General features: G+C 45.1%; 4 protein-coding genes across 6 annotated transcripts; all 4 read left to right on the top strand.

Moving 5' to 3' along the window:
* Positions 1-11231: 11231 nt before the first annotated feature.
* pparab (peroxisome proliferator-activated receptor alpha b) lies at positions 11232-45101 on the top strand. The gene is made up of 7 exons (XM_064344694.1): positions 11232-11412; positions 30826-31068; positions 33237-33394; positions 37731-37869; positions 41025-41227; positions 43747-44200; positions 44709-45101. The coding sequence occupies exons 2-7, from the start codon at positions 30861-30863 to the stop codon at positions 44951-44953; spliced, it is 1407 nt and encodes a 468-aa protein (XP_064200764.1). The 5' UTR covers positions 11232-11412; positions 30826-30860; the 3' UTR covers positions 44954-45101.
* Positions 45102-51686: 6585 nt separating this feature from the next.
* cdpf1 (cysteine rich DPF motif domain containing 1) lies at positions 51687-53415 on the top strand. Of its 2 annotated transcripts, none has more exons than XM_064344700.1 (3): positions 51687-52026; positions 52125-52227; positions 52454-53415. In XM_064344700.1, the coding sequence occupies exons 1-3, from the start codon at positions 51911-51913 to the stop codon at positions 52589-52591; spliced, it is 357 nt and encodes a 118-aa protein (XP_064200770.1). In that variant the 5' UTR covers positions 51687-51910; the 3' UTR covers positions 52592-53415. The 2 variants fall into 2 exon arrangements, with proteins under 2 accessions (XP_064200770.1, XP_064200769.1); XM_064344699.1 differs by having other exon boundaries at positions 51692-52026; positions 52125-52236; positions 52454-52793.
* Positions 53416-54053: 638 nt separating this feature from the next.
* yars2 (tyrosyl-tRNA synthetase 2, mitochondrial) lies at positions 54054-57602 on the top strand. Its single transcript, XM_064344696.1, has 5 exons — positions 54054-54864; positions 55481-55648; positions 56237-56392; positions 56610-56780; positions 57198-57602. Exons 1-5 carry the CDS (start codon positions 54077-54079, stop codon positions 57355-57357), a joined length of 1443 nt encoding a protein of 480 aa, XP_064200766.1. The 5' UTR covers positions 54054-54076; the 3' UTR covers positions 57358-57602.
* A 3911-nt stretch (positions 57603-61513) lies between these two features.
* LOC135259851 (cyclin-dependent kinase inhibitor 1B-like) lies at positions 61514-66158 on the top strand. Of its 2 annotated transcripts, none has more exons than XM_064344698.1 (3): positions 61514-62697; positions 63344-63474; positions 64631-66158. In XM_064344698.1, exons 1-2 carry the CDS (start codon positions 62223-62225, stop codon positions 63469-63471), a joined length of 603 nt encoding a protein of 200 aa, XP_064200768.1. In that variant the 5' UTR covers positions 61514-62222; the 3' UTR covers positions 63472-63474; positions 64631-66158. The 2 variants fall into 2 exon arrangements, with proteins under 2 accessions (XP_064200768.1, XP_064200767.1); XM_064344697.1 differs by having other exon boundaries at positions 61522-62697; positions 64626-66158.
* The last annotated feature ends 4519 nt before the right edge of the window (positions 66159-70677 follow it).

Consider the following 70677-nt stretch of genomic DNA (forward strand, 5'->3'; position numbering starts at 1 on the left):
GTGACCCTGTGACCCTGTGACCCTGTGACTCCGTCATCAGCTCGTGGTCTGCAGTGTAGGGTGTGACATTGGCCAACGCTGGGGAAGAACTCCTGTAATTCAGCGTTCTTTAAAAAAAAGGCCTAGACTGGGCTTAATCACAGATTCTGTAGACTCACCCGATACTCCACTGCTGCGTTCCTTCCATCCTCTCTGATGCTGAACTGCAGGAGTTCCTGGGGGCTATTTTACAGTACAGGACAGTCCGGTACCACAGTAGTGTACTTGGTCACAAACCTTAATCAATTTTCAAATTTTGCTTTATGTTATAAACCTTTGCAAACCTGAGTCAAATAACCCCTGATAGGTACTATAAATATTTTCTGAAGATTACTGATGACCAGAAAAGGAATATCAATTTGCAATAGGGGCGACATAGCTCAGGAGGTAAGAGCAGTTGTCTGGCAGTCGGAGGGTTGCCGGTTCAGTCCCCGCCCTGGGCGTGTCGAAGTGTCCCTGAGCAAGACACCTAACCCCTAACTGCTCTGGTTCATGAGAGGCAACAATTGTAAAGCGCTTTGGATAGAAGCGCAATATAAATGCAGTCCTTTTACCATTTACCAATTTCCGGCTGGTTCATGAAGGTATTTCCTAAAGGTGTGTTTTGCATCGTACATTGTGTGTAATCTGCGTACTTCAAGCGACTCAAAAACCTCTTGCACTTAAATTCTGCGTATTATCCCTGCCTTGCAGGCTGAGTTGAGTCTGATCCCGCTGTGCTCCTGTCGTCCCTGCAGGGCTATTTTTGTGTCCCGGCGATTCCTCAGTGTAGGCCCAAATGGCTCTGCCTCCTCCAGATTTATAGCGAGGCACAGCCGCATGCCAGCTCACATCTGTGGGTGACCTGCCCTGTCTGTCCTGTGGCTGAAACCACTCAGGAGTCATTTTTCCCTTTTCCAAAAATGGGGGTGCAAGCGGGGTGTGAGACTCACGAAGGAGTCCGGCTTTTCTCCCGAGGGTCTGGGGGTGATACATTCCCCCGGTTTACGTGCGTGCTTGTGCACGTGTGTGTGTGTGTGTGTGTGTGTGTGTGTGTGCGTGTGTACAGTATGAACCACTCTCTATAGTGTCTGTCCTCCCCTCTCATTCTGAGGGAGCTGGAATGTACCCTGGAGGTTAGAGGGAGGTTACCCCGTCTGACTGAGCCCTGGATTGCGACCCCCAACCCCCCACCGCCCCCCCACCCCACCCCAACCCCCCGACTGCCCGGTAACCGGACGCCCCCGGCCGCGTCTCTGATATAAATAGCTGTGCGTGCCCGCTGTTCTGGCCTGGGGGTGTGGGGTCGCGTTTCCCTTTTTAAACTGTGCTGAGAGTCTGTCTGGATTCCTGCTGTCTGTCTGCCTGACCCCCCTCACCCCCCACCCCCGGTACAGTGAGATAGCGAGCCAGGCGGGGCGGTGGGGGGGGTTTAGCGTGACGTGTCGGTTGGCAGATGTGCGTGTAAGCTTATCGGGACGGGCCTGAGATGAGCCATCTCGTCTCTCCCTGCCGCTCCGTCTCCGGGCAGAATCACTGGGAATAAAGGGGCCTGTGTTCTGCTGTTTCTGCAGGTTCACTGCTGTACGCCTCACAGCTTCAGTCCACAGGTTTACTGCTGTACGGCTCACAGCTTCAATCCACAGGTTTACTGCTGTACGGCTCACAGCTTCAGTCCACAGGTTTACTGCTGTACGGCTCACAGCTTCAGTCCACAGGTTTACTGCTGTACGGCTCACAGCTTCAGTCCACAGGTTTACTGCTGTACGGCTCACAGCTTCAGTCCACAGGTTTACCATCAGACAGTTTACAGTTTCAGTCCACAGGTTTACTGCTGTACGGCTCACAGCTTCAGTCCACAGGTTTACTGCTGTACGGCTCACAGCTTCAGTGTACAGGTTTACTGATGTACAGTTTACAGCTTCAGTGTACAGGTTTACTGCTGTACGGCTTACAGCTTCAGTGTACAGGTTTACTGATGTACAGTTTGGGGATATGTGTGTGTGTGTGTGTGTGTGTGCATGCATTGGGGTGGCAGTGTAGAATAATGGGTAAGGAGCTGGTCTTGTAACCTAAAGGTCACAGGTTCGATTCCCATGATTCCCATGAGGCCCATGAGGTAATGGGGATAATGAGGGAATGGTGGAGTTACAGTGTCTGTGTCTGTAGTGTGAGTGTGAAGTTACTGTGTCTGTACTGTCAGTCCGGAGTTACAGTGTCTGTACTGTCAGTGTGCAGTTACTGTGTCTGTACTGTCAGTGTGGAGTTACTGTGTCTGTTCTGTCAGTGTGGAGTTACTGTGTCTGTACTGTCAGTGTGCAGTTACTGTGTCTGTACTGTCAGTGTGCAGTTACTGTGTCTGTACTGTGGGGATGAAATGATCTGGGACTGTGTGAGAGGGCAGCTGTGGGTGGGATTTCCACAGTGATGGCGTTCCCTGTAAAACAGCCACATCAAGGCCTCGGTGAGCGGCCTGTGTCTTTCCCCAGGGAGCGCTGCTGTGTTACTCACCTTTATGAGCCACTTTCACCCCTCAGCCTCAGGCAAACCATAATCCAGCCGTAACCACACTGTCCTGATACAGCATTTAAGTATGTGTGTGTGTGTGTATACGTGTGTGTGAATTCTGTCTCTGTGGTCTGTGTGATTAATCTGCTCGTAATGCTACATTCGGTGTCTTGCTGTAGCCAAGGAGCTCTTAATTACATGTTTTTTTTCTTCCAAATAGTAGTTGAGCAGGTAAAATTAACTTCAGGAGAGAGGACTTTCTTCTCCAAAGTAAATATTTTTAACCCTTTTACTGAAGGTTCTCATGCAGCAGCTTCATTATTCATTCAGACTGGCAGAGCTGCCTGAGAGGGCATTCTGTGTATTAAAAATGGCTTTTAAAGCATGTTTGATGGCCTTTTGGAGTGGGGCAATAAGGTCTGGCCTTAATGTAATAAAAGCTTAAATCTGTGATGTAAAAGTGAATGGTGTCAATAGGAGTAATGGCTTTTAAGCAGTCTCTCTGAGTGTAGGGTAAGCTGGACCATTGGGCGGTGCTCTGGCAGCTATCAGACAGGTGAAAGTAAATGCCCGCAGGTGAGTGCTGGGGCAGGTAATTTGCTCCTCGTTCACCTGGCTGACCTGTAAGCAAGGATCAGGTGAATAATTTAGAGAGAGAGTCAGACTGCCTCCGCTGAGCTCCCACAACAAGGCCCAATGTGGGAGGTAGGGAGAGAGAGCGAGAGAGAGAGAGAATGAGAGAAATGGTAATTCTTCTATCTTAAGGCTGTGTTTTCGTTAGCTGGAGAGAAGCTGAGGTCGTGTTTTTGAATCTCTGGTGCAGTGTGTGCATGTATTTGTTTGTGTATGTGTGTGTGTGTGTATCCCTCCTGTTAATACCCTTTATTTTCTCTCTTTCAGAGTCACGTTGCAGCTAAGGACCTCCAACAACAGCAAAATCGCATTTTACACTTCAGCAACATTGATGAGGCTACTCGTCCAGAGCTGTGACAGTTCCAAATGGGTCACATGACAAAGGTAACTTGCTTGTGTACATATCACAATCTGAGTAGCAGATTTGTGCTAGATTAGGGGTTCCCAAATTCTGTTTCCTTGTTTTAGCCAATAGCTAAAAATTAAATGCAGCAAGGAAACAGATATTCTGCTAATTGCCTCAGATTTCAGCTAATTATATCATTTCCTGTGCATGTGGCACATGTACAGGAAATGACATAATTATAAATGATATAAATTATAAAATCATCCACCACAACTGTGTGACATGACTGATTCTGATATTTGTCTCTGGAAACCATGTGTTATTCTTCAGGTGAGTCATTTATGCAGAGGAGCTGAAAAAGTAGGGTGTTGACCCCAGTGCCAACAAACCTGCCACCCTGCTTCTGGAGAGCTAGTCATGCTCCTACATCTGATTGCTGACACAAGCCTTTACATTTCCAACCCATTCTGCAATAGATAATTAATATTCACTTGACCAACCTGGTTAAAGGTTAAAAAATAAATGTGTTTGTGTCTTTGAGAATTAGAGACATATTTTGTGTGTGTGTGTGTAACAAAGACATGGCGTTGTGTTGGAGCTATTGCAACTCTCTCCATCACTCCGAATAAATGGCTTTCAAAGTTGTAACAAACGCAACTCATCGCTGCTCTCTGCTTCACAGATATTTTATCCAGTGTACCATGTGACAGTGGGCCGTATTCAATCCACTGGTGAGGAAGGTCAAGCTGTTGTCATACTTAGAATGTTCTGGAAGGTCTGGAAGGTAGGCCATTTCTAGGCCTTGGCCTTACTCTAACGCCTCGACATTCAAGATGGCTGACCTGAAAATGAGAGCATTAATGGTGAGCCCTGCGTTTTGTCTTTGCAGACCGGTCACACACTACCTCCCTTTGAAAGGCTGCCGTGAATTCCACCAGGTGAGGAATTACTGAGTTCTCTCTTTACTGATATGGAATATACTGCAATTTAAATCAGAAAATATGTTGCAGCCCAATTATACAAGCAAATTATTGCGGCTTTCAGGTATTGCTATATATATATTTTTTGTAAAAATTCATTGCTGCGAAATATATTTATCGCTCTAATTTCAAAAATGTCCTGCAATATGTTGTAGTATATTCTGTTTTAGTAAGGATATCCCAGGGTATGTAGCCAGACTGGGCTTGCATGAGTTTTTGTGTGTGTGTGTGTGTGTGGAGGCGAGGAATTTCCTCCTGTGCAGGAAGTGGAGCATCCACGGCCAAAAGATGGAACAGGAACGCTGGAGGAGAGGGAGAGAGAGAGAAACGACTGTCCTTTGGGGTGAGGTAGTAGGTTGTATAGTTTTAGGGCCGTGCCCTTCCTGTGAGATAACTATACAACTTACTGTCTTTCCTGAAGTGGCTGTGATGTCATCGCTGCGGAGTGTGGGCCTGCCTTTGTATTTGTCCTGATCTGAACCCTGTCGGAGGAGGTGGATGATGTGGTGATGTGGGGTAGAGACAATAAGCAGCTCTTCCGGGCCTTTCTCCAGTTTTCTCATATAAATGATTGTGTTTAAACCGTGCCCGAGGACTAGAATGCCTCTTCGATTATTGGGCTGTTATTCAGACCTGCGTAATATAAGTATTTGAAAGTCTGAGCGAACCCCACGCATCTGCTTTTCCTCTGCGTAGTTGATGGTGCATTGAGCTAACGCTTGTGCTTTTTAATAACTCCTTAGACACCCGTAGAATGGACGAGGTGGTAGGTTGTGTGGTCTGAAGTTCTCTGATGTTCGAACCGGATGAGGTGGCAGGTCGTGTGGTCTGAAGTTCTCTGGTGTTCGTACAGGATGAGGTAGTAGGTTGTGTGGTTTCAGGGCAGTGATATTGCCCCATTGGCAGATAACAATGCAACCTACTGCCTTCCCTGGAGGGCAACAAAGCAGCTCTGGCCTCTGACCACACACCTGTCTCACCCACTCTGCTGTGGAGGGAAAATGATTCCAGGTGATTCTAGATGATTCCTGCTCTTCAAAGGAGCTCACATTTAAATGCATCTCTCCATCGGTGTGTGTGTATACTTCATTAAAGGCATTTTCTAAACCTGCGTCCCTTCAGATTGAAAGGTGTTAATTAGTCTCGCAACTGCCTCGCCTCCACTTTGAGTGTAATGTCAGCTTGTGATGAGCCATTACGTTGCCCTGGCAACCGTGTTATCAGTGTCTGAAATAGCCTCTGATTTCACTTTGTACACCTTTTCTGCGGTGGAAATAATAAAAAATCAATATTTTTCCATAGAGTTGTTTTGTGGTGATTTTTGTTTCCGTCCATCTTGAATTTATAAATGTGTGTGTGTTGTATCTGAGTGTGTTTGTGTCTTGCTGTATCACCTGTGTGTCTGTGTGTGTATATATATGTAAGTGTGTGTGTGTGTGTGTCTGTCTGTCTGTGTGTTTGTCTGTGTGTGCGTATGAGTGTATGTGTGCGTGTGGTTGTGTGTGTGTGTATGAGTGTGTGTGTTTGTGTTTGTCTGTGTGTGCGTATATATGTGAGTGTGTGTGTGTGTGTGTCTGTTTGTCTGTGTGTGCGTATGAGTGTATGTGTGCGTGTGGCTGTGTGTGTGTGTATGAGTGTGTGTCTGTGTGTGTGTATATATATGTAAGTGTGTGTGTGTGTGTGTCTGTCTGTCTGTGTGTTTGTCTGTGTGTGCGTGTGGCTGTGTGTGTGTGTACGAGTGTGTGTCTGTCCTGCACTGCACACTGTAAGTGTTCGCAGCCTGGGGTGTCCCAGTGCATTGGGGTGCAGCTGCGCTGTTAGCCAGTGATGATATCCTGTTCTGTAAATAATACATGCCTGTCACATCAAACGGGCCATTAAGCAATGTTCACTCTGCAGCTCCGAGGCTGTCAGGGAGAGCTGGCCGCGCCCGAGGCCCGTCAGCAGCTCCTGTTTCGCTGCTGGGATATTTATGGGCCCTGGCTGGCACAGGGAGGGGGGGCGGGCTGGCCTGGGCGAGCTGGCATGGGGGGTACAGGGAAGGGGGGGAGTGAGGGGCCTGGGGTAAGCCTTTAAGAGCTCACTGAAGGCCAGGGTGCTGAGAGCGTGCAGCGACAGCGCCCCCTGCTGCTCTGCAATTCCCATGGTAACCCCTGTCCTCCATATTCTATAAATCAGGGGTCTCCAACTCCAGTTCTCCAGAGCTGCAGTGTCTGTTGGTTTATATTTTTATCTTAAAATAATCCGACAGTTAAGACCCAAGAAACAAGATGAGCTGAGTTACGGCAAAAACCAGTAGGCCCTACAGCTCTCCAGGACCACATTGGATGGCCTACTCTATTTTTTATTTTTTTATTAAGTCTATTTTGGACATCAGACGTAATTATATTCTTACGTCCGTATTACCTGAACAAATTCAGTTGTCTGTGTGTGGCTGAAATCCACTCTGGCCTGCAGTTCTGTTCAGCATGAAGGGAGAATCGGGTAAGACGTGGACCATGGATATAAGCAGCATTACACAGTTGTTCTGTCTGACACACTGACCTCACACTACACATACAAAGCTCAATATATCTACATTTCAGATACATAACCTACATTTAAATATATGTTTCTGTGTGCCTCTCATCAACTGTGCTGGGACACACAAGAAGCTATTTAAGGGGGTCTCACTATCCTAGATTAAGGCAGGGGTGCCTGACTGTGGGTCTTGACTGGGCTTAATGGGGGGTCACCAGATAAATTTGGGAGAACATAAATTGCTGTACATTATACCCTGTCCCAAAGCACTTACTGTACACCAGTCACAATAAACACTGCACATGCTACATGCGTTACAGTTATAACTTTATTTTTAAAATAAAATAAAACTTGTTTGCCTAACTTTTAAGGAGTGCATCACAGTTAATGTGCTGGCTCAGTAAATGGATCATGGGTTCCTAAAAGGTTGGGAACCCTGAGTTAGGGTACATTATATGAGCACAGTTATAGTTCCTCTCTGAGTCGCATCACAGGGACAAATGGGTCCCCTTCCCCGCAGTGCTACAGTGGGCGCTGGCGCGAGTCATGTGACGTCTGGCCCGCGCAGGTGGACGTGCCGTTGCCACGCACCCCGCCGTCCCTGCCGCTGCAGCAGCTGCGTGAGGGGGCGGGGCTTCAGCACAGGGGAGGAGGAGTTTGGTGGGTGATCCAGGGAGAGCCGGTGCCAGCCACCATATTGTCCTGAACTCCTGGCTCTGGACAGAGGGGATGGAGAGCGGAATACTAAAAGGGAGAAACCCCCCCCGTGCCCCGTGTGTGTGTGTCTGTGTGTGTATGCATGGTCAGGGGGAGACTGAGCGAGAAAGACCCCTGAGCTGTCTGCCAGACGCGAAGCCCCGGCCACTGTGTCTGAGGGCTGTGTGAAACAGTAAGAGCTCTGTGCCCATATTTAAATGCACTCGGCCTCCGCATTAGAAGCAGGGCTCTTTTGTTTCGCTTGTTTCTTGTGTCTGCTGTAGAGAAAAGGCCAGCTTTCAGGTTGTGTGTGGACCATATGTGCACACACACACACAGACAGACACACACGCACCACACTACACACTTATACACACACATACACACGCGCAATCACACATGAATGCATACACAGACACACATGGCCACCGGTAGTGTTTTACATACATTCATAGACTTCCCGCAGAATTGTTCTGCTCTGTAATAGCTGTTATATTTATTCCACCAGTCTGTTGGTACCAGACATCTAAGAACCATGACACAAAGCATGCCTTCTGCAAAAGTTATGACACAAACAATTGCAAGTACATATGAGTACATAATAAATCAGGAATTAAGCACACAACGCTCAGAAGAGATTTAGCTAAGTCCCACTCACAATGTTTCACTTTCTTTAGGAAAACAAGGGTAGCTTTCTGCTTAAAGTCTGTTTTAATCCTGTGACTGTGTAGTCTCATCTTCAAAGAAAGCAGCTGTTTTAGATTCATAAAAGAGGTTGGATCGCCACCTAGTGTCTGCTCATGCAAAGACCTGCGTTTGTATTACTACTGAAGTATATTCCAGTCTGGAATGTACTGATATTTAGTCTTGGTCATTAAATATCCTTAACAAAAGTGTAGATTTAAAAAGCTACCGTACATCAAGGCCAGTCACCTGGAGGACCGGTAAAAATATGTGAAAATCCATAAACATACTACTGGCCGTTTGATCATTGAAGAATAGAAAGTATTAATCAAGTACATAAAAAGTGTTCCTGTGTTCAGGCCTGCATCTACACCGATTCAGCATACATCCGATAGGTGACTGAATAATAAGTCATAGCTATATTTAAGACATCTGCTTTGTTTACATGACATGCACAGGACAATGTTTTTTTTTTGGATGAGTAACAAACTCTTTTCCCAGTCTCCAATGTTCATAATAGCTCTGAATGTGCACTTCACATGAAATCATTGTAACTGTTTATAAGATAAAAAAGAAAATCTTGGAAATCTTCGTCATTATCAGAATTCAAGTTCAAAGTTTCTTTGTTGTAAATGTTTAAGCTGACGTGCACAAATTTAGACATGCTTCAGAAAGGACTCGGCTGCTGTTGGGGTTGGGTAATCTTTGCCAAGACCTGGTAAACCAGTTATTCAGGAGAAACAGGACGATGCTCATTGCCCGCTTACAGGTAAAATCCCAGTTTTTCTGCTTTCTTTTTGACCCACCTCCAACCTTCAGAGTCTGTTATACAACAAAACAAAATGATTTAAAAATGAAAAATGTCAAATTTGGTCGACTGTCTGGCGAGTAATTTAGACTGTGTTAACAACTGGCATACTGGTTAGCCACAGATTCCTATCCTATGCACATGAGTGCATATCCTATCTCTATGAGTGAGAGGACCACCGAGCAACAGATCATTTTTCTTTTCTTTTAAAGGAATAGAGTATTCAGGAACTGTACAGGAATTAAAGAGGAGTAGATGGGTTTAATAAAAAAGATGAGAAAGAAATAACAATGTCAGCTGATAAAGGGTGAGACAGATGCCATAAACATCAGTTATAGTGTTTGCCAAAAGCATCATGCGCAATATTAGCTTGAGCTTTCAAGACATATTTCTGTTTCTGACTATATATAATATAAATAATAGCTCACCACAGACCGAAGGCTTACCTTTTCAAATGATCCTATATTATGTTTCTTGCCTTGTCAGTAGATGGCGCCAGAGGCATTTTTATAGAATTAATCTAGCCGGGTGTGTGTACAGCCATTAATCCATCCATCCATTATTTAACCTGCTTATTCCTGGTCAGGGTTGTGGGGGTTGCTTGAACGTATCCCAGCATACACTGGGCAAGAGGCAGGAATACACCCTGGACAAATCGCCAACTCATCGCAGGGCACACAGACCATTTGCTCACAAACTCATACTTATGGGCAAATTAGACTGTCCACTTAACCTAACCTGCATGTCTTTGGTCTGTTGGAGGAACCTGGAGTACCTGGAGGGAACCCATGCAGACATGGGGAGAACGTGCATACTCCACGCAGAAAGGACCAGGCTGGGATCCAGGACTGTCTTGCTGTGAGGCAACATCATTACCCACTGCACCACCCTGCTGCCCACAGCCATCAATCTCTGTCCTTAAGTTTAAACCAACTAATTTAAGGCAGTATGTGTATTTATGATAATACAATCCATTCATTTTAATGGCTTGAAAGATAAAAAGGTTAAAAACGGAATTACAAGATGGAATGTCAAAATAAAACATGATGTACCATAGCCATTAGATTTGTAATGCTTCCACATACAGAATTAACTCTGCCATTCCCCACATTTTAACTGTCTGTCAGGACATGCCTGTGCCAATGGTCTAACAGCCTGAATCATTTTCAAGATTTCATTTGAAACGTCACTGGTGTTGAGGTTAGATTGCAGAACAGTTGTTGGACAGTTGTTGCTGCAGAATCTGCATAAATTGAATACATACTCAACACAGATCAAACACAAGTTCTGCAAAATCAAATCAGGTTCAGAAGGAAGGGTCTTTGGTGCAGACCCTCTAAAGTATGAGAAAATGTCATGATTTGAAAACTGCATGGAGCATATTGTCTCAAAACAATGGGCAGCGTGACAGACTTCAAACATACAGTGCAGAAAACACTCACAATTAATAAACCTTTTTGAACTAAATTAGTGTAACACTTTTATACATTAAACAAATATTGAATTGCATTTTCCTTGAGCTGTGGTCCCATTGTGACAGTTTCATGTTTAGGTATAAACAGAAGTAAAGAGACCATGTTAGCATAGAAGGTGGACAATAAATTATAATTTCACTGTATATAGTGGGGTGTTTCAATATCCATTTTCACACACATCTTGCAACATTACAATGTAATGTTTTCTCTCAAATAAGCATTCTCATGCGATGCAAGTACCAGTTGCCTCCAGAGAAGCATTAATGCAGATTGTCCGTCATTAAAGCACCTCCATTTTTATTTCCCAGTCTCTAACATGCTGAATGGTGTGGGTAAAACGAACACCGTGGGCTGGTTATGAATGGGGCTCGACTGCATATCTCCGCTCTTGTCCCTTTCATTTAACTTCCCGACCAACTGCGCGAGCAACATGTCAATGTAGAGGGCGTCCTGCGCGAGGGGAAAACGGCTCGCGTTCCATTCGCTGAAATCATAGGTGTGTCAGTAGGTGTGTGCGTTCATCCCTCAAGCTGTCAATCATGTCGTCACTTCCGACGGACAGGGAGCGCTTGCAGTGCAGGATTTTGACAGCGGCACTGCTGTTCAGACAAACAAGGCCGTCTGTGAGGAACTGGCTTTTCCCTCCCCTTCTTCTCGGTCCTGCCGATGTAGGCATTGACAGCGCTGCAGTCCACCGCGATTCCGGACGATATGGCGGCTTCGAATCGGCCAGCCCTCTTTAAGGTAGTGACTCATATTTTAAATTAAGATTATTGCGGTGATTGATTTCAGTTTTAGTTTCAGATGTTGACGTATTCAGCAATGTCATAGCAATGTCTGAACATTTTATTTAGAAATTATTTAGAAATTTTGTTACGTTTCATGGCCAGCGTGCTCCTGAATCAATGAGCCACAATTGCAACTGGCTTGCTTGGCGGTTTTAGCGTGTTATCTTAATTGTTATGTAAGTAATTACAGACTTGTCGTAGCCACGCTCGGAGTATCAGTCAGATCCACCCGTTGCCGTAACCTTAGCTGGCTACATCTGTTAAATCTATTCTCAGTCCCAGTATTGTCACAGAGAACGTGTGAACAGTGCGTCTGCTTACCCGCTTAGCTATTCATAGCGTTTCTTATCGATCCTACTGAATTCAGTGGTTGTCGGCAGCACACTTGCTAGTTGCACACATGCCACAGCAACGTCAACATTTTGAGACTATTTTGTTCTCCCATTCAATGTGTAAAGATATCAGTGTCTTCGGTTTGTCCAAGTGTTGTTTTTTACGCATGTTTGTTGGGGACATATACAGATTGCGGCGTAATTAATGTATTTGCAGATGTTTAGAACCACGCATTCATGTTAATATGTATAACGCTGAATTAGCTCTTTTGTACGCGTATCTGTGTGTCGTTATTTTTATGTAGACATTTTTAACATAGAGAATGCATGTGTATGGTTGCAGTAGGCTAATACAATATTTCACATTGGAGGGTCTCAGATACATCGTCCAGAGAAGTGTTTCAGGTCTAATGCACAGGCGTTGCCCGTCGGTAATGTTGTATCCGAAAATGGGGTGAATTTAGGTCATCGCCACGCCAGATTTTTTTGGGGGGAAAGGCGCCGTTTTCTCCGCGAGCGCCCGCGGGATTCCCCTTCTCTACCCGCGTGGTGTTCGGTTACGTTCTGGTTATGACCCTTCTTAAAAGACTTCAAATGAATCGTCATAAGTGAGGGGGGCAACGTCATCATCACTGGTGGTCAGTCCTCCTGAGATACCAACGGGGTGTTTCACGAAGCAGGATTACTGATTTAGCTGGATAACTGCATAACTGAGTGAAACCCAGAACAGCTCTTTTTACTTCAGTCCGTGTTCCAGATTTGGGACGGTTCCGGGTTTTACTCCGTGCAGTTAGCCAGCTAACTGAGTAATCCTGCTTTGTAATACAGGCAACTGGGCAGCGGTTTGTTGCGCTTTGGGAGTGCAGTAGCCTCATAGCCATTGGGGAATGTATTTTAGACTGTCCGGACTGGAGGACATTTGAGATTAATTTACTTTCCCCCTTTTCTTTAATTTTGGAGAGGACTAATGATTTTGATCGTTTTATCGGGCTTTGTGTCGGGTGTGTAGGAGACTCCGCAGATGCATGGTCAGGAACTCAAGATTAGGGCCGCAAACCAACCGTCTCCTGCAGACCGGTTTTAGATTCACACTGTCCTCTCAGCACTTCGACCACAGAAACAAGGTCACGTGAATCATGATTCGTGCAGTTTCAGGGTGAGCTCATGTCAATGGTATTTCTGTGACACTTCAGTTTTCTGGGCCTGTTGCACGTAAAGTTATGCTAATCCACATGGATTGGTGGTTTGTGCAGAGTTCGGTACAGTGTGGTCCTTCAGTATTTGGACTATGACACAATTCTTGTTGTTTTGGCTCTGTATTTAAAAAAGAAAAACAATGGATACAAGGTTAAAGTGCGGACGGTAAGCTTTAATTGCACAATTGTCTGCTCAGCTGTTTTTTGGTCTGCTGTGTGTCTTTGCATCATTAGTTTGTGCACAAAGAAGCAAATAAAAGGTCTGGAGTTGATTCTAGGTGTGGAATTTGCATTTGGAGTCTGTTGCTATTGTTTCTCAGCATGGGGACCAGAAAAGTGTCAATGACAGTAAAACAGACCACAAGAGGTTGAAAAATCAGAAAAAAAATTGATCAGAGACATAGCCAAAGCATTGGGTGTGTCAAAATCAATGGATACATTAAGAGCAAGAACGCACTGGGGAACTCAGAAATAGCAAGCAACCTGGTAGACCACGGAAAACCACTTTAGTGAATGACAGGAGAATACTTTCAATGCAGGATGTAGGTGCAGAGGTGTCAAAAACTAAAATAAAGAAAAGACTACACCAATACCATCTCAAAGGTTTCACTGCAGGATGCAAACGACTGGTAAGCCTCAAGAACAGAATGGCCATGTTAGAGTTAACTAAAAAGTACATAAAAAAACTGTAGAGTTCAGGAACAGTGTCTTATGGACAGATGGGATGAGTATTAACCTCTACCAAAGTGAGGAAAAGAGGAAAGGGTAGAGAAAGAAAGGAACTGCTCGTGATCCAAAGCACACCCCAAAATCTGTGAAACATGGTGGAGGTAGTGTTATGTTTTGGGCATGTCTGGCTGCCACTGGAACTGAGTCAGTTCAATTTATTGATGATGTGACTGCTGAGTGCTGACAGCAGCAGGATGAATGCTGAAGTGTAGATAAACAGCTTATCTGCTCAGATCCAACCAAAATCTTCAAAACTCATTGGATGGTGCTTCACCTTACAGCAGGGCAATGACCCTAAACATTCTGCTGAAGCAACAAAGCAGTTTTTCAGGGGCAAGATGTGGAGCATCCGTCACCATGTTAATCGCCTGTTCTGAATCCGACTGGACATGTGAGTCACTTGCTGAAGATGAGACTGGAAGCAAAAAGCCCCCGAAACAAACAGGAACTGAAGATGTCTGCAGTCCAGACCTGGCAGAGCATCATCCGGGAAGATACCCAGCATCTGGTGATGTCTATGAGTCACAGACGTCGGGCAGTCATCGTTTGCAAAGGCTTTACATTCAAGTACTAAATACGACAACTTTATTTAAGATTGTTTATTTGTCCAATCGCTTTTGATCCCCTACAATGGGCAAACTAGGCTATATATGAAAAGGGCTCTAATTCCTGCACGGACCACCCGATATGGATGTCAATACACTTCAAATTGAATAAAGATGACGCTTTGCACTTCAACCTCATATTCATTGTTTAATTTCACATCCAATGTGCTGGAGTACAGGGCCAAAACATCAAAAATTGCGTCAGTTCAAATACCTACGCGCTGCACTGTAAGCTCATATCACGTTAGCTTGGGTTTAGCTTGAGTAAGGTTGTGGTGAATGTACTTGTATTGGGGTTAAGCTTAAAATGGACTGGATGTATCTATTTATGAAATGATGGCTTATATATACAGTGTACACATTTGTCAACACTTGTGTAAACAGCTGGGGAAATTGTAGAAATATGGAGGTGAGTCCGTATTTGTTCCTGTGGATGCGATTGGCAGTCGGTGGGGCTGGGGGTGGGGCTGGCTAACTCACAGCAGAGACATTATCATGGATGGAGAGGAGACCGTTTCCTTATCAGTCTGTTTTCTTTATTTCAACACACAGATCTGGAGTTCAGGAATCGGCTGTTGGATTCTATATGCATTTGACCCTTTTATAGGGTTTTAACTGTCTTTTTACTCGCTCTGCTGCTTGGTTCTTTGTTTAAATATACACTCGATTAATATTATAAACTTTACTATTACATAGCTGCTACTAAAACAGCCCTTGGTTTTTAGGTTCATTTACTGTGTCACTGAACCCATCCTGAGCAGTTACTTTGCGGTTCATTACGATCGTGCCATTTTGACCGTCTTTACAGATGGGCCTGCCTGTTTTTGCAGTCTCCCGGTGCTGAATAGGGCAATTAGAGCAGCTGATCACACAGCTACATGGCCTCACCTCGCCTCATGAGCGTGACTGATGTGGCTTAATACTTACAGTTGGGTTTACTGCGAATGGCTGGGAAGCCTGAGCTACAAAAACGTAGTGACTAATCCTGCTGTGTGCAAAGTCCACCCATTTCATTTGTACTGATTGCTGACTCTCAAAGTGTATTGCTGACTTTTAAGGTGGGGTGAGGTGGCTCTCTCCAGAAAACAGGGTTGGGTACCCCAGCAGAGCCTGTGGCTCTCCAGGATCAGGGCAGGGGATCCCTGGAACACTACCCGCGAATTTTGGCATCGCTGTTATCGTGTTTTTCAACTGGCTGGGGGATGTTATCGGGGATGTTGTCGATGGGTCTGTAGTCTAGGCGTTGGCCTTCCGTAGGACACTAACATAGTTTATGTAACACACAAGTGGCATCTGAACTTAAGTTTGGTCGGGGGAAGGGGGGTCCGTTTTTCTCACATGGGTTTGTACTGAATAGTCAGGTCTTAGCCCTTCTCCTCTTGCATTTATTGTACTAAATGGGTTATGTAACTAACTTTCAGCTTTCCCGTGTTAACTGACTCACCGTATTTTTCCCCGACAAAGCCACGTGAAGCTGTCTTTGTGTTCAAGGTTGGTGCGCTGGTTGGGTCACATATATGATGACATAAGCCTAATATTTGCCTTGTTGTTCCAGTGACCAATTGTAAGTCCTGGGAATGGGCTCTTGTGCTCTCCTGGTGCTTTTTGCTTTCTCGTGCATTCTAAAGGGTGAGTCGCGCAGGTTAAACACAGACACATTCTTTCAGTAACGGAGCATTCATTTTGACCATTAAGTTCCTGTGAATCATAATCCACTTCCTGCCCATGTCTCTTTATGTGGACCCACAACAATGTTTGTGAGCATATTTGCGTGTGTGTGTGTGTGTATGTGCACAGCCACGCGCGTGTGTGTGTCTGTGTGTGTATGTGCACAGCCACGTGCGTGTGTGTGTGCGTGCGCGTGTGTGTGTGTATATGTGTGTATATGTTTGCGCGCGTGTGTTAAACACTGTGACAGGGTCTCCCCCTCTCTGTCTCAGCTGTTCAGTGCTGGATAATAATAAATTATTCCACCTTGCTTAAGAGTCCCCGTGAGGAACCAGAGGAAGTAGACAGAAGCGAGCCGCGTTTTCGGCACTTTAAACACCTGTTGGTCCGGAACCCGAAGGGCTACAGGGGTCAGGCAGATCACAGGATTGGGGTGGTATGTATGCGGGGGTGTGGGGGGTATGTGTGCGGGGGTGTGGGGGGGTATGTGTGCGGGGGTGTGGGGGGGTATGGTGTGGTCGTACATTTTCTGACTCTTTCATGGGACTCAGAGAATTCCAGCAGGCCTATATTATCCCAGAACCACCAGTATTTCAGCTTATATGGCTGAAAGGTTTATAGATAAATAATATATAGTTCAATGATTTATCGCCCCCGCCCCCATTTGGGACAGTCTTTGTCCCCTGCTTTCCTGTGTCCAGCGGATTTTATTGCTTTATTGTCACCCCAGTTTCCTCTGGAACATGTGATGTCAGCTACCACTTTCTTAGCACACTGCAATGACCGAGTCAACTAGAGGGTGGGGGGGGGGGAAACAAAACGTGACTGAGGAAAACCAAACGGCTGGATAAGACTCCTGTGAATAACCTGCGAAAGTCGAGCTGCTATATGGGAACCTTGCACCACAAATATCATTGGTTTTTATATACAGTAAAGATAAAGTGCTTGTTATTATTGTGAAGAAGTTTTGATAAAGAACCGGCCCCCATAGGTTGCAAATGTGGTGGGTTTCTGCTCGAGGATGCGGTCGGTGTCGAGTTCACTCTCCTGCAGTCTGACTGCAACGGCTGCGCACGTGCAGCAGTCTTCCGGTGCAGCAGCCGCGCAGCTGGGCCGCGGGGCCGCAGACTGTGAAAGAGAGCGCGTACGGCCTGCGCAGCTGCTTTTGTGGGGAGGGCTGATCTGCGGCTTCGAACAGAGCTTCGCTCAGACCGTTCTGTGATTGACACGGTGAACGAGAGTCGCTGCCTGTTCCCCCGGCCGTTTGTTTTTTTAGCACCGTGTCTGGCGAGAAGCCTCGCCGTGCAGCGCGAGGTGTGCAGACGCCTGGCGGCGGCTTCCCTCTCTGAGCGGAGCGTGCACGCGGGGACGTGTTCCTCGCACGCCGACCAGACAATCCGTCCCTTTTCTCGGGAGGGTGCGAGTTTCGAATTTCACTGCCGGCGATGTGATTGAAACCCGGAATTTGAAACCTCCAATGAGCCCCGTTGTTAATTTCAGTTGAAAAGACAGAGGTGAGAGAAGAGAGGGGGGGGAGGCGGGGAGAGAAAGAGGGAGAGAGGACAGAGAGAGAGACACGTAGGCAGGTAGGCAGTTTTTTTTCTTGGTGAAACAGGATTAGCAGGTTTCGCTACCCGTTTCCAGCGGAGGGTATGACCTGCCGCAGCGAGGGTAAAAGAATGTGCCGTGCTTCTGCAGCTGGCTTGGACATGAAGTCACAAGTCCTACGGTGATTCAGGGCCTCCCCAATTTTCCCGAAATGTTTCCCTTGGCCGTCCTGCACGGCCCTCTGACAGGTGACAGGTGGCTCCATCCTGCTACCCTTTAAGGAGCCTTCATGTGTCACAGAAACGCTTAGCCGCTCACATGCAGTTTTTAGGGTTTTTCAGGAAACAAAGACACTTCCCAGAACCTTCCATGTAATGACGGCTGACCACAGAACCCATAAATATCCAGTTTTGAATCAATTCTGACCAACCTTTCCTGTCTACTTTGCCTCAAAGTAAATATAACATTCTTTCACTGGGCGTAGTTGGCAGGAATCGATGAGAAACCTGAGAAACTGAACGCTTCTCGCAAAATGGCAGAGTGTTTGTGTAACATAAGAAGGTGTGAAACCGCGTTGGAAACACGGACGCCTTCGTGCCTCTCCTGAAGCCGACCGGTCGGACGTGAGCCGTAGCTACGTCGCTGTCGTACGCAGTTTCCCAACGACCGAGAGAGGTGGGGAGATGTTCCTCCATTTCTGGCTGGTATACTGAGGGTCTGTCTCTGTAGGTGCGACTGAGCGTTTTGTCTGCTAGCCCCCAGGCTGTGAGTAATGGGACAGGGTTATAGCCCCGTCGTTCCTGGCCTGTGGAATTCCTGTGTAACATAACCTGTAGTATCGTTTTTCACAGTCCTGAATCCTGTTGCTCGCCAAACCAAACAATGCATGTGCACACAAAACAATGTGTGCGCACATTGTTTAGTGTTTGTGCACGATTACTTTTGTAGAAATGTTGATGTCATCGTTTTCTCCCAGCTTGAAATTGTATGGACGCAGTCGCTGTGTTTCGAGCGCAGACGCGCGTGCGCAGTCGCTGTGTTCGAGCGCAGACGCGCGTGCGCAGTCGCTGCGTTCGAGCGCAGACACGCATGCGCAGTCGCTGCGTTCGAGCGCAGACACGCATGCGCAGTCGCTTCGTCCGGGGAGTCTGCTGCACGGGCCACTGGAGCGGTCTGACTGCAGGCGGCTGTTTGATTCCTGGCCTTGGTCAGTTGGCCCCTCTGGTGCTGAATTGACATTACGCCCATACAGCAAGATACTGAAACAATGTAGGTTAAGCACCTTGCTCAAGGGTACAACAGCGTCCTTCCTGGGGCTCGAACCGAGCGCTTTAGTGGGACGAGCCACTTCGCTGCCCCCAGTGAAGGACTTTAACCCCTAATGGCCTGTGTGAGCTCCAGATATCGCCCCCAGGCTTAGCGTAAGCTGTGGCTCGGGAGATTGTCTGAGCTAATGGTAATGCGCACACATCCCACCTGAGCGCCATTGGCCGAGCGTTAGCATTAGTGCCCTTTGACCTCTGTAACTGGCGGGGGCGTGGCCTGAGGCAGTGTGACAGACACAGATCCGACAGCCCCTTGTTTGTGCAAACATGCCTGCGTCTGTCTGTCTCCCTTGCTTTCTCTCTCTCCTTCTCTCTCTCTCTCTGTTTCTTTCTTTGTCTTTCTCTGCCCCTCTCTCTCTCTCTCTCTCCGTGATGGCAGCAGGCTCTGCTGCGGGTTCGAGTGGACGGAGGAGTGAGACGAGACGCGCCGTGCTGCCAGGAACGCATTCTGTTCCGGATAAGAATGCCTCGCGAAGTCAATGTGATGTAATCTCCGTGTCACTTGACCTGCTTCCTCAGGCCACCTCAGTTGAGGAGATAACAGTGAAAGAAGAGAACATGTCCCATAAACCCCCACTCACTAAGGAGACCAGTAAGAGAACGAGACAGGCCTCAACTTCCCCCTTCTTTAAAGAGCCAAATTCCTTTTCTGGCCAAATTATATATCTGTGTGTATGTATGTGTGTGTGTATGTGTGTGTGTGTGTGTGTGTGCTTGTGTGTGTGGAAGAGGAAGGGAAAACCATCGTAGCAGGAGATGTAGAAGGGAAAATGATGGTTTGTGGAGCACATGACAGCACTAAGTTGTTTTTCAGTCTCTCCGGTCTCACCTCCCACAATTCCATCCAACCACAAGGGGAGGGGGGTGACTGTAATCCAGCCTGTCTGTTTTTTGGGGTGGGGTGGGGGGTATAGAGAAAGCGTAGCAGAACCCCCACAGCTGTTTCACAGTAGGAACCATGCAGTGTGTTCTCCTAGCTTAGCTCCAGATAACTTGGCACAGACTTTATGCTCCCCCACACACACACACACACACACACACATACATGCACATATGCACACATGCGCACTTACACAAATGCATGCACACACATGCACACAAACACGCACACACACACACACACATGCGCACATGCACACAGATGCGCTCACACACACACAAGAACACACACACACATACATGCACGCACACACACACAGGCACAACAAAACACACAGACACACATGCAGGCACGCACACACACACACACGCACATGCACAGGCTGTTTATGCTGTAATTGTCTCCAAAGGGAGAGGAGCTCTTTTGTTATTGAATTTGAATTTAGCATATTTTCCGACTCCCATGGCTGCGATCGCAGGCAGGGGAAATGGTGGCAGGAAAGAGCCACTCATGACCTGAACAGCAAGGACATCGCTGCACAGAATCCCCCCACCCCCCAGCTCCCCCCCTTTCCCCCATTCCCCCCCACAACCCCCCCCCCTCCCCCCCCTTTACCCAGGCTCCTGGAGTGCAGCCAGTTAGTCCCCCACTCCCCACCCCCCCACCGCTGCCTGTTGGGCCCTGTAGTTTACTCCCCTCAGCTCACGGAGCTGCCAGATATAGCGTAGGCCCCGTGCCTATCCTAAAATGACCCCTGGCTTGCGGCTGCGTTCCCGGTGCTTATGGAGTGTCTGCTGTCTTAAGAGCGCCCTGCTAGAGGAGCACATGACTAGAGCTTCTGCAGCTGCCTGCGTAGGGGAAGGGGAAGGGGGGGGAGGCCTGGAGCTCAGCGGATTTGGGAATGTTATACTGAAAGGGAGAGCCCAGGAGCTGTGTGGATTTGGGAATATTAGACTGAAAGAGAGATCTCAGAAGCAAAGTGGATTTGGGAGTGTTATACTGAAAGACAGAGCCTAGAAGCTTGGGTGGATTTGGGAATGTTATACGGAAAGACAGAGCCTAGAAGCTTGGGTGGATTTGGGAATGTTATACGGAAAGACAGAGCCTAGAAGCTTGGGTGGATTTGGGAATGTTATACTGGAAGACAGAGCCTAGAATCTTGGGTGGGTTTGGGAATGTTATACTGAAAGACAGAGCCAGAAGCTGTGCGGATTTGGGAATTGCATGGGAAGGTCTGGGAATTTTCAGCACCAGTAGCCGCTGAGTGACCGCAGTTGGCCTCTTGGTTGGGCTCCACCGCGCAGAACTCTGACTGCAGCTTCACCGCTCAAGCCTACGCCGAATCCCGGCGCTGGCAGCGCGGTCTGGGCGCGCAAACCGGACGTTTCTCCGGGCGGACCGCGTCATTACGCTGCCCTGCTGAACCCCGGAGCGGCCATCGCCGATTCGCTCCGTCCGGGACGGCCCGCCCGGGAGCGGTGGGAGCCAGGGACAGGCAGCATTTCAAATACATGTGTACAAATAACAAAAATCATATGTGCATACTAATGCTCAAATGCATTTAAAATGTGTGTTCTTGTATGTAGTCGTGGCCCTTGTTCTTTGCATGGTGTACAGTATACCTCTGTGCCACCTGCAGAGCAGCCTTCGACCACCCCCCCCCTAATTTTAATTGTGGTTTATAGATACGTTTTGGGGGGTATTTTGTCACAAAGCGCGGTTTAGTGCATTATAGCGTTCCTGGTGGATATCCCGAAAATGGATGCCTGTCCTGAGCGTAATTGTGGGCCGTGAGTCTGTGGGTTTGAGCGCTTCTGACCGATTTGGAAATGTGCTGGACATCTGAGCCAAGTGCGAGCAAGAGATCATGGAGAAGGAGAGGAAGAGGGAAGAAAAAACATCTTGCCGTACAGAAAGTGAGCCTGGGCCCCACGGTACGCGTGCGCTGGCAGTCCTGTGCCGTCATGTGACCTCCTCAGCCCAGATCTCGTTTTATTTTTTGTGGAGGATGGTGAACTGGTTTCAACCGGCGTTTGTCCTTATAAGTCCAATATGATTAAATGAACTGTGACCCAGGTCCTGAGGGCACCAGAGTTGTGTCCAAACAAATATTTAACCAATGGATTCTGCTTATCTTTTGACCGGAGTCGATCATCATTCGTCGTTAACTTTGATTTTGCAAGTGAACGCATGCGATTGTTCCTTGCATTGAGCTCACCGAGCAGTGTTTTGAAAGAAATGGCAGCTGCTTTTACAGTATGTTGCTTGTCAAACAGGAAAAATGTTGGTAGAATAGAATAGAATAGAACAGAATCGAAAATGGAAATGGAATAGCTTAATTTTTCCCAGAGGGAACTTCTGGATCTAGTCTAACATTTCTCAGGTGAACTGTTGTTTTATTTGTCTTTATTACCAGACAGTGTGTGTGGAAATTTTACATCAGATGAGTGTCATGACAAAATAAAGTGATGGGTCTTCAGACCTGATGCAGTTTCCCCCTGAAAGAGTAGATTGGCAAAGGTGTCTGACTTTAAGGTGAAAGAGCACAAATGTGTGATTTTTTCTTATTTCTTAATTGAACATTCTAATGCTGATGTAACAATGTGCACCTGAAAGCAATGAGTTCCAGAACACTGGATTAGGATTTTGGAAAAACATTCCAAAGAACCAACTCTTTAAAGGGTTAAATCGTAAGATCACGAATATGTGATTAGAAAATTCTTAACTGAACATTCTGAAACCCTCCTTCTACCCTACCCTCCGTAGCAACTGCATTGTGATGTCACAGCAGACCTGCAGAGCCAGGAAGACCCTGTGACACGCTATTAGTCACAATTTTAATTTTGTTTCCTCCTCCTCCCTCTCCCCTCCAGGCTTATAACCGTGGTTCTCTATGATTCCCATTTCCTGCCTCTGATGTAATCACAGTGCTGGAGCCAGGTGTGGGGGCAAAGGTGGAGATGAGAGAGAGAGAGGCATATATATTCTCATGAAAGCTGACAATCGGCTTGTTTGTCAGAACTATAAACATCTGTGTTGCTACCCTGGAATGCATTCCTTTTGTTTACTGGTCGTCGTGTTCCGGGGTTAAATCGTACGAGCGGATGTTCGCGGTGCTGCGTCAGACCACTTCCCTGTCCATTCCAGCATCTCCAGCGTCATTGTGACTCCTTCTGCGTCAGTGGCGGGTAAGCAAGAAGCGGCTTGCCGCTCCTGCTCTGGGGTCTCGGAGGTCCCCTAGCGGGAGTGCGCGTTCGGTAGGGGTGACACAAGTGGTGGTGAGAACTCGGGGTCTCAGTGTCGGAAGGGGGGGGGGGGGTCACTGCCGTGTTCTTGTGCTTGTAAATCGGTCTTATGTTATGTCAATCAGTCTCAGCTTTATGTGGTTTGTCACCCCTGACTGAACTTCCTCTGCTGTCGCCTAGTCACACGCCTCACCCCAGCTCGGCTCGAAACCCGCTGCGGCCAGTTTCTAAAGGCTGCGTCGTGTTTACCGAGCCCAGCTCAAGACGGAGGGGTGAGGCGCGCGTTTCTGCTACCCAGCGCTGACGTGCACAGCTGTTCAGAAAACGAAACCAGAATACTAGGCCGGGACCAAAGGGCAGCTCCCTCTCCGGCCCGCCAGGAACGGAGCTGTACCCCTCTGCCCTGAGCTGGCTGTGGAGGTTTTCGGACGGCGCGCCGGGGGGCGGACGGGGTAGGGTTAACCCCCCTGAGCGAGCGCTTTTCCCGTGGGAGCGCTCTGGAGCCTCGGCGCGGCTGAATCACGGCCTAGCGCCCTGCGCGGCGCGGCCCCCGTCGTGTACTTTGATCCGGAACCGCGGCGGCTGAAGCGCTCTGGCGTGCGTGTGTGTGTGTGCGCTCGCTGATAAGTGCGGCGCGGTGTTTGCGCAGCGGTCACGGTAAACACGGGGCCAGGGAGAGAGGGGCCCCTGAGAGCAAACAGGCCAGGGCAGGGCAGGGCAGGGCAGGGCAGGAGGTGCGGGGCAGGGGCGGGGGCCGATCCGCCCGGCCGCGCGGGATGGTCCGATCGCCACCCGTGGGAATGGGCGTGCCGGCGGTTCGGACCACGGCGCGACGCGGTTAAACTTTAACCGGGGTCCGGTTAAAAGACCTCTCGTCTGCTCCTCTAGTGGAGGACACAAGGAAACTGACTGTGTGTACCTGGTATTTTAATGCACCTTTCACACTATGCCTGTACCTAGTATTTACATGCACATTTTACACTCTGTGCGTACCTGGTATTAGGGCGGCAGTGCAGTATAGTGGGCAAGGAGTTGGTCTCGTAACCTGAAGGTCGCAGGTTTGATTCCCCGATAGGGCAGCATCTGCTAAATGCCTGTAATGTAATGGTATTTTTATGCACATTTTACTCTGTGTATGTGTGTACCTGGCATCAACCTGCAGATGCCCAGGGAGATACATAGGCTAATTTCATTTACATTTAATGTGTACATGCAGCTGGACATGCCAGTGAAGCGCTTCAAGTTCAAAACCAGGCTCACGGATACTAAGTCAGTGCCCCACCTGGGAATCTGTTCCTGGAAAATGGTTTTGTTATTTAGTGTAAGAAAAACACTCTGTGTGGGTGTAGAGTTAGATTAATTCAGCTTGCCACTCAACCTTGTGGTTACAGATTCAAATCCCGTACTCTTAAGCGAAGCTTACCTGAATGGAATCTTCTGAAGCCTCAGTAAATATCCAGCTGTGTGAAAACAATGAGCGTATCATTTTACCAGTAACATTGAATTATCAGGCCTAAACCTAGACTTGCTGAATTGGCTGAAATTTTCCGACCGAAGACAGGTGAGTGGGAGTGAGCGCTCCGTCCTGCGAGGCTCACGGGCGGAATTCTTGGCTGCTGTGTGTTTTCCAGCTGTTTTCCTGCTGACACACTGCATTTATCCCTGTTTCTCCAGCCAGGCTCCTGGCTCCTGAGTGAGACAGGTCCAAGCACATGCCGTCCTGTCCTTGGTATACTGCCAGAAAGTCTCACTGTACACACACAAACACGCACGCACACACGCGCACACACATACACACACACATACACGTGCATGCATGCACGCACGCATGCACATATGTACAGACGCACAAACATGCATATGCACGCATGCACTTGCACATGTGCACGGACTCACACACTCATGTACAGATGCGCAGACATGCACACACATGCACAGACACACACGCATGCACATACACACACACACACGTGCACAGATGCACAACCATGCACATTTATGCACTGACACACAGACACTCAAACGCAGACACACGCACACACATGTGTGCACACACCGATTCACAGGCACATACACACGTGACCCCCCAACACACACTTGTGTACGTACATACACACACACACACACACACACCTTTCCCATCCTAGGCAGTGTTGTTGGTCTCCTTTCCCCTAAGCAGCTCAGAGCACTTAACCTAATTTTGCTCTGGATATGATGACAGGGTATTTGCACGTTTGCCTGGGGTCGACATCTCTGCTAACAAGTGCAGAACGTTCTGGTACCTCTCCTTCGCAAATGCCTCTGTGGTGTCTGGGCTTCTCTTGTAAACTGTCTCTGCGCACGCCTGTGTTTGGCTTTGTAAGTAGCCCTGGGTGAGTGTCTGCTGCATGGACGTGTGCTGTAACATATGGAAATGAGTGTTGTGAGCTGGGAACCGTGAGGTAACGAGCTTCGTAATGTGAGCTAATGACTGTACTGCGATGCGCCAGGTGATCTTAATCTAATGAAGCGCAATGCAATTTAATGTAATGGATGTAATTTAGTTTGCTGGGTGATGTATAGAAGTGTAATGTGATGGCTATAATGTAATGTGCCAAGTAATATAACATTGAAATGTGATCGTATGGGTTTTCTGGCTACATCCTATTTTACATCCTATGAAATTATTTTTTAAACTAGCTAGGTAGCTTTGATTCAGATCTCATTGTTTTTGTTTGTTGTAACATCCGGTCTTCATATTCTTGCATCACTGAGTTAGTTAAAAAATATTTTTCTTGATTTAATTTTTTGTAATTTTTGGGTTTTTTTTAATGCAAGCTCAGCAGCACACATGCTCCACTTACCACAAACAGCTGGGGTTTTTTATGAATTAAGAACTTTTAACTGTGTTTTGATTGGTGCTATATAACTAAAGTTATTAATAATAATAATAATAATAATAATAATAATAATAATAATAATATTGTTATTATTGGGTAGTTAAAATGTGATCATACGGGGCAGTAAAAACATCCTACGGGGAAGTTCAAATGTGTTCGTACAGGGCAGTTAAAATATTGTACAGGGCAGTTAAAATTTGATCCTGTGGGGCAATTAAAATATTGTACAGAGCAGATAAAATGTGATCTTATGGGCCAGTTAAAATATGATAGGATGAGGCAGCTAAAATGTGATTGTTTGGCATAGTTAAAATGTGATCATATGGGGCATTTAAAATATGATCATATGGGGCATTTAAAATTTGATCTGATAAATACTGAGCAGTTATTTATGAGCCAACGCTGAGCTCCATGGAGGTGGCTGTATCCTGAGCTTCGTGGATTAACCCTTTGCAGTACCACCTATAAGATCACCTTCACACCTCCACTGTGCTGTATTGGAGGTAATAGATATTATGCCATAGATATGTCTTCATTTTTACAAATAATTAATAAGACACTGGTCAGCTGGTGAATAATTTGTACTGCTGTAACTCGGTCAGGCCAAGTCGTGCTTTTAAACATGGCCGTGAGTGATGTCCCCCGCAAACAGGCGCTCTGGAAATAAACGGGTTCCCTCCCCCCGTATCGAATTTCCTGTCATCGTCATGGTGATCCCGGCGGGGCTAATCTAGGAGAGTCTTTGTTGGTCCCTGGGGACGGGGGCCACCCCCCCCCCCCCACCGCGGTGGAGGACGCGGCGTTCGCGGTGACCTTGCGGTTCCTCGCCCCTCCCGTTTAATTGCGCACAAGAACGCGCTGACCCCGGCGGGGGGGGCGGGGGGGTGACCCTGGCCCCGGGTTTGAATGAACCGGCTTGCCCTCTCCTAAGGCTGGGATTCCCTAAGTCCCGCTTTTGTCTGACCTTCCCGCCTGTGTGTTTGAGCTGTCCGACAGCAGCGGGAAGTCTCGGAGATGGATGAGTGTGTGTATGGATGGATGAGCGTGTGTTTGGAAGAGCTCGGGAGAGAAACAATAGAAATGCGCTTTCTTCTGAGTCTTATCCACCTTCTCTAACCAGAGATACGTTCAGTGATGTTTTAACTGCATTCGCCAAAAGGATGATATTGTTTTATTTTTGATCTTACAGTTAAAATGTCTTTCTTTTTCTCTACTCAATATGTAATTTGGACCAGGAATGTGGCACCGTAATAATAATAATAATAATAATAATATAAAAAATGTTTGATTTGAAGTCTGGTTAAATTCTATTTCAGTTTTGTCAATTAATGAAATGTACTTGAATTCAGTTGTAAAATGCCCACGGAACATAATGGCCATTTTTTCCATTCACAGATTGAATTTCAGTTGGTTTACTGAATTGACTGAATGGAAATGGAATCCGCTCCCACCCTCATAGCAGTAGCATTGCAGACGCATGCAGGCTTTAACACTGGAGCAGGGGAAGGGTTAAGAGCTTTAGCCTCTGATAGCAGCGGCAGGCTGCACATGCTTTTTCCCCTCTTCTCATTTCATCACGAGCACACGGGCGACAGTCCAGGATTATGTTCCCACTCCCATTTGTAATCTTAAAATAATGTAATTACTGTCAGGGGGCACTGTCAGCATGAAGGAGTGCGGGGCTGCTCCTGTGTGTGTGTGCACGTGTGACTGAAAGTGTGTTTATGTGTGTGTGTGACTAGGTATGTATGTGTGTGTGTGTGTGTGTGTGTGCATATGCATACGTGTAACTGAGAGAGAGCATGTGTACGTGTGTATGTATATGTGTGTGTGTGACTGAGTATGTGTGTGTGTGTGTGTGCACCTGTGACTGAGAGTGTGTGTGTGTGTATGTAAATGAAGGTGTGTGTGTGAGAGAGAGAGAGAGAGAGAGAGAGAGACAGAGACAGAGTGCTTGTGTGTTGGGGGGATCTGAGAATACACTGTGATGAGATTGTCCTCATTATGATTGGCTGACCCACCCCAAGGTCACCTCACAGGCTCTGTGTTGATTGGCTGCTCCAGGCTCACTCTGCTCCTCTCCTTGCAGTTCTACTGGTCCCAGTAGCCCCATTAGATATATTAGGTAATGAGTGACTAATATGCCCCATTCCCCAGTTAATGACAAAATATATTCAGAAAAAATACACTAGACGACAAAAAAGTATCTGGACACCCCTTGGTCTGGGGCTGTTTTTCATGGTTTGGGCTAGGCTCCTTAGTTCCAGTGCAGACTGGATGCTACAGCATAAGATCACATTCTAGACGATTCTGTGCCTTTGGGGAAGGCCCTTTCCTGTTTCAACATGACAGTGCCCCTGGGGACACAGCGAGGTCCATATAAAAATGGTTTCATTGAGAACGTTGTGAAGAACATGACTGGCCTGCACAGAGCCCTGACCTCAACCACATCCAGCACCTTTGGGATCAGTTGGGAAGCCAACAGCGAACCAGGCCTAATCGTCCAATCAGTGCTCGACCTCACTAATGCTCGTCTGGCTGAGTGGAAGCAAATCCTTGCAGCAATGCTCCAATGTCTAGTATAAAGCCTTCCCAGAAGACTAGAGGTTGTTATAGCAGCAAAGAGTGGACCAATTCCATATTAATGCCCATAATTTTGGATGAGATGTTGGATGTCAGGTGTCCACATACATTTAGTTATATAGTGTACATTTTGTTTTTATTTTTCATTTGCGGTGAAGTCTTATTTTAATTAAAAATTGTTGCAGAGAGTAAAACGTCTGAGGCGAAATTAAATAACGAAATATGGGTCAATGTACATTAACTAGGGCAGGGATCTGTGTCAATGCCACCCTATAATCCCTTCGCAAGTGTTTAATTCTGGGTGGATTTGAATGGATTTAGCCTATAGTGGGGAATGCTGAATGGTAAAATGGCAATATAACGTCTGGCAAAGATTCTGGAATCACTGGTCAATGATCATCTTAAGACATTTTTGTCTAGATTTTCCATGCTGAGCTCTTTTCGATCTGGCTTTAGGGTCGCAAATAGCATTATTACTGCTACTTCTCTTTTTAAAGTGATCTTGTGTCTGCATTGGATAACCAAAGCATTGCACTGCACTTTTTGTTGGTCTTTCCAAAGCCTTTGATACAGTGGATCATTCTTTACTGACGTTGAGGCTTGATTATGGTTCCAAAACTACCTGTCTGGCAGATTTCAGTGTGCAAAAATTAGCAATATCGATATTCAGTCATAATTTTTACATGTTACTGAAGGTGTACCCCAAGGATCAGTCTTGGGGCCTGTCTTGTTTACTGTTTATATCAAAGATATTGTGTTGGTGTGTGTGTGTGTGTGCATGCACGCACATGTGTGTGTGACTGAGCTGAAGCAGGATCCAGTAATAGCGTGTTCTGAGGAGCACAATATCTCCTCTGAATGTGCACGCTGCTGAATCAGCAAAATTACTGATATAAATTCATTTGAACAGGTGGCCGGGGGGAGGGGGGGGAGATGGGGTGTATGGGAGGATAGGGTGAGGAGAGGATGTTCTTAGTGAAAAACATGCTCTTAAACTTCAACATCAGATGATTGAGCTCACCCACTGGCTGATTAATTGATTAATGGAAAATGATAAATAGCAAACCTAAGATATATGGTATCATTTTTTTGCAATGTGCCATGTTGTATTTTATGCTGTAACGTCTTCCCCAGGGGTCCATTGAAAAAGTGATTTTTTTATCTCAATGGGACTCACCTGGATGAATGAACTATATACCCCACACAAAGGTGCATCTTCCATGATTGACAACTTGATGTGTTTTCACTATCCATCAATGGTTATTGGAGCGATTCTCTGTATTAATTTGCATTATATTAATAAGCCCATAGCATGGTAGCAGTTTCGAAGCTTGGAAATCCCAGTGCCTTAGTTAGTACGATATTCAGTGTGGGATCCTGAAGTGCGAAGATGTTCACACAAAATTCCGTGCTTCCAGAAGAACAGCTCACAGCGTTATCTAATGAAGGAGTTAAAGTTTACGCCAGGCCACTATAACCGCCTGTCACCAGTGACTTTGTTGCTCTGAGTATGTTTATGAGTACAATCTTTGGCTCTAACGTTTATTCTATTGTTGAGACGAGAGGAAGCGGCTGAGCTTTCACTGAGTAATACTTACACAGGGTGTGCCGCTCCTGGGGTGGATGTAACACAGAAAGCGCGCGTGTCCTGGCTGGAGGCTCGCTCTTTCCCAAGCAGAACGGGCTGTTTTTGGATTTTTTCCTCGTGTAAACCGCCGGTAATACGAGGCGTTTTCTGCTCGGGGATATTCACCTGCTCTTAAACGCGTTGGCCAACGGGTGCGTGAGCTGGAGAGGAGTCGAGCCGCCGCGAAGAGCGAGCGGTTTGCTGCTCTGTCATCATCTGCTTCACCTGAATGCGCCTGTTATTTCACAGTGTTTAATCATTTATGCTAACCCCCGAACCGCCACCTGAACTGATTAACTGAGGCCGAGCGTATGGCCGTATACCAGAAAGGTTTTCCATTCGACAGGTTCTGTTACAACAGTGATTAACTGAACTGAGAGGTTGATTCAGAATGGAAAGCCCCAACTGTCTGTGCCTCTACTCACTCTGAATCAAATTCTGACTCATCTACAGGGAGGCTATTCTGAGCGTGTTTATTTAGGGATTTAGTTTATTTAGGAATTTTGTTTTTGTTCTTTCTCTCTCTTTCTCTTTCTTTCTCTCTCTCCCTCTCTCTGTCAATCTGTCAATCTGACTGTCTCTCTCTCCCTTTTTTTCATGGTGCCACTCTGTCCCCTTCCTTCTCTCTGTCCCTTCCAATTTATTTAACTTTCAGTTTAGTTCATTTGTGTATACTGTTGAAATGCATCATAAATCGCAAAAATGTTTGTAAAAATAAATGTTTTAATTGCATTTCTCTCTCTTCTCTGCAGTCTAATGAGTGAGGCGGCCCTGGGCCCAGCCCATCATGGTGGACATGCAGAGGCAGTACAGCGCCCCCTCTCCTCTGGAGGACTCAGTGCTGGGCAGCCCGCTTTGTGGGGACCTTATCAAGGGGATGGAGGACCTGCAGGACCTCTCCCAGTCCATGGAGGAGGACGCGCTCAGCTCCTTCGACGTGCCCGAGTACCCCTCCTCCGGCACCGGCTCGGGGTCCGAGGGCTCCGCTGGGCTCGGTACGGTATCTGTTCACACACACGCGCACACACATGCACACACACACACTGATACACTGAAATACATGAACATATAGGCTACTGTTCACACTGATACAGTCACACACACTCATATACACATTCATATATTGTTATACATTCCAACGCGTACACACATTGCTCAGTACGGCACCATCCACAGTCTGTTGGGATTAGGGTTACCCAAGTCTCGCACACGCACCTTTTCTGTTTTCTGTGGGGGTTTTTTGAGGGGAGGGCCAGGTGTGTTGCTGAGATCGTGTGCAGGGGCTGAAAGTTACCCCCTGGCAGTCCCCTCGCCTTGGTTCACCTGCATGAAAGTCGGGCAGAACAACCTATACACCTGTATTTTAAGCGTCAGGTTTTTTTGTTCTCATACGCAGTGGATTTCCTGCAGTCGCTGCCAAAGCCAAAAAACGTTTGCAGACCGTTTGGTAGCTGAGTAAAAACAATGAATCTTTTTCTGGTTCTCTGCAACCCAAGCCTTTCCCCACAGCTGTAGGTGAGGGTTAACAGCAGGACTGCCCATACTGACATAACTCTTCAAATTCCTGTCCCACTGTTTTAATGCCCCAGGCCTCTCCATTTTTGTTGCTGATTCTTGAATTTTAAGACGTGCGATGGACCAAGGTGATAATATCATGGAGAATCTGCAAACGTCTGAAGAGTGCATTTTTAGATCTTTTTTTGGGGGGGGGGTGTGTCTGTAAAAGCCCCCGTGGGGGTGTTGCCGCGTGAATGCCTCGCTACCCCTCAGTTATCTGAGGGATGACACGCTTCTCCCAACAGCCGAAATGCGGAGCGGCGGGAGGGACAGGCCCGTACAGAGCGCCGTCCCGCCATCTCGCCGTCCCGCCTGCAGATGTTCATTCCACCCATCCTCCCTCTCCTCCGCTCACCTCCTCCTCTCTCTTCCTTCTCTTTTTAAACCTCCTTGTGACTGTCTGTCTCACTTCCTCCCTTATTAAAACCCCTGTGGCATAATTTTTTAACAGTTACATATAAACTCCTAAAATGTTAGATCCTTTCCATTGTAGCAGATAAGACTGTAAACTTTGTGGAGCACAAAATGACCATTTATAAATCAGTTAAGGGGAAATTTTGATTACTAGGTGTTGATTAACTATTGTGAACTGGCTGGCTAGTTTTGGCAGATTTATTTTTTTTTTACTTTTGTTATTGTAGTAGGGAGAGGGACCAGAGTTGTTCTTTTTCGACATTCAGCAAGACGCTGCCTAGAGTATTGACCGAACTATAGAACGAAGTCTTCCGTTTGAAAAGTTTCTGACCTCCGGACATTTCATGTACACAGCGCACTCACGGCAGTGGACTGTGACCACTTTGTTTTGAGAGTTTTTAATGTGCCCGGTGGCTCCAGACTCCAGTGTGTTACACAAGACAACGGTTGCTTAATGTGTCATTTTCCGACAGAGCCAGTGTCCGTTTATTAGTCATCCATTTTAAGGTTTGGGCGTTTATCCAACTCCTGATCACCTGCACTTATATTGGGTGTGGCTAGCATGCCGAGATCGTATGGCAGAAAATCCGTTAGTAATCCGCAGGGTAAACATTGTTCCGGTGCAGTGTGCAGCTATGCTACACATCTCTTTATTTAGGCCCTGGCAGGGATATGGAAGGCCAGCTAGCTGCGGACTGTGAAGTGTGCAGGCAGGTGAGGACTGGTCGCTAGTGAAGGAATGGTAGTGAATTTCCATTGTTTTTAAACTCCCAGAATGCACTGCTGGGTTTGCCAATACCACAGAGCTCCTCAGGGCTATGTTTACACTTGTTACAGTCTGACTTTTTTTTTTTCATTTGAGTAATTTTCATGTTTGTCTAAGCCTCTGTTCCACTCCCTCTCTTCCAGGAAACAAACTAAATATTCCACGGCTGACCATGCGCAAATGCCTCTTAATTTGTACTTGTATGCAGAAGAATGTGTGTGTGTCTGGGTGTGTGGGTGTCTGTGTGTGCATGCGCGCACGTGTGTGTGTGTGTGCGTGTGCTGTGTGTGTGTGTGTCTGTTGATGTGTGTGTGCGTGTCTGTGTCTGCATCTGTGTGTGCCTGCGCGTGCGTGTGTGTGCGCATGTGTCTGTGTTGATGCATGTGTATGCGTGTGTTAATGTGCGTGTGGTTGTGTCTCCTGCAGATGCTCTGACTCCAGCCTCCAGCCCCTCCTCGGGGGGGTTCGGGGGGCAGGCGGGGCAGGAGGAGTTCCCGTCGGGTCCCCTCACCCTGGAGTGCAGGGTGTGCGCCGACCGCGCCTCGGGGTACCACTACGGTGTGCACGCCTGCGAGGGCTGCAAGGTGAGTGTGCGACGAGCGTGTAGACCCTACGCACTGTACAGAACCAGTGTGTAGACCCTACGCACTGTACAGAGCCAGCGTGTAGACTCTACGCACTGTACAGGGCCAGAGTGTAGACTCTACGCACTGTACAGAACCAGTGTGTAGACCCTACGCACTGTACAGAGCCAGTGTGTATACTCTACGCACTGTACAGAGTCAGCGTGTAGACCTTACGCACTGTACAGAACCAGCATGTAGACCTTACACACTGTACAGGGCCAGCGTGTAGACCCTACGCACTGTACAGAACCAGCGTGTAGACCCTACGCACTGTACAGAACCAGCGTGTAGACTTAATGCGTGATCACACAGCATGGTAGGCTAGCGCTGGGTCATCTGTGTGGCGTTCAGGGCAGTGTGTCATTTAGTGCGTTGTGCGGTCAGGTGACACGCTTGTTTCTCACTGCGCTGCCGTAAGTAGCGCGTGAGTTCGCCTGACGGGCTTGACGCTGTTTCCGTGGCGTCTCTGTTTACATGACCGCTATGTTCCAGCGCGGAGGGGAGGGGCCCGTGTCTGGGTTCAGCCAGGTCGGAATGGGGGCAGTCACCTTCGCTACATTAAAGGTTTAAAAACAGTCGAGGAGGACCATGTGATCATACCTGTACTGCCTGTAGTTTAGTTTTCCAGTGGCGCTGTGCCAGGACAGCCTAAAGACACATACTGTACATTAACTCTCCTCACGTTGTGCAAGTGCAGTGACTTGACGATAAGTAATTACATATTTGCACATTGATTTGTGGGCATGGTTGTTGAAACGTGTTATGCAGTGATGTTCACGGATAACAACAATGTGTCATGACTGACATTCATATTTATGGTCCATTTAGAAAGGAAGAGGATGATTCACTGACTGCAGATTTTGGCTTGCTTAATCAGAATGCACTTTATCTGAAATGACTATTGTCAATGTGAAAAACGATGAGGTTATCGCTCATTAAGCAATGATTATAGGGATATGTGCCAAAGGATGTTCTGTACTGTAAATACAGCACTGTAAACTGCCGTGTAGTTGTGTCTCTATGATTGACCAAAACTTCCTGACGTTAAGATCGCCGGAGCTGAATATCTGGTCGCCCTCCAGAATCTGTGGCCGTCCCCTCACTCTGGGTGTTACTCCAGTGGTGACCCTGGGTCCTGGTTTGCGCTTGTGTCCCTTCGAAGAGAAGGGAAAGATGTTCTCACGTCCTGAAAGCCAGGCCAGGCAGGGGGAATCTGTTGGTTTCCTCAGCTGTATTTTGAATCCCCCCTGGCCAGGCTACGCTTGACGTTGTTGTTTTCGTCACGCCAGCTTGTTGCCGTTCTCTGCGGTGGACGGGGTTCACGCCTGAACAGCCTGTGTGCCGTCTGTGTCCCGCTCGCTGGCTCACCCTGCGAAGACCTTGCGTTCCGGCGTGTGCCTGGAACAGAATCCGCATCGTAGCCGTGCCGACTGTGAGGGAGACGCGTAATTGGCTGTAGTGCCGCCCAGGGATTGGGGGGGGGGTTCCGATCTGCGGGATTTTCCTTATCTCAGCTTGCAAGAGTGACCCCCCCCCCCCCCACTCCCATTGGTCAGTTGGGCACCTGTGCTTACCTGTCTGTGCTTTTCTGGTTGTACGGCAATGAGAGTAACCTAGAATTACAAGTGGACTGTCCAAATAAAAATAAAAAAATTTTTAAATCAAGGCTAGAAAAATATTCAAAGAACAAAAAAATATTTGAGTGTTATTGACATGACCTCTCTCCATGCAGAACAGGGGCAATGTAAGAGGAAATAACTCAACAATCCACAATACACGTGGCCTAATTATAATTTGGTGGCAGTGTAGTTAAACAGTTAGTTAATTGGACTTGTAACTCAGTGGTTGCAGGTTTGGACCCCAAGCTGGGGCAGTCCTGTTGTAACTTTGAGTAAGATACATGACCCGAGCTGCTTCTGTAATAATATTCAGCTCTATAAACAAAGATGGCTACTCCGAGAGAAAACGCCGCCTACTTCCCTACTGACCAACCGTCTGATTCTATTTTGGACTTGACTTTGGATGACCTGACTGTAAGTACACAGACTAAGTTGTTATGATGGCCCATTAACCTTGTCTCCCCCCCCCCCCCCAAACAAGAAGGGGTGACATTCTGGCCGTTCTCGCTCATACCGCGCATTTCGAGACGTCCCAGAGACCTTTTGACTTTGTTTACCACCGAGTCACAGATTAGCCGCCCTGTATCTGGGGAAGGCGGGGTTCTTCACAATGGAAATGATCGCACACACACACACGTGCGGCTATGTTTAGCCCGCCAGCTCGTTTTGGCATCCGAGCGTCTCGTTGTCTGCGGGGGGGGGGCGTGCAACGTTGTCTCCGCGGGCTCGTTAAAAGCGGGTTTGACGTTCGGCGTGCACGGAACATGCCTCTGGCGTGTTTGGGCTGTTTGGCGTGCTCCTGTGAGACTGCGCTCGTGTGCAGAATGTCGTAACCGTGTCGGGTGCAGAGGCGGTCTGGTTCTGCTGGAAATGCTAATTAGCCTCTTTTTTTTTTATAAAAAAAAAGAGAGCAGCCAGTCTGACCTCCTTTCCTCTTTTTTCTTTTTTATTTCTTGCTTTATTTGGACGGGGAGAAAGCAGGAAGGGCGACAGACAGAGAAGAGATCAATCAAAGCTCAGAAGGTGCCGTAGTGGGGGAATTGAACCCACAGCCACGTAGGGGGACTTGTATATGGCTTGAGGACTGCACCGCACATGGTCATATCATTAATACTATGTGTGTGTGTGCACGTGAATAATACTGTGTGTATGTGTGTGTGTGTATAATACTGTGTGTGTGTGTGTGTGTGTGAATGAAACTGTCAGTGTGTTGTCTAATGCCTCTGTGTATCCGGAGACCCATGTAATGTACGAATCCCTGGAGCAGTTCTACTGTATTGTTATCTTTGCAAGATATCCGGGCTCTTAGCAGTCCATGATAAAGTCAACATGTACACACACACTCACACACACACACACACACAGGCACAGGCACAGGCACACACACACACACACACACACTGTACAGTAGCTCCACACTTTTGCTCACATGATGCCACTTCATGCCTCCTCTGTGGTGACCTCTGGGAGTAAATAGAACTGGCAATGTGATTGCTGATGTCATCAACAAGTGCCCAATCGCATTTTATTCTTTATCAGGCCCTGAGCAGGGGCCTCTTTGCTAAAACACACAGAACTGTATCTTTACAATAACCTTACTCCAGACACACGGAGTAGTGTTTTTACTATAACCTTACTTGACACATACTGACCTTACTTTAACCTTACTCCACACATACTGAGCAGTGTCCTTACTTTAACCTTACTCCACACATACTGAACAGTGTCCTTACTTTAACCTTACTCCAAACATACTGAACAGTGTCCTTACTTTAACCTAACTCCACACATACTGAAGTGTCCTTACTTTAACCTAACTCCTCACATACTGAACAGTGACTTTACTCCAGGTTTATGACTGAGCATATCAGCTTAGTGGGTCAGTGACCTTGTAGCTGTAATTGCAAGGATTCTTGTGCTAACCTGTCTTTCGTAACAATGGAAAAGGCCCCAGCATGTCGACAGCTAAATATGTTCTTCAGTTTTCCCTCTTCGCCCTCCCCCCCCCCCCCCCTCATGTTTTTCTGTTCTTCCCAGCTGGCTATCATCACACGCTCTCGTTTACAGCGACCCCGCTTATGTTCTTTTCCCAGAATGCCGCTGTTCTGCGGCGGGGTGGAAAAATGGACGCGTAGCGTGTTTCCGCTCACATGATCCGCGTTTCGCAGACTGGTCTGACGCACCCGCAGTAATGACACCTTGTTCTTTTTTGCCGCTCTGCGGGTCCCGTGCGTTTATGGGAGCTGTTGTACAGCGGGATAGGAGGGACTGTGATGAGCTGACAGTGTTGGCATAGCCTGTTCAGCTTGAATGTTCTGTATGTGGTTGTGACCACCATAACCTGGCAGCACTTTCTGTGCTCCTGGTTAAACCTAAAGCTGTTACAAGGCCAGTGTTTCTTTCACCATCTATATGATTCCCCCCTTAGATCTGGGTTTAGTGTGTCATTTAACCCTCTAAGGTGCAAGATCACAAATATGTGTGGGAATGTTCTTAACTGAATGCGGATGTCACAATCACTACTGGTAAATGAAAGCAACAGAGTTCTAGAACACTGAAAGTTTTGAAAAAACATTCCAAAAACCTGCTCTGCAAAGGGGTTAAATATGTAACTCTTTAGATGTGGTTCCTGTTCTCTCACACTGTGCCTCAGTATGATCTGGTTCCACCTGCAGGGCTTCTTCAGGAGGACAATCCGGCTGAAACTGGAATACGAGAAGTGCGAACGCAGCTGCAAGATCCAGAAGAAGAATCGCAATAAGTGCCAGTACTGCCGCTTCCAGAAGTGCCTGTCAGTGGGCATGTCCCACAACGGTGAGCCAATCCCGGCCGGCGGAACCCAGTCCCAGCCAATGGGAAGAACTTTTACTCCTGGGTAAATTAGGATTAGCAACAAAACCAGTAGCAAACGGAGATGACTGGGAAACTAACACTGAAATTTACACAAGTTTCTCTGGGAAGTTAGAATAGCTGCCTTTTTAATAAGAATAAAAAAAGTTATAAAGTTGCAGCCTTTCTTCATGGAATCCCAAGTTCATGTGGGCTTCCTCCGTGTAGTCCGGTGTCCTCCCACAGTCCAAAGACATGCAGGTTTGGTTCATTGGAGAGTCTAAATTGCCCCTAGGTATAAGTGTGTGAGTGAATGGTAAGTGGATGGTCTGTGTGCCCTGCAATGGATTGGTGACGTGTCCAGGGTGTATTCCTGCCCCTTGCTCAATGCATGCTGGGATAGGCTCCAGCACCCCCTGCGACCCACCCTGACCAGGAATAAGCGGGTTAGATAAGGAATGGATGGATATAAAATTGTAAGTCATATTTCACACTCATATGAGCTTTTCTTTTTTGAATGTAGGTGTAAATAATAGAGTAACCCCCATTCTTTTCTGTTTGAGCAGTGTTTACACTGCTTTTGCTTTTCTCGCTGCGGTCAGTGTTGATGCTAAAGCGAGCCTCAGGGCCTTTCTGAATACAGAGCTCTGTTCTTATTGATTCTGGATCCAGTTACTCTGCGGATAACAGAAAGGAGATTTTTTTGGAGGTGGTCTGTGGTCGGGTGACGGCAGTCGAACCCGCTCACCCCCATCTTAGGAGGATTACAGATGACCCCCGCCGATCTGCTGGTCATGTGACCCGTTGTATTTATACCTTGCTGTAACATAGGAGGTCACAGCCACTGTCAGCTGACATCTGTCAGTAGGGGAGCTGGGTGCACGGGGGAGAAGGTCATCTTTCCGAGCAGTAGGCAAACTCAATGACCTGTCACGTTCAGAAGCCCGTTCCACTTGTAATGATATGCTCCAGCTCCCCCCAACCCCACCCCCCTACCCCAGCCAGCAATAGCTCCGCCCAGAGGAATGCATCCTAGTCATCTTTACCCAAAATACGGGAGGGGCGCAGACAGTCACCTGTCCATCACAGTGCTCAGTTTTACACTTTAAGAAATTCAGCTCTTCTTAGCCAAATTGGGCTTACACAAGGGCCCATTCACATGGCTGGAGAGTTAGCACTGCAGCTTGAGATGGGAGATGGAACTGCAGTCAAACCCGTGCCATCTTAGAGGCACGAGCCACAAGCCCTGCAAAACAAAGTGAGAGAATAGCTTGTCTTTTTTTTAATAAATGGAAAGGTGCGTGAACACAGTGCCAGTAGAGTGGGAAACGTAAGCATAAGGCTGTATCAGTGTGTCAGGATGTGTCAGTGTGCAGGTGCTGTATCAGTGTGTTGCTGTAGTGATGTGTCAGTGTGCAGGTGCTGTATCAGTGTGTTGCTGTAGTGATGTGTCAGTGTGCAGGTGCTGTATCAGTGTGTTTCTGTAGTGATGTGTCAGTGTGCAGGTGCTGTATCAGTGTGTTTCTGTAGTGATGTGTCAGGCTGCAGGTGCTGTATCAGTGTGTTGCTGTAGTGATGTGTCAGTGTGCAGGTGCTGTATCAGTGTGTTGCTGTAGTGATGTGTCAGTGTGCAGGTGCTGTATCAGTGTGTTGCTGTAGTGATGTGTCAGTGTGCAGGTGCTGTATCAGTGTGTTGCTGTAGTGATGTGTCAGTGTGCAGGTGCTGTATCAGTGTGTTGCTGTAGTGATGTGTCAGTGTGCAGGTGCTGTATCAGTGTGTTGTGGTAGTGATGTGTCAGTGTGCAGGTGCTGTATCAGTGTGTTGCTGTAGCGATGTGTCAGTGTGCAGGTGCTCTATCAGTGTGTTGTGGTAGTGATGTGTCAGTGTGCAGGTGCTGTATCAGTGTGTTGCTGTAGTGATGTGTCAGTGTGCAGGTGCTGTATCAGTGTGTTGCTGTAGTGATGTGTCAGTGTGCAGGTGCTGTATCAGTGTGTTGCTGTAGTGATGTGTCAGGCTGCAGGTGCTGTATCAGTGTGTTTCTGTAGTGATGTGTCAGTGTGCAGGTGCTGTATCAGTGTGTTTCTGTAGTGATGTGTCAGTGTGCAGGTGCTGTATCAGTGTGTTTCTGTAGTGATGTGTCAGTGTGCAGGTGCTGTATCAGTGTGTTTCTGTAGTGATGTGTCAGTGTGCAGGTGCTGTATCAGTGTGTTCTGTAGTGATGTGTCAGTGTGCAGGTGCTGTATCAGTGTGTTGCTGTAGTGATGTGTCAGTGTGCATGCTTAATGCAGGTGTTGCTGTATGCATGAGTGGCACGTGCAGTGCTGTATCAGTGTGTTGCTGTAGTGATGTGTCAGGCTGCAGGTGCTGTATCAGTGTGTTTCTGTAGTGATGTGTCAGTGTGCAGGTGCTGTATCAGTGTGTTGCTGTAGTGATGTGTCAGTGTGCAGGTGCTGTATCAGTGTGTTGCTGTAGTGATGTGTCAGTGTGCAGGTGCTGTATCAGTGTGTTTCTGTAGTGATGTGTCAGTGTGCAGGTGCTGTATCAGTGTGTTGCTGTAGTGATGTGTCAGTGTGCAGGTGCTGTATCAGTGTGTTGCTGTAGTGATGTGTCAGTGTGCAGGTGCTGTATCAGTGTGTTGCTGTAGTGATGTGTCAGTGTGCAGGTGCTGTATCTCAGGGTGGATGGGTTCATTGCGTAGCGGGCCTAATCGGTTAGGCTCTGGGTTAAGCCGTCTGAGAGGGACGGGGCTGTTTTAGCACCGCTGGAACCCCTCTATGGAAAAACAGCAGATGTGTCTTTCCCTGTTCCTCAGCTGTCCCACACAGTGCACAGATCTCCTGCTAGCCACGCTACCCGTCTTCCCCATCATATTCATTGGGGGTCAATCTCATTTCGGTTCAGTCTGTTCAGATGAAAAGAACCGGTGCTCAATTCATGAATCGAAAAAAAAAAAATGTCCATAATATTCCATGTATGTGGATTTCAAAAATGAAATGAATTAATTTTAGTAATTTCTTGAGTTGTCTGAATTGAAATTCACTCCCAGCTCACTTTCACACACAATACTGGTGCTGACGGTGAGTGGCGTGTATCTGTGGGGGTTACCCCCGGGACCTGACCTCTGCCACCCCCTCTGTAGCGATCCGTTTCGGGCGGATGCCCCAGTCGGAGAAGCTGAAGCTGAAGGCGGAGATTCTCACGGGGGAGAAGGGGGAGGAAGAGAACCCCCGGGTGGCCGATCAGAAGACGCTGGCCAAGCAGATCTACGACTCCTACCTGAAGAACTTCAACATGAACAAGTCCAAAGCGCGAAGCATACTGTCCGGCAAGACCAGCAATCCGGTGAGCCTCCTGGAACGTTCTGCACCTTTGTGTGTGTGCGTGTGCGTGTGCGTGTGCGTGTGTGCACGTGTGTTCACACGTGTGAGTGTTGAGTGTGTATGTGCTTGCGTGCATGGTCTCCTGAGCTTGTTGTGTGTGTGTGTGTGCACTGAATGGTCTCCTGAGTTTGTTGTGTGTGTGTCTGCATGTCTGTGTGTCTGCGTGCATGTGTGTGAACGATCGGAGATTTATACGTGTAGCGCACTTCCAAGTCCAGGACGATTCACAGATGGTTAGGAAGCATAAGGACGAAGAAATCATATCTGCCATATGGAGGGAAAAAAGATATTTCATACAGTCTGTTCCATAATACTTACAAAGCGGGGGCCATCATTTGTCACGCTCTCCCAGTGTTGCATGAACAATCTCTTTAAATGCTCATGGGAACGCATCGCTTCCCGTAAGATGATTAAGGATGAGGGATTCCTCTGTCAGATAACCAATTTGTACATTTATGAATTCTTCTATCACATAATCTTTTTTCGTTGTCATAGTATCTGTGCTTCATTTAACTTTCTTGTGGGTGTTGGCATTATTGGAGCTGTTGGTATGTTTACCAGTATTTTACAAGGACTTCATAAGGCAGTTTTATCAAGCTGAATTTAGTAATTTCAGTTTATATTAATGGTTGGCCCACAACTAAAGGCCCTTTATAGTACAGCAGTTAATTACCAATTCAGATGCTACTGTTGATTTTAGGCTGAGCAGAGAAAGCATTTTCAGGGCATCTTTGGCCTCAGACACATGCACACATGCGCACACACACACACACACACACACACACACACGTCTAGCTCTTTTCTGCCTGTCATTCTACAGTAGGGCCTCTGGTCAGGTTTAATTAATTGAACTGAAAGGATTCATTTGAGTCTGTGCAGCAGAGTCCCAGGGGCTACAGTATTTCACTGCTCTCTCTTCCTGTTTCCTCTCTTCTGCTTGACTGCATGAAGGAAAACAAGGTCATGTGACGTGAAATACCACAAACTGAAACAGATCTTCTATCTCAACGCCCACTGGCCAATATTTGTGTGATAGTGACTTATTTTATACAAAAGAGCAATTTAACAAATTTTACAGAGCATGCATGTTGGCTGCCAAAACAATTGTTTATGTATTGTGTGCATGTGCATGCATCTATGTCTGTGAATGCATGTGTATGTGTGGATTTGTTTGCACAAGTCTGTGTGTGCGCGTGTGTGTGTGTCTGTGTGTGTGTGTGTGTGCATGCATTTGTGTGTGTGTGTGCAAGTGTGTGTGTTTGAATCTGTGTGCGTGAGTGTGAGCTTAAATTTGTGTGAGCATGTACGTGAGTTTTGCATGTGTGTGTTTGTGTGTGCGCCCTTGCATTTGTTTGTGTGTGTATTTGTGAGTGTGTGTGTGAGTTTGAATGTGTGTGTGTGTCTGTGCATGAGTGTGCATGTGTGTGTGAGTTTGTGCGTGAATATGCTGACTTGGCGTGCTCTGATATCTCAGTGGTACTTGGCTGCCTGTGTTAGACTGTGGAGGCGTGAGTGTGTGCACAGTTGTTTACAGTACAGGCTGCGAGCCTGCGCTCCTGAGCGTGCGGGCGCAGTATGAAATATCCACAAAAAGAACTATAAAAGGCCGGTAAACGTTTGTGGTCTATATTTATGTATTACAGTGTATATTTATGTACTTATGTATCAATGCTGATGTGAACCATTTCATTGTTTTAACTAGGTGTTGCGTGCCAAAGCACTCACAGAGAGAAAACGGGAAAGTGGTGATCGTAGCGTATTTTTATAGTCTGGATCACCACCCCCACCCCCACCCCCTATCTTTGTGGGATGGGATATTTCTGATTTATGGTCCTCCTCCACCCCTAAAAAAAGAACAGAATGTATTCGGTGTAATTTATGGCCCGGGACGATCCCCGTTTCCTGTCTCGCTGCGGTCACTCCGGGCCAGGAGCTCCGCCGCTCGGTCCGTCATTGTTTTCCTTCCCCGCGGTAAATAACCTGCATGAAAACTCTGGCTACCGGGACACGTGCTCCCCCCCCCCCCCCCCAGGCTGCTTCTGCTTGACCACAGCTTTAATTGAACGTTGTTATAATTAAAAGGGGGTTATAATCTGAGCATTCAGCATAAGCGAATGGACTGGCTCTGCTACTCTAAAGTAGCTGTTTGCCACAGATATGGAAATATCAGTGAAAAGCTGATTGAATTTGCTAGATTTGCTTGGTGATTTCTGTTTATAAAAATGTAATTTTTCGTGCCACAAAGTAGAAAAGGTGATTTGTGCTAATAAGCACCATTAATGTGTTTATTAGAGTTATACAGACTCCAGGTTATTAAGAACAGTATTGATCTTCTTTGGCCCCTGGCAGCCCTTGTATCTATGGACATGTTCATTGATGAACTGATCCTGGGTCAGTCTCCCTTGGCCATTGTTAGTGTCGGTGCCCATATTTGTCAATGAATGCACTGATCCTGAAACAGTCTCCTCTGGCTCTTGGCAGCCCTTCGTCATCCACGACATGGACACCCTCCAGCTGGCCGAGCAGACGCTGGTGGCCAAGATGGTGGGGACGGCGGGGGGCCTGCAGAACCGGGAGGCCGAGGTCCGGCTCTTCCACTGCTGCCAGTGCACCTCCGTGGAGACGGTCACAGAGCTCACCGAGTTCGCCAAGTCGGTGCCGGGCTTCTCCGAGCTGGACCTCAACGACCAGGTGACCCTGCTCAAGTACGGCGTCTACGAGGCCATGTTCGCCATGCTGGCCTCCAGCATGAACAAGGACGGGCTGCTGGTCGCCTACGGCAACGGCTTCATCACCCGCGAGTTCCTGAAGAGCCTGCGGCGGCCCTTCAGCGACATGATGGAGCCCAAGTTCCAGTTCGCCATGAAGTTCAACGCCCTGGAGCTGGACGACAGCGACCTGGCGCTTTTCGTAGCCGCCATCATCTGCTGCGGAGGTATGGGGGGGGGTGGAGGGCGTGGCCTCATGAGGGGCTTTTTTTAGGGTCTGCTGAAGTGCCCAAACCTGGTCCTGGAGAGCTGTAGGGTCTGCTGGTTTTCACTAAAGTATAGCATTGAATTCATCAGTGAAAGTGCAGTTTAAATTGTTGGGGACCCCGGCAGAACACTCTGACTCTGTTGGGGATCCCAGCAGAACCATGTGACTCTCCATGACCAGTGTTGCGGGAACTGCCTGCCTAAGAGCACACAGATAATCTGCTCCATTTTGTTAGCATTAAAATGAACGTGTCTCTTTACTATGTCAAAATAATTGTTTTGCTTAATGCCTGTATGCTTCTTGAGAATTCATTTAGTATTCGTATATTAACATTGTTTGACTTCAACACAGTGTCGTAAATTAACATACACGGTTACAAACTGACTAGATCTTGTGGACACCATTCTCCATTAGATTGCATTGTAACTGTCTTGTTCTTGTGACTTGTTCCACCGTCTTTGTCGTAGACCGGCCGGGCCTGGTGAACGTGCCGTACATCGAGCGCATGCAGGAGAACATCGTGCAGGTCCTCCAGCTCCACCTGCTGGCGAACCACCCGGACGACTCCTTCCTGTTCCCCAGGCTCCTGCAGAAACTGGCCGACCTAAGGCAGCTGGTGACGGAACACGCCCAGCTGGTGCAGGAGATCAAGAAGACTGAGGACACCTCCCTCCACCCGCTCCTGCAGGAGATCTACAGGGACATGTACTGAGATGGGCGGGGAAAGGAGGAGAAGGAGAACCCGCACAGCAATGCACTGTGACCTCCGGGCCCATAGGGGGCTCACTCACAAGGACATGCGCAAGCCCGCCACATGGGAGGCTGAGCAACTGCTCTGCATCTATGGTGGTGTGGTTAGCCTTGGGGTTGGGCCTGCTGTGGATGGGCCCGCTGCAGATCAGAGTGCTGAAGGGAAGACGGGAAATGAGGAAATGAACTGATCTTCCCCTCAGGAGTTTGTGTCAGCCTCATACAGGGAAAATGGCCGGCTCTTCCTTACGGACTCTGACTGGCACCAGTGCCAGGGTTCTCCCAGCGCCGGGCACAGCCCGCCTGGCACCGGATTCTAATCCGGTTCGCACAGTAGAGACAGATCAGGAAGAAGAAGAAGAGAGAAGTGGCCACCAGCGCCGTAGAGACTCACTGTGGTGTGACTCCACCAGCGCCTCACACAAGCACCCTACAACGACTCCCTCTGTGACAAAGGATGTGTTTCCCCAAAGCATGACAGGAGATGTATAATATGTGTGTGTGTGTATGTGAGTGGTACTCATCTTGTGTATAGAAAGCGCAGTGTGCCAGGGTAAAGGATTTCACTCACACATACACAGATTATTCACACAAAACCCCCCACTGCACTGTGAAATTTTTTCTTGACCGAAAGACCGACAAAAAACCCTGTGTCCCTTTTCCTTACAACTCCCAGAACATTGTAAAGCCACGAGAGATGTCAATCTAGCTTTTTCAGAGCCCCCAAGTGTCCTTTAAGTGGTCTCCCCCTCAGCTGTAAACTGGTGAATGTAACACACCATCGGGCTAGTCAAGCTGCAGCTCATCCCTAAGCCCAGGTTGACACTTTTACCACACGGAGCGTAGAATACCTGCATGTAAGGATGTGCCCTAGATGAACAAAGCAACAACCATTCAGGTTTTCGCCATGACTTTTTTTTCCAGAAGCACTTTGGTTTAGTTTTAGATTGCATACCCTGACCTCTGACCTCTGTTTTGCCATTGAAAATAATAGCATAGCATACCCCCCCCCCGCCCCGCCCTCCCCGTGTAAGACCAGGATGCTCTGATCCTGAGTGCAATGAGATTCCCAGACTGCACAAAGCCGCTGATTCCAGGAGAGTGTGATCATGGACGACCTCGCTGGTGTACGCTCGTAACTCTGCGCAGCCCCTGCATTAGGTCCTGGCAGCTGGCCCCCGTTGGCGGACGGAGTCTGCTCGGGAGTCCGTCTGCGCGTTTTTCCCATTTCCTGCCTAATTTTTCACTGTCCGTTAAGTCTGTTTTTATTTGTACTGGATCCCAAGCTACCTAAAAATCCCCTCGGTTTGTGCATGGGCTTGATAGTGCAGGACCCATATTCGTAAGGCATCTGAGTTGGAGAGCTGATCTAGGATCAGTTTTACCTTTAAGCTTGTATTGGGTGTGGTAAGGGTAATGCCAGGGGGAACCTGACCTTAGAACAGTGCTCCAACTCTGTGGCAGAAGAGTTTCCTTTCTGTACTTTTCTGCCAGTTCTCTTGGGGGGAAAGTTTCTTTGAGGTTTGGGGCATTTAACTAATCTTCCAACCAAACATACATGCTCTCACTTCTACTTCATCCAAGACTTACTTTAAAAACAAAATGAATTATCATGTAATGTTTATACCCATCTTTAATAGTATGCACGCTCACATTTTAATACCAAATGGAAAGAAAGTCTTTTATGTTGTTTCTTGGAGTAGAAACTAACTAAAAAATGTTAAGGCTGTCTTTGAGGTTAAACTCATGGAAATATTTTTCTACCTTTTTAGAAGTTGTTTGTGTCCCCTTGATGTAAAGCAGACGTGTATTATTATTATCTAGCTTATTGCATCAGCATTAACATCAAGAGATAGTCTGCTCATAATTAAGTGTGAAAGACTTGATATCTGACTGTTTGTTACCTCAGTAGAATTATTTTATCAGAACATGTGATTTTGATACTTAAGCTTCTTTTGATTGTAGCGCTAAGGGCTAGTACAAACTGAAACCGCATTATAACTTGTGCTAATAACTAATGCTGCTGGGCCAAGACCAGATCTCCAGACTATCTGCTGCGTGCGTTTCCTGTCTGCCTTCTCTGTCCTCGCCCCACCGTTCTTCAGCTATGCCTCAGGTGTGTCTGCTCTCATTTAACCTCAGGTGCGTCTGCACCCAATCAGCCATGTCTAGACGCAGTCAGCCTCAACCGTATTTTTACCCACATTCAGCTGCTATGCGCTAACTCAGGCTCAGCTGTGCGTGCACTCAGTCAACCTCAGGTGTGTCTGCACCCACTCGGCCAGGTCTAGACTCAGTCAGCCTCCAATGTCTTTTTACCCACATTCAGCTGCTCTGTGTTAATAGCCTCAGCTGTGCATGCCCTCATTCAACCTCAGGTGTATCTGTACCCACTCGGCCATGTCTAGACTCAGTCAGCTTCAACTGTCTTTTTACCCACATTCAGCTGCTCTGTGTTAACAGCCTAAGTTGTGTGTGCACTCAATCAAACTCAGGTGTGTCTACACTCACACAGTTTTGACTCCCTAATCCTCAATTGTCTCTACACTTAGCGTCAGCTATGTCATATCCTCATTCAGCTTCAGCACAGTGCCTCTAGTGTCTCTGTAGAGTGGGTAGAAGAGGTTTTTCTACAGCTAGTGCAGTGAATGCACATTGGAATATGGTTCAGCAACCATTATATTTTTTTATTTTAATGGAAGAAGAGGGTTCTGGAGATTTTAGACATGTTTACAGAGATTTTAAATGCCCCTTTAAAAAAATAAATTGCCAGTCCACACCAGGAATAATTGTACAAGCCTGATTTAGGTCTACATATTAAAATATGCAGGTAATGTACAGAAACGGTTGCATCTACATTTTTCTGTTAGATTTGGAGATTAAAAACGGCACCTCCTCTATCGTCACTAGCCATGCTACACAGAACTGCTGGAAGGTGTTAAATGCTATTTCATTTGATATTATGTTTGATCATGTAGGTTTGTAAGAATTCATTTACTTTCTGTAAGGGACTGACCATAAGGGACTGACCACAGTATTTCTTCCTTGATGTATTCCCAGGGATTTCAGCTGCTTTTTATCCACAGTGTTTGAAAATGTTTTTTTTTGTTTTTTGTTTTTTTTTAGACCATTTGGAAAAAAAATTTGAATTTTGTGTCCCTGCTCCTAAACAGTATACAAGGTACTACTGGGTAATTCAGTCTGTTTGTATCTTTTTCTTTTTTCTTTCTGTTAAAAGTGTTCAAATGATTTTTAAGAGCATTAACACTTGTTTCTGCACTACATAATATTTCCACAATTGTGTTATAATTTAGTTGGAACATATTCTTTATATACTGACACTAAAATATATGTGAAAATAAACAAATTATGTAAGCTCTGTAAGTACAATGTAAATAGAATGGTGATTAGCAAGAATATGTCCTTTTTCCGTAAAAAATGTAGTTGCATGGGGACATTCCTTTGCTGGTTCCCTGGCCAAATCCGCCAGTGAAGACCATTATATGATTTGTGAAGACTGGAGGTCATTTTTAGAGTTTGGAGAAATTGGTTAACAGACCAACCATGCTTTTTCTGGCCTGGAATTTGAATGTGGTTTAAAATTTCTTCTTTTTTTTTATTTCAGACCATCAATGTTAGAAATTCTGTAGCAGTGACTGAGTCTGTATTTCTTAGCATTTACTGTACATGTGTTTTGTTCAGCATTGCTTAAGTTTTTAAGTTTTCTGAAATGAAATGTATATGAAAAAAGAGAAAACTATAAGGATATGCATTTTAAAGTATGTCTAGGCTTCAAAGCTGGATTTCAAAACTAAAGCCTTCTAGGAACATCTAGACATTTTCTGTTTACCCCAATATTCGGTGATACTGACTGTAGACACATTTAAAATGTAAAGGGTCTTTTTTGACGATACAGATAATCATACAATTGAAAAAATATGGGGTCTGGGCAAGCAAGAGTGCTAAGTCTTCAAGTTTAACAGCAGATTAGCCTGGGCGGACACACGTCCAATGGTTGATAGAAAAATAATGACAGCCAGCCCCCGGCATCCTGATAGGGCATATTTAGGGATTGTCTGCTGTCCTGCAATCCCAGGCACAGGGTCATGCAGCAGTGAGGACGGTTATATGTTTTACAGTAATTCCTGCCTCTGCTGTGCACAGTCTGCAATGTGTAACCTGTCATTTAGGCCCAGTCTAATGTCATGTCAGTGTTTGTTTTGATACTTACATTGAAAGAAAGAAAATCTGATCTGTGTCTCCTTCAGACAGACAAAAAATATTAAAAGAGGAAATGGATTCAGTGAGATGCAGTATATTTTCTATGACTGTCTATACTGGTCAGGGTACTGGGCCTGTACACAAAGTTGCTTGTTTGATTCACAGTTTGGGCACTGCTTACTTCACCTGAATTACTTGGTAAAATATCCAGCTGTGTAAATGGTTTGTATGTAAAAAATATAATCCAAGTCGGTCTGGATAAGAGCATCAACTAAATGCTGAAAAGGAAACATAACATTATGAATTAGTAGCGCTTGTGTTTTTTTTTTTTTTTTTTAAGCTTAGTTGGGGTGTATTTTGTGACTGTTGTCTCTGCGTTGTTCCCTAGCAGTCCGTTTCAGTTTAGTTCTTTTTTTCTCATGTGAGAAACCTTCCCAGTTTGCATTCAGGACAGTCAGCCCACTGTATTTATATATCAGGTTGATGCATACGCCATTTTATAGCATGGTATGCAGCTGGTGCAAGTTTCAGCCCTGTAGAATTCACGTGTTCCTGTTACGTGCAGTTCCAACAGTATGTTCTTGTTGGTGTAGTGCCACCACAGTCCCAAGCCGATGCAGTTATCAGGAGTCCACTGCACTGCTCAGTTGCTCATGCTATCTCAATTTTTCCTTAAAGACGTGAGTTACGGCTGCAGACTGCGTATGCATCCTTGGTGGAAATGTGCATGTGAGTGCGCAGCCGCACTTACTCACCAAGTGAAGTCGTGCACCCTTATTATAAGACAAACCTTTTCTTAGCATACAAAACCATAAGGGATTCCACACTGTGCCTTCACAGCTGAAAATGCTATATGGTACGAAGTTGTATGTTAAATATATATGTTGCTCTCTCTCTCTCTCCAGCATGTTGTATGCCATGACAAATTGCAAAGACAGCCAGGGGATAAAAATGGAAGGGAACCACAACTGTGGAAAATGAGACGGTTAATAAACAAATTGCAGCCTCTCTTGACGTTAAGGTTAATGCCATTACCCGCTAACTCTGACAAAAAACAAGCACAGTGCCCAGTAGTATTTTTCTCTCCAGTACACTAAAGCTGAACTGTGTGAGAACGGCATGTAATGGGGACTGAGAACAACTTTACCTCAGGTTTACCAGCTATGCCACTGATGTATATCCAACCAGCCACTTAATACGAAATATTGAAGAAACTATAAGCCTCAATGTTTTTTTTTTTTGTTTGATTAATTTTCTGTTTTCTTTGTTCTCACCTCTGCTCCCACCCACCCCAACCCCCCAACGCACACACACACACACACAAAATGAAGTTGTTTTGTGTTTCTTAATGTTTAAACCTACAAGGGATTTTTAAAGGTGTATCAGGGAATATTTGTCTTCCTGTGTGTATACTAGCTCAGGATACCTTTGGTACTGTTGACCTTATTTTCCTGCTCCTTTTTCTGTTTTCAATTTGAAACAGCCTGCCACCGCAGCACACACACACAAAAGATGATCAAATGCATACTGGATATCTGCACTTTATTTAATTCAGAAATGAATTTTAATTCCTAATATAATGAGAGAAATAAAATAATATGTGGGGCAGCAGCAATAGGAATCAGAGCTAACTTTTAATTGATCTCTCTCTCTCTCTCTCTCTCTCTCTCTCTCTCTCAGTTATTGGGAAATTATGCAGTGGTTTTCTAGCTAGCATCTGGAGATAGGACTGGCCAGTCCAGTCTGGCGAAGGTGGAATTGTTTAATCTTTAATTGTGGGTTAGTAACAGTTCTGTAAATGGTTGAAAAATGTATCTTTAGACATGCAAACAAAACACAATTTGACATTAATGGATTTTAAATAAAACTTTTTGAAATTATACCTTGCATACCTGTAGTTTTTCCATTCTGAATGCTGAATTTATATCCTGATAAATACAATTTAAGGCTGATCCCACTATTCAATGCAAAATGGACACCCTCTATCACAACTAAATTTCAGTGAATATGATATTTGGTGTTTTGGTAGTATCCTAAATATAAAGTTATATTACTCATAAATAAGTACATCTTGAAGAACAGTCAGATCTTGTGTCTTTCAAAACTGTACAATCCTTGTTTAAATCACACTCCGATACACATTCAGAGTTCGTTGGTATATCCGTATCTCAACAAAAAATGTTTTCAACGTACAAAAATGCTGAGTTACGCATACAAAGCACTGTCTATAAGTCATTAATTAAAACTTGTAAAAGCTTGGCCTGCTATTAAAAGTACTGATATCAAACAGAGGCCAAGTCACAACAAACAATATTGGCTATCTTAGCTTACACAAATGAAACAAGTTCTATTCCAAAACAAATCCTACCCAGTGTCGCCTAAATTATTAATACACCAAACTCTCGGTGCTGTATAGGTATCAGCATTTCCCTTGGGCGACGGCGTACCTGAAAAAACACGTATCAAGTTCTCTATTCATATTGTCCAACCTGGCGTTCCGTAGTTAACCGGAAGAAAAGTATGCTGTTATTATTTTTATAACCTACAGTACCCACCGAAGTAAACGGATACAGTGTTATTAATACCGTCAACTGATATTTATTTTGTAACACTTCAATGCATCTCAGGGTTACTTCTGTTTTTTTGCAAGCTTGCTGGCTTTAGACTAGATGAATAGGCAGGCGGTGGCGAATGCAACATGGAGCTGGGCGGTACGGAGGGGACCCCGCGTGGACTGTTCACTTGCGAGCTCTGTGAATTAACCACCCCTTTCACTTACTACGGACAAAAACCTCCAAATACCAGGGCTATTGTGTAAGTAATGACTTAAACCCGTGTCTACAGGCCTATTTTTCTTGCGTATATTGCATTTTTGGTCTGTTGCGATCTTATGAAATGTCTTGGATTCACAGGCTTCTGGAGGAATGTTACGTGATGAGGGATCCGTTCTGTCCGGAGAAGGAAAAGTTCTTGGTTCTCGGATCAACTTGCAGTCTGTGTCGCAAGACCGTCTGCGTCAGTGCAGTATGTTTTACTTGTTTAATCTAAGAACCACCTCCCATTTTAACTGCCCTTGCATAACACCAGAATTTTGGAACGCGTGTTATTCTGAAAGGCTTTGTATTGGGTGATACTGAATAGTCGTTCTGGTGTTTGCTTGATTGCAGGACGCAGAACAGCCTTCGCCAGCTGTTGCTGAATGGTCTTAAATCACTTATGGGTTTTTGTGTGGATCTTTCAGGACTGCAGTCTGTTCTACACTAAACGCTTCTGTCTGCGCTGCGTGAGGGAGCATCTGGATCAGTTTCCTCCTCAGATACAGGCGGAGCTGAGGAAGAAGAAGCCGACAGAGAAGACGTCAGATCTCGCGTCTAGCTGAGCTCCGAAACCGGCCCTGTCAGAGGGCAGCGGCGAAGACTACGGAGAGATCTGTGGTCTTTTTCCTTCGATCAAACTTTATTGATGTAAATTCTTATGAACACAAACGATCCTGCATCTATTGGGAATTAATGGATTTTGAAAATGTCAGCTCTACATCATTTGCCTTTTTATTTTAATAATAAATTCTCCTTTTTAACAAAGGTCAGGTGGAAAAATCTTGTATATGTTTCTGCGGAGCCTTAAAAATTGAAGATAGAGACCTGTGACGACTCGATTAGATTTTGGTTTCAGATTTCCCCAGCACCTTCTTTTAGAAGATGACTCCATAGGGCAATACTCCATGTTTACCACAGTGCAAAGAGACACATTTTCTCTCAAGAATCCTATGTGTATCTTTAGGTTCCTGTTTTTGCTTGGTGTAGGTCTTTATGCTACTGTTATTGTACTGACCTATTTTTAAGCAAGCTCTTATGCAGAGAAATGGCACGAACACAATAGCCCAGCTGAGATTCTGGTTGCAATCACAATTCCTGAACTGTTGCTACCCAAATGAACACATATTTTAGGTTTATAAACATGTGCTTATTTGCATTTTTATTTGTATTTAGTGTATTTACTGACTAAGGGTGAGGCCTGAAATACATTTATGAATTTGCAATAATGTAGGCCTACTGCCTTTTCAAAAACTGAAATTAATTACGGTTCTGGGACAGCAAACAATAAAAACACTAGGCTACAGGTACATGTATGTCTGGGTGGAGTGTTCAAGTGACAAAGCACCTAGTCCTTTTTTCCCCATGTACCCCTTTGATCTGATTTTTTTTTAAAAAAGAAAAAAAAAACTTACATTGCAGGGCTCTGCGGTGCCCCCATTTTGGGGGCATATACTCCTAAAAATTGATGTGTGCTAACTTGAAAAATAATTTAGAAGCACATCTACTAATTGGGATGTATTAGTGTGCTCCTAAAATGTTCAACTTAGGAGCGTGTGCTCCTTGGAAAAAAATGTTAGCATAGAGCCCTGCATTGTTTTCGTCATTAATGTTTATTTATTTTGGTAAAACATATTATGTACAATAACTGGGTGTGGTAAAACAGTTTTTCTTTTCTTACTTTGAGCACTATGCGCGGCCATTCCATTGTATATAAACGACACTGTAGGCTATGTGGTGTTCATGTGCCCTTATCCATGAGAGCCATCTGCTGGCCAATGGGGTATATGAGCACAGATTAGTGCATATAAGATTGAGGCTGGGATCCTGATGGTCCTGACACAGAAATGCCGAAAAAAACAAACATAAATGTCTAGAGGTGAGAGAGCTCTGATTTTACACAGTTCATGTTCATCGTTGTCATATATCTAAATATAAAGGAGAAAGTGTGTTAGAGAACGTTTCAGTAGGTGACGCTGACACCCCTCCATTTTAGGTGAATTACGCTGTCGTTAAAATGATACGCCCACTTCCGGGTCACACAGTTCAATATGGCGGCGCCTATGATAGCAAAGGGGTGGCGTTGGGCATGGAGGCACAGATGTTTCATACTGAGTAAGAAAACTCGGTGTTTTTGCCTTAGGTCCGAATTCATCTCCACCACCAGTATTCGAAGCGGCCTTTTGTCTTCATTTAACAAACGAGGGATTATAAAAGATGCATTCCCTGATTCCGCCGCCCAAGTGGAACTTCCTCGGCTACTGCAGAATGCACCACAGACCGTGTATTGTGGATTCGACCCCACGGCCGACAGCCTGCACATTGGGAACTTGCTCGCTATAATCGGGCTCTTGCACTTCCGAAACGCCGGGCACAATGTAATTGCGCTCATCGGCGGGGCCACTGCTCAAATCGGGGATCCCAGCGGGAAAACGACCGAACGAGAAAAGCTGTCCAATGATGTCGTGGAGGACAACACGAAAGGCATCAGAGAGAACCTGCAGCGAATTTTTACCAACCATGAACTGTACTATTCCAGCAGTGACAGTGGGCTAGGAACCTTTACCGTGCTGAATAACGCTAGCTGGTACCGCGGGTGGAACGTCGTGAATTTTTTGTCCGAAGTTGGCCGACATTTCCGGATGGGCACGCTGTTGAGTAGACATAGCGTTCAGACCCGACTGAAGAGCGCAGAGGGCATGAGTTTGACAGAATTCTCCTACCAGCTTTTTCAAGCCTATGACTTCTACCACCTGAACCAGTGCCACGACTGTAGGATACAGCTCGGCGGAACTGACCAGCTCGGCAACCTGATGTCCGGCCACGATTACATTCACAAGTAATGTTATAGTTATCTGATAAGTTGCATGGCATATTCTGAGGGGTGCTACGACCATTGGGCGAAGTATTTAACTGGAATTGTTTCTCTAAATTAAAATATCCAGTTGTGTCGGCCTAAATGGATTGTATGTGATATTTTATTAGCATCTGATAAATGCAGAAATGCATTAAGGCAAGTAAGTGATTTAGTTTCCTATAGACTGCTTGTCGGGGAAGTACATTGGCTATACTTGATAGACATCTTGTCATAGAAAGTTACTGTATCAACCCCCTGCAGATAATTCGAGCATCGCCCATCTTTGGGTAGAAGTTCTGGTTTCTTATTGTCTATGCTATGAATGTGGTCTTGCTGGAAAGGATGGTTTGCTGCCTACATTGTACACTGTTTTAGTTGCATATTAGACCACAGTAAGAATATACAGGGATGCAGATGCTGTCTTCATGAGTCTTTGTGGTTTTGTCAAAAAAAAAGGTGTCCAAGTAAATGTTTTATCTTGTTAAAATACTCAAGAGCACACCAGCTCTTGTGCTAAGTAGTCTAGAATTGATTTTGAATGGTGCACTAACAAACAGCTGTGGTTTCATGCATCTTTTCATGTTTTCTGGTTTGTCAGGGTGACTGGGCAGGAAGTTTACGGCCTCACTGTTCCGCTGGTGACCAGCAGCACCGGGGACAAGCTGGGAAAGACTGGCGGTAACGCAGTGTGGCTCAGCCGGGACAGAACCTCGCCCTTTGAACTCTACCAGTACTTCCTACGGCAGCCGGACTCCGCTGTAGAAAAGTAAGTGTACTCTTGCGCTGTAAAAACAGTTTTTTTTTTTTTTTTGTGGCACATTTTGTGTTTGAATGGTGCTGCCATAGCGCTGCACATGCCGCATGAGAACTGCTCACGCCATTGCTCGAAACCACCACCTCACTCAATTTATGGCCATTATTGTTCATTTTGGATATATGTGGGAAAGCACAAGTTCTACATCGTTTGGTGTGCTAATTATGCTAATAATGTTCTGAATCTCGCAGTGTATCACTTTGTGATTTATGTTCATGCTATTATGGCTGGCTGATTATGCTATATGAGGCTTACCCCTGAGACAGTGAGCCCAGAATCAGGTTTAACCAGATATCTGCACGTACTTTATGATGCATCGTTATGAGTCTTGTGTTGCAGGTCACATTGCGATTTTGTCAATATTAATGACAAATTTTTGGATACTGTGAGATTGATTTGAAAAAAGATATTCAGAATCAGGACATGTATTCATAAAGCAATTGAGTAAAAGTGCTCATCTTGGAGTTTTTCCTTATCGCTCATAATGGATATGGATAGAGAGTTTGCTTGGCCTGCATCTTACCTGCTCTCTGGCTGCAGGTACCTGAAGCTCTTCACCTTCCTATCCCTGGCGGAGGTAGACCAGGTGATTGACCTCCAGCGACAGGATCCAGGCAAAAGGCCGGCACAGAAACGGCTAGCGGCTGAGGTCACCAAACTCGTCCACGGCAAGGAGGGACTGGAGAGCGCTAAGAGGCAAGAACCCGACTGTTACCCGGGTTCCACCATTGAGTTCTGACTGGGTTCTGTCTGCTGTTACTAGTTTTGAATGGTTTCTGTATTCAGTTCTGACTGGGTTCTGTCTGCTGTTAGTTCTGGTGTTCTATATGCTGTTGTTGCAGTCATTGGGGTTCTGACCAGGCTCTGTGTGCTGTCTTCCTCTGTGTGTGTGTGTGTGTGCGCGCACCTGCAGGTGCACCAGCGCTCTGTTCCACAGCAGCCTGCAGGCTCTACAGCAGATGAGTGACTCGGAGCTGCAGGAGCTCTTCAGAGAGGCTCCTTTCTGTGAGCTGCTGCTGGAGCCCGGCACCACCGTGCTGGAGGCCTGCCGGCGTGTGGAGGCCGTTCCCCATGGAGCCCGGGGGTGAGGTCCCGCCCACTGACACACGCACACACGCTGACCAAAGCGCACGCGATAGTAGCGCTCGTAGGCCAGACCCCTCAGCATGTCACGCTAGGCCCACTGACACACGCACACACGCTGACCAAAGCGCACGCGTATACGCTCACAGACGAGCATGTACGTAGGCCCACTGACACACGCATGCACGCTCACAGACGTGCACGCACATACGCTCACACGCTCACAGACGCACATGCACGAAACTTGCATATATACAGAGCACACATTTGCAAATACTTGCATATGCACATGCATGCATTCACAGATACCTTTTGCTTGCATATGTGCATGTATGCACTAATACCTCTGCCACACACACATCTGTGAGGCTGTTCGCATGTGAATGCTCATTGCGTCGCCGCTGTCGTTTCCGGGTAGGTACCGCATGGTGACTGAAGGGGGCGTCTGGATCAACCACAGCCGAGCGGACAACCCCGATCAGGTCCTGATTCCAGGCCAGCACATCCTGGCCAACGGCCTGACACTCCTCCGTGTCGGCAAGAAGAACTTTTACATAATCAGGTGGCTGAACCTTTGAAACTGGAGGCGTTTCGTCCAATAAGGCTTTACCAGAGGCCAGGGGCATGCTGGGAACTGCTTATCCAGAGGTGTGGAAGTCAGGAAGATGGATTGTGAAATATCCCTGACCCTGGTTGTAGAAAATGACATCATCACTCTCTCTATTTATTTTATTTTTGCTACTTGCCTACCTTCATTGATGAAAATGAAGGGAACTGTAATCTAATGTGAGCTTGTTCATAAAATTGAAAGTTTAAAGTGAAACTTGCTGCAGCCCTGTTTTTCTGCATTCTGTTTGGGGTGTTTGTGAAGAGGTGGTGACGATAACGAGGATGAGGATTAGGTGAAGATCTTAATGTGCCATGAAAGTGGACAAAAATGATAAAAGGGTAACTCATTGCTACCACTCTGTAGGGCAACTCCTGCTGGTTTACCTTTGCCTCTTTCCTGCTGCCAGAACTCATTGGAAATCAGGCTAATGGCCTTTTCCATAGTCTTTTCTAGGGATAAGTGGGACTGTGATCTGGTCTGATACATGACCCTGCTGGAGCCTATTGCAGAGGTGCCCATCTCTGATGCTGGAGAGCCACAGGGTCCTGCTGGGGTCCCCATCTCTGCTCCTGGAGAGCCACAGCGTCCTGTTGGGGTCCCCATCTCCAATCCTGGAGAGCCACAGGGTCCTGTTGGGGTCCCCATCTCCGATCCTGGAGAGCCACAGGGTCCTGTTGGGGTCCCCATCTCCGATCCTGGAGAGCCACAGGGTCCTGTTGGGGTCCCCATCTCCGATCCTGGAGAGCCACAGGGTCCTGTTGGGGTCCCCATCTCCGATCCTGGAGAGCCACAGGGTCCTGTTGGGGTCCCCATCTCCGATCCTGGAGAGCCACAGGGTCCTGTTGGGGTCCCCATCTCCGATCCTGGAGAGCCACAGGGTCCTGTTGGGGTCCCCATCTCTGATCCTGGAGAGCCACAGGGTCCTACTGGGTTTTGTTTCACCTTCAAACTGGTTCAGACCCAAGATAACCAGCTCAGGTGAGTTACCTGTGGAATAAATGGTTTTATTTGACCAGTTAACATTGGAAACCTCTAGCTGTGTGGCTCTCCGGCACCAAGGTTGTGGAAACCTGTCTTGACTCTGTTAAATCTGTATGGTTTTCATTCCACCACTAGAGGTCAGTGACACTCTTTACACATGTTGGGAAAACTAAGACAAATATTTCTCCATGAATGAATACCAACCATGTACAAAGAACCAAAGTGATGAACTGGGAGATTTAGATGATAATTTTAAATGCAATTAAGTTGTACTGAAGATAAAAAAGCTTTTGGCACTTTAGATTGATAAATAATACAGGTAGTTGTACAGTTCACACATTTTTTCTGGATGAGCCTTTTGCCCATGCAGTTAAAATGGTGCTTTGTCCCTTACAAACATCCCACCTTTGTTAAAATATATAAAGAATGCTGTGTGTGGAGCGAAATCAGAGCTTATATTCATCTCAAATTTTAGCATTTAAAATATATATTATACACTGCATTTGGAATTATTGCTTGGAGGAAACTAACGTGTGACTAAGATAATATAGATAAATATGTCTAACTTCATATGTGACAGATGGGTTGTGCAGATAGCTCTGGGTCTATATCGTGATGAAATCACACTAAACACCAACAATTGTGGTTGTCTGTATGTTATGCGCGAAAGGGTCAATATTTTAAAAATGTAATTTGCTAGTTCAAAATAAAATCCTGTAGAACTATCTGATTACAAGGGTCATTACGAGAGCTTCCTGTCTGAGTGTGCAGGAAATAAAAGAAAGTGCAAAATAAAATTAGTTTCATTTTCAGAAATGTCTGCCGATAGTAAAAGGCCCCCAAAGGGAAAAAAAAGCATGGCTGGAGAAATGTAGGAGAGTGTCTACAGGTCTTGAACATTTATCTAAAAATATGTAAAATACAGCGCATAACTACAGAGGGGCTAGAAGAGGGAAAGAAGGTTGCTTGTAAATATGCCAGTGCTTAGTAGTATATTGTTCATGTAAACAACTGTGGTGTTGGGGGGGGGGGGGGGAACCCACTTCCTGATTGTAAATGAGAGTACATGAACCTGTGTGTGTGTGTCACAAATTAAATGCCATTTTCACTCCCATTGGCCATTGGATATAATGGACTGTAGTCCCTAAGGGGTTTAAGTATTTCAAAAATGATTTTGTGACCCAGATCCGCTGTTATAACTTTAGTGAAGATAAATTTCTGTTCAAAGGTGTATAATAGTCTTTATGGAGTCACGACTGGTGGAAAGTGTTTTTAGGAAGACTTTTCTTTCTTATGAATAGGCCTAATTAATTTTTAACATGATTGGCCTGTTTGAATATAAGAAACAAGATTGCAGATAATGAATTGAACGCCTTATTCAACTAAAGGCATTATTGCTTACCCCCTCCCCACACACACACACATTTAACAGCTGTTGTTGATTTACAGATATTGTTTCTTAATGTTTCTGTGGATAAAATCCACCCCCCCCCCCCTTCCACAAAAGTCATGAGTTTGTATGTTTTTTAGATGGTAGCAAAGCCTACTGTCATTTTAAAATGAATGTGCTTGTGTGCATTTAACCTCACAGAGAAATACAAAATGGAGAATCTGTTTCATAATGGGAGATTTTTTTTTATTTTGCAGTACTCCACTGCCATGTCTCCTCGGACTATTGGGATGGGGGGGAGGGGGGGGGGGTGGAACAAACTGGAAAGACTGATAAAAATTCCTATGAAGGATGGGCGAATGAAACGAGAGCAGGGAGAAACGCGGCAAAATGCGGCACTGTACAGTTACGACCGCAAGGTTGCAAATGAGAGCACCGTCAATAGAACACCCATTGTCTTCACAAATATGCAAAAGCTACAGAGGTTAGAGCTAGCACACCACCGCAAGACAAGCAAAACTATGTACCTTTTCTGAGTGACCTCATCTTGCATATCGCACCATATTTCAACTTTGTAACCTCCAGGGGTTTGTAGCAAAACACTAGTCAGAAAATGAAAAAAAGGCCTTCTGCTGAAGGACTTCTTGTTCATTTTTAAAAACTGAAGCAAAGTATTTGATGAAAATGAAACAAAGTTGGATACATTGTCAGATTTTGGCAACTTCTACGGAAATAATTTGAAGACCATTGCTACACTACACAATATGGTAAAGTTAACTTCAGACTGGTGATTATGTCAAAGGAGAAATTAATTCTGTTGAATTAGGTGAAAAATAAAGTATGGATTTGTTTTTTTGTTCTTGGTTACTGTAAATGGGTTGTAATTCCTACAGTATGCACTGGTGTAATTACGTAGAGTAATTTAAACTATTTTCACCAACTGATCACATGCTTAGAAATAAAATTTAAAAAATGTGTTAAATGCACAATTTAACACTTAATGGAAATGAGCTGTGCAGGAAAAGGGAAAACGCATAAATGCTTTTTCCTAAGAAAATCAAATAGCAATATTGTAAAATTTGGTCAATCTGAGCCATGACAACATTGGAATGGAATATTATAATAAATGCAGCTTTTAAAACGCTATGCAATTAATATCAGTATATTCCAGTTTCGTACAATAAATGCACGCCTGTTCGCAACATATCGACTGTTAATTCGTTTTCTTTCGGCTATCATTAACCTGTATTTTTTTCTTTATTTAAAAAAAATGTATTTTTTCCACTCACAAAATGTTATTTCCAGTCATAAACTACTGCTCAGTTCTTTTCTACAAAAAGCAGCTGCTTATGAACTTCATATCTATGAGTGTAATTCACAGTTGGATTATATATAGATTATTATATCCTATATATTTTATTTCAGATTCCCTCGCAAGTATGTAGCTTGGTGGTTTCGGGTATTTACTTTCTCAGAGAAGCTTTCCTTTCTTTAGTTTTATTTAAAATCAACTTTTGCATTCGTAATTTGCTTTATCCGGTAGCACTGTGTAGTTATCCAGTGATATTGAGCGCGGTTGCAGTGGCCTGCGATGGCGCTCTTGCCCAGCTCTGCACCTTGTTTACGCTGCGGTCGTACTACGCTCGCCTGTATCTCTGATAGGCGAGTGACTCGCGCATAAACAGAGCGCTTAGATCATGGCAAGGTCGCGGCGACACGGCCCTTATTTTCATAAGTCACATCACGCATTAAGGTGGAATGTTAACCAGAAACCAAAAAAAGAACGGGGATTGGAAAAAGAGTAGCTTTCATGATTACTTAACATAACAGGCTGCGAATATGATCACGCTGTAAACCACGTTTTTGATGTTAATATAGTTTTGTTTTTTAATATATGCATTTAAACAATGTGTTGTTATTCCGACAGTTGTCCTATGATGTCCGAATTTTGGATTTTATTTTTTTACATTTGTTTTTCGTCAGAAAGGGTTCAACAATATTCTGAAACGTGTTCTGTTTTTTTTTCCTGTTAACTTTGTGGGCGTTAGAATGTTATGGGAGTTTAAGCTGTATTTTCACCTTAAGAAACGTGGGCGTCTCCGTTCTCTTTAACCAATGAGTGCCTTTCTCTGTTTAAATAGCTTTCGCTGTCAATCACTTTTTTCCGAAGTCAGCCTCCCTTCAATCGCCATATTGGGTACTGAAAAGGCTCGTCTGTTTTTTTCTGCACTCTTACTACAAGACCGAATTGACAGGAGTGGCATTCGCAGCGCACTTTGTTTTGATGATCGCTGGAGATTGCTTTAACTCGCACTGTCGTATCGACTCGTGTATTGTTACAATTCAGCTTTACGCGTGGCATGCCTGCGTTTGCGTGTATCGCAGTCGGTTTTCGCCCGTTTTGGATCGCACTAAGTAGGTGGAAATACGCATTTTAATCGTTTGTTTTGTTGTTTTTTCGCATGCAGAAAATGTCAGATGTTCGTATTTCAAATGGGAGTCCACCTGTGGAAAGACCGGATGGCAGGCTGTTGGATCCCGCAAAGCCTCCAGCTTGCAGAAACCTCTTCGGGACGTGCAAAGAAGAGTCAACGAAGGATTTAAATGGACATTTGCGAGAGATGGAAGAGGAGATGTCCGCCAAGTACAATTTTGATTTTACCAAAGACAAGCCGCTCCAGCCCGGCAGATACAAGTGGCAGCTCGTTGATAGTAAAGATGTACCTGAGTTTTACAGCAGACAGCAAGGGGCACCGAAGGGCATTTGTCTTTCTGGGAATAACAATGTGGATCTTAACGGGAATCATAATTGTCTTCTGGTGACTCCCTGTCAGAGCAACGAAGACAGGTTTACCGAGGAGAAAACGGAGAAGTCTGAAAGTGCAGTGGATTGTAAAGACCAACGCAGCGGGAAGAGAAAAAGACCAGCAAATCATGGTAACGCTAGACTATCTATTTAAACGCGGAATATTTTCACTGCAGTGGAATTTAACTAAAACCTTATTGGTAGGCTATTCGAGTTAACCTGCAAATGTCACAGAGTTGTATGACTGTTTACTAGCTGACGTTAGCTTAAAGTAGCGTAAAAAAGCGACGCCGTTGTACCATAAATATCAATATTTTTTATTCGCTTTAGATACATTGCTTGAAGCCAGTCCCGCATCTTAAAGTGTATGTATAGCGTGGTTTCTGAACGTATATGCCCAGTGATACAAAAGTCGCCAACATGTTGCAAGTTCGACAGGCATCACGGCGAAGTGCGCCGTGTGTGTGTGCGTGCATCTAGCCAGTCAAAGTTACGGGATAGCCGTGAAGTTCCCGTGACTTTGGCTTGATGCGAAATTAATCTAATATTACGCACAATGGGGACACCATCCTGTCCTGATGTTTTCCAAGGTTTGTACTACTGGGTGCGTGCAAGTGCAAACAAGGTGCACACTTGGAGCCTAGCTTTTGATTGATAGAAGTTAAAAAGGCAGCTATGGTTGTGTATTGTCATGCCATTTGGATAAATATGGGACTGGAATTAATAACATTATTTATGTTTGGCCAGCTAACCTGGATTGTTTCTTTTTTGTGTTAGACTCGTCCCCTCAAAATAAAAGGGCTCGCACCAGTTCGGATGAAGTTACTCGTACCCCAGCTCTGGCACGCTCGGTAGAACACACACCCAGGAAAACCAGTCCCAAGACTCAGACACGAAACGTGTAAAAGGTAAGCTCACTCCCCTATTATTGACTAAGACAGCCGTGTCTAGTTTGTGATCGCGACTTATTTGGGTCGCGACTTGGCTGCGCGTGCAGCTTAAACTTTGTCTACCCAACGGTGTTTCAGATTGACATGTAGAGCGAATGGTAACGTACCTATCGGTCGTTGTCATATGTATGGTCTTACGGCCTATAAAGACCTCGTTAAATAATATCTAAACCGTTCTTAAATTCATAGTGTTAATATAGACCTGAAACGAGTTGTTAAAATGTACACTTGTAAAAAACAAATAACGGTAAAAATGCTTTTTTGGGATGTGTTGATGGTGAATAGTTGTTAATAGATTTTGCATGCTCACTCGGTGCAAGCCTACGAATGAACGGCGAAAAATGAATATTACCCGTGCTATCTGTGTAGCTCTTTAGAATGCATTGCATTTCAAGTGTTGGTAAGGTTATTTGATAGTTGGGAGGAAAACAGTTCGCTGGGTCATTATTCAAAGTAGCCTATGTTCATTTTCGCGATACAAGAAAGGGACCAATATAAGGGCAAGGTTAATTGCAGATATATTCTACGTTTAGATATTTGTAATGTTTCTAAAACCGAGACCAACATGCAGTACACGATTTACTACTCTCACTACTACTTCGCCGAGATTGAGTTTCCGAGTGACTGTAAACAAGCGTCGTCCACTGAATAGCGCTATAGTAACACGTCAGCACCTCGTTCTTTCACCAGCGGGGACTCGGGTTCGCTGCTGCTGTCTGGAAATGCTCAGGTGCCAGTAACGACGTGTCACTAAACTTTGTAAAATTGAAACCGCGTGCATCGTTTCTTCATTCACCGTGCTCGACTACGATACCATAGCCTATATGCTTAAAAGAAAGAAAATCTGTTTATGCATAGCTTACTTGTTGGTATAAATGTGTCTTATGTTGGAGTTATTCATGTTCCTGTTCTCATACACTACACAAGGGATGTGATTGACTCGAATCATTTTTCTTCTTGTGTTATTGTGATGCCTTGGCCTTTAACGGGTCGTTTTTCTGTTATCAGAATTGTTTTTCATACTTCATTGATCGCTTATCAATTATAAGAGGAATGTATCTTGTTCTAATATATTTTTGTCCCCCCACTTTTCTTGACTTGTTCTACAGAGCAGATGTAATTCCCCTTTTCATCGAACTCTTCAGTCCTGGCTGACGGAAAGAGGAACTACATTTAATGAAAATACATATCGCTTCTCCCACGGATGGGGACGCTGTACAAGCACTGAATATAAACACTAAAGTTATGGCACTCGATTTAATGGAAAATAAAATAAAAGCAAACTGCCTCTAAAAGCAGTCGATGTAGCAGTGTGCAATTAGGGTGTTTCCTTTTTTGCTCAATGTATATTTACTACCTGTGTACATAGTTCCTCCTCATATGTAGCACATAAAAATTAAGAAATTCCTTTATATAAAACGGTGTGAATTTGATTTGACTTGAAGAATTGCAAATAGTTTTGTAAATGTTTTTTTTTTCTTTTCAAAATGCTGTCATTTTTTGAAGGTGGTGTGTGTTTTTTCTAAAGGCAATCTGCATAAAGAACACTTACAAATTTGTTAATCAGGGTTTTGACAGTTCCCGAATATTGCGTATTCACTTGGTCACTGTTATGTGTCTTCACTATGTCCAAGTGAATCGCTGTACATTTTTTCTTTATTTTCCTTTGAAAAGCAGCTCATGATTCAGTAAAACTACAGGTTTGCCTCAAAATCCAACACAAGGCCCAAGAAATGGATTTGTGTTGTATTGAGAAGTAATGTCAGGACGTCTTCACTATGTATGGAGAAATATGTCTGATAACCACAGCATTAGTCCATTTTTCATATTCACTTGATTCAAAATGCCTATATATATATATATATATATATATATATATATTTGTTCTCTAGAGAGCTCTGCCTGAAATATTCAGGAGTTGAATAATTGAAGTTAATGTGTGAGGTCAAAATTTACAGTATTAATTTTACACCAGCCACTGGCTAATACACCGAAGTGTCCTGCTCGTGTTATTTAAACTTTTTTTGTTGTTGTAAATTTAGACCTTTTGATTTTGGTGAAATGTCCTACTGATTCAATACATTGTAAAATCATTTTGTAATATAAACAAATAATTTTTCCCCTCAATGTGCCAGGTCATGTGTATTCAGTGTTGTGCAGTTCAATATAAGAGCGGTAAATATGGTTAAGACAAAGGTTTTCTCGGTCCAGGGCTGACTGCACATTCCATAAAAAAATGTATGAATCCTGAATATGGCTCAACCTGTTGGCACTGTCTCCATTCGAAAAGGAAAGTGTCATGTTTCAAAAAGGAAGTTACACTGCCTGTGTATTTGTGTAAAACTTTGAAGTGTACCTGTGTACATAACGTTGTAAAAACACTGAGAAATTATACTAACTTATTTATGTCAAGCTTTTTCTTTCTTCTTTTTTTTTTTTTTAGATAAATGGGTTTTTTGTTTATGGTTATTCCAAAGTGGCATTGTGCATTTTTTATAAGCGCTTTTTTGTAGTTTCTCAATGTTTTTTTTTTTTTTAATCATGTAAGATTGCAGACTGAGCCTCAAAATATTTGACTTGTGCATTTTGTAATGTGTGTTTAAAAAAAATGTTGCAATCAATTAAAAAAAGATGAAATTGAATTATCAGACGGCTGGCTTATGTTTGCCTTGGATATTGCAACATGGTTCATATTAACATGCATAATTATCTTAATTTTTTTAAACCACTTGTATAGGAATCCTGTTATTGCACATGGTAAGGTCATGCATATTTCCATGACATCGCATATCAGTCTATAAACATAGAAACAAGAGGCTTGTTCATTCGAAGAAATTTAACTCTTGGGAAAAATATTCATATAAAAATGTCAAATTCTGCAGTATTTTGTATTTAGGATATTGTTTTGAGAACATAGCTAGGGCTCCAGCCAGACACTTTGTCAATCCTGAGTGGTGTCAAGAGGAACAATTTGCCCAGCAAATGGTGTATAGACATTAAACGACTTGTACAGCTCATGCAAGAAAGGCTCAGACACGATTATTTCATAAGGCAGGACAGGCTAGAACGACAAATGATGCAAGATTTACACCTTATGTGTCGTCATGCTTTTTTTAAGCGTCCGTGCCAGAGGTTGCGCCCATACCGCACACTTCTATCTTGGCACAACCCGCCCACCCCCTCCGGTTAGTTACTGCAGTGCGTAAATGACAGAATCGTATTTTACTGCCAAGAACGATCACTCAGCACACGTGATGGAAAAGTATTCAGTTACGATACTATAGGCTACATTTACATGTAAGGCCAAATTAAATTAATATATGTATGCGAATATATCTATATTCAGACAACAGAATTGACGGATTGCAGGTCAGCTGACCTGAACAGCGAAGAGGCCACCAACTCAGAACCGACGAAATTTATTAGGCAATTGGTTAACAGTCGACATGTAGCCTAATGGCAGTAATGAAGGTAAAACAAAATCAAATATGATAACACATAACTACGTTTGAAATTAATGAAACGTGAAAAATGCTTGGTTTACACGCGGTAATATACAAACATAATATGTAATAGCCTATCTGACATGCAGAGTTTGATTATATCTATGGCTACAGGAAGAGATGGATTGACTTTAGTAGGCTACGACACAAAAAAAGGTTCCTCGTATATAGAGTGTAGGCTAGGCTTAACGCCTCATCTAGTGATAGCTATCATGTGAGCAGTCCGAAGTCAAGTAGGCTACATTAGCCTACTGTACGAACTACTATAGTAATGGAATTAAATTCCGTTAATAACATAAAAACACATACGAACCTCTCGTGGGTATTCATTTTAATGCAATAAAGGTTTGTGGCTTGTTCGTTCCAGGAACCAAAGTCAATAGCCTACTTGCCTAACTTGAATTTAGGCTATCGAAAACAGGAATCGGTATTTGCATTTTTACCGGTGATAACCAATTAATATTAGTAACAGTGCTTTCACGTTGCATCTGAAGCACGTTATATTAGTCATACTGTTTCACTATTACCGCGCTTCTTTCAAGACAGGATTCGCCAGAGGTCCTTGCAAGTTCTAAAGCGACCAAAAATGTAAACCCAGCCAACATCCCCACCCAATCTCCTCTTGTCTGCAAAACATATTCGCCCCAGTGCGTGAGTAAACCTATAGGCTACACAGCCTTTGGTGATACTTATCTATTATCTGTGTTCAAATCGCAATTTTTGGACGTAGAGTGTTATAATAAAAGGCAACAATCATAGCCTATGTAAATAGCATCTATTGAAAGAATCTACGAATTCGAACGGAGGAAAACAAAGGTACGTCATTCGGAAAAAAAGAAAGAAATGGAATAGCTACTGACGTTACTGACATTGAGCTCATCCAATCAGAGACGACGTATGAAAAGCACACCACTTCAGACGACCACTAGCATTAGCCTCTTTCTTGCAGATTTACACAGTTTACATGCAGCCCTGCCAGAAAGCGGTACGGTGTGTACTTTGCTTGGAGCACATCCCGAGCAGTCACGTCCATTTTTCGCTGATGCAAGCAAAAAAAAAAAAAAAAAAAAAAGCAAAGGTGTGGTTTTTTGTCGTTTGCCCTCCGAAGTATCGAGGGGAGTATTGCAACTGAAAGCCGTTTTTGCCTGCAAGTATTGCGACTAACTCTGGCTGGTGACCGTTCCGAGAAGTGGGCACGAGTTTAGCTGAGTTCACTATTATTGTCCTCACGGCTGGTCGCTTAGTATTTGCGAGCGTGGTATTATCTGTGACGCTGCTTACTTTTTAAAAAGACATTATTTTGAAAACGGCATCAACGGTACATTTACCCCTCTTCCCCCTCCCTGACAACAATTGAAATCTGACAGTTGTTAGTGCAATCTTTGAATGCGGACGTGCGTCAATGTGTGATTCAGCAAGCCCCAGGGTCTAGACACCTGCTCTGACTTCCTGCTGATGGGATGGACCACTACATCAACTTTTAAAATTGTGACGCAGCAGTGATTTTTTTAAGCGATTTTGTAGTGAATTCAGGGGCCACCACTGTGGCAACTTTCACTGTAGCAAGTTTCTGTTTATGTTGCTTGGTTTGATCACATGTAGGCTTCCGTGCCACAATAAAGTAGCCTTTTTGTGATCTCTGTGAAGAAAAGTATACCGTAATGTTTGGGACAAATGGCTTCACAAGTGTTTGTGATTAGTGTTCAGTTACTTCCTTAGCGCAAGTATGAGAGCTTTCAGAATGTGGTCATTATTCTAGGCTTTTGACTGCCTTTGGACTCTATTATTGGTGCTTGTCATGAGGACCTGAGTTGTGTTGCCAACGAACATCAAGGAAGCCTGGCTGAGAAATAAGAAAAAACAAAAACAAAACAAACAACAAAAAAGAAAAAAAAAGACAGTTTACATAGGGCAAACCTTAGGCTTACCAAAATCAACAGTTTGGAACATAATTAAAAACATTTCAGGCCAGCCCCCTAGTGGACAGGACGCCGGCGTCCTGAGATTGCTCAACTCAGACATTCAGTGCTTCTGCAACCAAACGATGAGTGCAAATGAATTCTGTGTTCTAGCTTTATCAGTAGACAATACATGACAACAAAGCCAAATATGGAGTTTCTAAGTGACACCACTGCCGTGTGGTTTGTCTACTTATCAAGCTAGAACACAGAGTTTGTTGTTTCCACTCGTAGTTTGGTTGCAGGAGCACTGAAGTCTGACTTGGGCAATGTCAGGACCCTGGATACGCATCTGAAACTAGCATGATACTGAACAATTGTATTTGGGACTAACTAATAGGCCTAGCTGTTACTATAGTGGCATTGTTAGTATACCCTGGGCAGTGTTAGCATAGTGGCTTGTAGTTGCCTGCTTTGTTAAAATTCAAACCACTCACAATGAAATTGAGTGTCTTTCAAGAAGGTTACAAAATTCATATGCTGTAGTGTAAGAATTCATAGGTGGCTCAGTCATGTGTTATGTTTGATGCACCAGTTTACCATAAAGCTAGAATATTGTCAACATTGTTCTGATGGTGGAATATTATTTTATTGTACATAATGTGGGGTATTGGTATATCCATGGAATATACTTATCATTTAGGACATGGACAATAGTCATTCAAATTTACTGTGTGCTGATATGTGCTAGATGAATGTAACATTTTGTAAAATGTCATCCCATCCCCATGCAACAAAAATTACATACTGTAGAGTACAGAAAAACATACAAGAATGATGAATGATTACATATGTAGGTACATGTACCACAGTGTGTCACAATGTTTTTGCATTATTTTTCAATGTGATATCAACGTGTTATCTTAAACCATCATAAAAAGCTAATTTATATCCTTTATATTGGACAAAAGCATTTTATTACATTTTAGAGAGGTTTTGGATAGGTTAACCAAACCCTAGTTCTAACCCTAATCATAATATTGTTCCCTTGGAGTCATCAAAGAACAAATGATATGTCATTTGTCCACTAATTGGATGAAATTCTACTGATGAGATCTCAAAAACTATTAGAAAAACTAAGTATCATTAATTTATAAACACATAATGTGTTTGATTTATTATGAAGAATGCATTACATTGAAAAATATTTTAAAAATAGGGTTATGATGGTACATCCGAACATTGAACCATTTTGGATCATCCAAAATGAAAGCCTAATCCTCACGATAACCCCAAGGTCCTAAACATAACCCAAATCTTGACTCAACCCTAAAGGCTTCTGTATTCCTAACCCTAATCGTTCTGAAGTTCTACTGGATGTAATCGTCCAGGATCTGTTCAGAATTAATTTTTTCTCAGCTTGTGGCACATTGCACATGAAAACAATTCATTTTTTGTTCTACAGTTCCTTGTTTAGCAGTTAATTGGGAAGGTCTATAAAGGAACTAGCTACAGGCCATTTTCTTTTGACCAAACATGTTGTTTCATTAAATGCAAAGATGTTTGAGGTGCATGCATATTTTTTAAAAATGCATGGTTTCAGAAGCAGGTTTCCTGTTGAAAACAAATAACATCTGTAGCCTCTTAGGTAATGTTCCAGTTCAGATTTAAACGGACCTGTTATAGAGGCGATATTCCAACTCAAGAAATATGGAGATGGTGTTTATGGTCCAGTAGGTGACACTCTTTCCACCTTTTCA

The sequence above is a fragment of the Anguilla rostrata genome, chromosome 7 (genome assembly GCF_018555375.3).
Source record: "Anguilla rostrata isolate EN2019 chromosome 7, ASM1855537v3, whole genome shotgun sequence".
Classification (NCBI taxonomy): domain Eukaryota; kingdom Metazoa; phylum Chordata; class Actinopteri; order Anguilliformes; family Anguillidae; genus Anguilla; species Anguilla rostrata.

Coding starts and splice junctions, on each gene's coding strand:
- yars2 (XM_064344696.1), top strand. CDS start 54,077: ATGGCGGCGCCTATGATAGCAAAGGGGTGGCGTTGGGCATGGAGGCAC. Junction 54,865..55,480: donor GGCCACGATTACATTCACAA/GTAATGTTATAG, acceptor CTGGTTTGTCAG/GGTGACTGGGCAGGAAGTTT. Junction 56,781..57,197: donor GTTCCCCATGGAGCCCGGGG/GTGAGGTCCCGC, acceptor GTTTCCGGGTAG/GTACCGCATGGTGACTGAAG.
- pparab (XM_064344694.1), top strand. CDS start 30,861: ATGGTGGACATGCAGAGGCAGTACAGCGCCCCCTCTCCTCTGGAGGAC. Junction 31,069..33,236: donor CGAGGGCTCCGCTGGGCTCG/GTACGGTATCTG, acceptor TGTCTCCTGCAG/ATGCTCTGACTCCAGCCTCC. Junction 41,228..43,746: donor CCGGCAAGACCAGCAATCCG/GTGAGCCTCCTG, acceptor GGCTCTTGGCAG/CCCTTCGTCATCCACGACAT.
- LOC135259851 (XM_064344698.1), top strand. CDS start 62,223: ATGCAGAAAATGTCAGATGTTCGTATTTCAAATGGGAGTCCACCTGTG. Junction 62,698..63,343: donor AAAAAGACCAGCAAATCATG/GTAACGCTAGAC, acceptor TTTTTGTGTTAG/ACTCGTCCCCTCAAAATAAA.
- cdpf1 (XM_064344699.1), top strand. CDS start 51,911: ATGGAGCTGGGCGGTACGGAGGGGACCCCGCGTGGACTGTTCACTTGC. Junction 52,027..52,124: donor CCAAATACCAGGGCTATTGT/GTAAGTAATGAC, acceptor TTGGATTCACAG/GCTTCTGGAGGAATGTTACG. Junction 52,237..52,453: donor AGACCGTCTGCGTCAGTGCA/GTATGTTTTACT, acceptor TGGATCTTTCAG/GACTGCAGTCTGTTCTACAC.